The 71,601-nt window shown below is 44.8% G+C and overlaps 2 protein-coding genes and 1 pseudogene across 2 annotated transcripts; all 3 read right to left on the reverse strand.

The window, feature by feature from the left end:
- Positions 1–1,327: 1,327 nt before the first annotated feature.
- On the reverse strand, positions 1,328–13,518 carry S100A10 (S100 calcium binding protein A10). The gene is made up of 3 exons (XM_012462743.2): positions 13,416–13,518; positions 4,879–5,031; positions 1,328–1,728 (listed from the first exon to the last, which is right to left on the reverse strand). The coding sequence occupies exons 2-3, from the start codon at positions 5,008–5,010 to the stop codon at positions 1,567–1,569; spliced, it is 294 nt and encodes a 97-aa protein (XP_012318166.1). The 5' UTR covers positions 5,011–5,031; positions 13,416–13,518; the 3' UTR covers positions 1,328–1,566.
- Positions 13,519–35,993: 22,475 nt separating this feature from the next.
- Positions 35,994–36,898, reverse strand: LOC105724176 (glutamine synthetase-like; annotated as a pseudogene).
- A 31,598-nt stretch (positions 36,899–68,496) lies between these two features.
- KPRP (keratinocyte proline rich protein) lies at positions 68,497–70,236 on the reverse strand. The gene has a single exon (XM_012462744.2). It carries the CDS (start codon positions 70,234–70,236, stop codon positions 68,497–68,499), a length of 1,740 nt encoding a protein of 579 aa, XP_012318167.2.
- Positions 70,237–71,601: the final 1,365 nt, after the last annotated feature.

Below are 71,601 nucleotides of genomic sequence, written 5' to 3' on the forward strand. Positions count from 1 at the left end.
TGGACAGGAAAAATGTGGCACATATCACCATGGAATATTATGCAGCCATTAAAAACGAGGAGTTCACGTCCTTTGTAGGGACATGGATGAGCCTGGAAACCATCATTCTCAGCAAACTGACACAAGAACACAAAATCAAACACCACATGTTCTCACTCATAGGCGGGTGTTGAACAAGGAGAACACATGGACACAGGGAGGGGAGCACTATACACTGGGGTCTGTTGGGGGGGGACAGCGGGGGGGTGGGGAGTTGGGGAGGGATAGCATGGGGAGAAATGCCAGATATAGGTGAAGGGGAGGGAGGCAGCAAATCACACTGCCACGTATGCACCTATGCAACAACCTTGCATGTTTTTCACATGTACCCCAAAACCTAAAATGCAATAAATAAATAAATAAATAAATAAATAAATAAAAACAAAAAACAAAGTGTACCCAATCCCACCTCTTCATACTTAGCTGAGAACAGAGTGCTTCAGTGATACAAGATTAAGAAAGTATCAAATAAAATAATAATTTTGGAAGAACCAGATCTTCTCAGAGTTAGCAGAGCTGGAATAATTATTACTAAAATTTAATAAAATCTATAGCAACTATAATGGAAAAAAAAAAAAAGATTCCATCTTCTTGACGTATTTACTCGGAACAATGCCATGTGCCAATTCATGGAATTCATATATCACCTCTCCATAAAAGTATAGAGTACTGTATTATTAATAAACATACAGCATGTGATGCACATGTACCCTGAAGCTTGTAACAGGCATAGAAAAGGGCTGAGAGAAACATTTTGCATTGATTATCTGTTAAGACATCAGTACTGACACTTCATTTTCAAAAAAGTGCACTGCCCTGTATATGAGTCATGCTTACCGTATTTCCTGACATCTGGGAGTTGACTTAATAGATGCTAATGTGATGTTATCACCAAGGTGTCAGGCTACCCTCTTCTCCTTTGGTTCTATTTTTGCCCTAGGTTTGCTGACACTTTGCTATGAAAAATGGATTCAGACATTGCAGGAATGCAAAGTGCTGGCTAGAAAGGCACTGATTTAACTGGGCAAAACTGTGCCCAGTAATTATAAACTTAGAAAATATATTCCTGTAGAGCCTTCTCCCAATTCTTTGAGGCCTTCATATAGACACAGCTGCAAGGGCAGAGCAATTAGAGAAGTCAGACTCTAAGCCTGAATGGAGAGTGTTTTCTCATTTTGCCAGTTCTGTGGGAAAGCTCTGCTGTGTGCTGGCTGCCCGAGGGCACGGTGCCTCTTGAGGAACAAGCATTTCTGAAAGAGCAACAAACATTCTAACGCAAATTCAGAACTAAAAAAGAACTTATTTATTGAAGGCAAGAGGATGCAAACAATACAAAAATCAAAAGCTTGTCTGACATTTAACTTTTTTTTCTCTGCTCGTCAAATGGGAGTTAGATTTTATTTGTACACTTGCTAAGGGTCCTGATCTGCTCATGAAATCCTTATATGGGGAAAGCTGTGGGGCAGATTCCTTAAGTGACCCTTTGGGACAACTCTTATCAGGGCCGGGGGAATTGCTCGTTTCTGCCTACTTCTTTCCCTTCTGCTTCATGTGTACTACAAAATAGTCATTGCATGCAATGGTGAGGCCCGCGATTAGGGAAAAGAAGCTCTGGAAGCCCACTTTGCCATCTCTGCACTGGTCCAGGTCCTTCATTATTTTGTCCACGGCCAGAGGGTCTTTTTGATTCTGAAGAAAAAGAAAAAAAGGTCAAAGGCAAGAAATATCAGTCAAAGGTTGCAATGATGAGCTTATTTGATTTGCACTGCTGAGAACTGCGTATATATCTCCCAATTATTTGAGCTCTTGTTTTAGATCATAAGTGACCTTTGGAGGTCATCTAAATGTATTTTTCTTTTTTTGCCTTGAGGGAGCATTTTAGTAATTTCATATTTAGATTCTGCCTAAGAACCACTCTAAACTCCTCATTTTGTGGTTTAAACTTACATTCTCTTATTAAAATTTTATTCCTTAAAATTAAAAAAATCCCTTAAAAAGAGAACTCCTCATGAGAAGATCTTTATGATTTAGGGAGTAAGTTTTGGATCATTGTCCTATGGATTTTAAAGAGGTATTAATGATGCCATGGGTTGTTTTAGGTTTGGAGAAGACAGCTCGCATTCTTCTTGGCACAGCTGAGGCCAAGCTAGTGTGGCTTCATATCATGTTAGCCACGTGACGCTGAGTGAACCACACAGCTTAGTGGGCCTTAGCGTATCAACTATGAATTGAGGAGGTTGGAGTATAATGTTCTAGAATCCTTCCATTTTTTGAGTTACTAAGTCTAATGCCATCCTATGATCTTTGCTGGATGTTGTATATTGGACCAGTTTCAAAAGGAGTATGTGTGATGGAGTCTTAAACTCCCCATGACTCTCGGTGCCTGGTAAGAATGTGTAGGACGGCTGGGTGCGGTGGCTCAAGCCTGTAATCCCAGCACTTTGGGAGGCCGAGGCGGGCAGATCACAACATCAAGAGATCTAGACCATCCTGGTCAACATGGTGAAACCCTGTCTCTACTAAAAATACAAAAAAATTAGCTGGGCATGGTGGCGAGCACCTGTAGTCCTAGCTACCTGGGAGGCTGAGGCAGGAGAATTGCTTGAACCCGGGAGCGGAGGATGCAGTGAGCCGAGATCGTGCCACTGCACTCCAGCCTGGATCCTGGTGATAGAGCAAGACTCTGTCTCAAAAAATAAAAAATAAAAATAAAAGAATGTGTGGGACAGAGATGGGCAGGCAAGATCCCCTTTGTTTTCATCTTGGTTCCATAGTGACTTCATCATTCCCTTTTGTAGTGATGCTGGTTGGAAGTGGGAGGTCGTGGTTTCTCCTCCATGCCATCAACCACAGAGAGAAATACGGCTTGTTTGAGGTTGTTAAAGGGCTCAGGTAAAGTATTTATGAATTCTGATGACTATATTCATGAGTGAGGGAAATTATACGCAGTGTTTCAAGTGTGCTAGGTGTTTCTAAATTGCACTTGGAAATTCCTAAAAGAATAGCAGCAGCATTTCCCACATGAGCACTGCAAACTCCTATTCTAGCTAAACCTGCTCTATGCAGCTGTTGGTGGGTTTCAGCTAATTCTGGCCTCACCCTCAGCTTCCTGGCTGTGGTTGGAATGAGTGAAATCTGGATGACATCAGGGGTCTACTTTAGAAACAAAATGCTCTGTTAATGCAGTGAGTGTAGGTGTTCCCAGAATTATGACCCTGTGCCTGGAATAAATCACCCTGCTGTGTCCAGTGCTCCACACTACGTATACCTTTTACGTGTCTCATGTCACAAAGCCTTTAGGAAGAAAAGGTCTGTGTCTTATGTGACATTCACTTTGGCTTCTAACACTCTTAACAAGTGTTTAGTGTACTGAGAATGCCTTTGTCCATAGGATGGGCAGGCTTACAATGAGCACATTTTGTCCTTGTATCTTAATGCTTGGCTTGAATGATCATAGAAGGTGAAAGTGACCTTTCAGATAATTATGTTCAGCCATCTCTAATTTTACAGGGGAGGAAACTGAGGACTAGGGAGCTGATGCAACCTGCTCATTTTTAGTTAAGGCAGAGCCAGATCTTCTAACTCCTGTTCTGGGGCTGTATCACAGGACTCTACAAAAGCAGAGGACCTGCATATTCTAGCTCATTCTGGGACAGCATTAGGTAACTGCAGCTCTGAGAGAGTAGTTAGGCTATTTATATCTATTTATTTAACTGATATCGATGACGTGCAAATTATAGTATACTAAAAGCCTCATATTTATTGATTGCAGGAGTCAGGGGGTTGACTAATGTGCTATTTACCAGGCAGATGACAAGAGGCAGGACCCAACCTTTTACCAGTATCCCCTCTCATCCTTTAGAGGTTAATGCATTATTCAACACCAAGCACAGAAACCATCTTTTTAGGTGACTACAGTTGTGGCAGGGAAAGAAGGGCTTGCGTTTCAGTCTAGTATTTTGTCATGCGATGTTTCACCTTTAGTTGAATTCAACAGCCATCTCTCAAGAACCTGCAATGCAAAAGGACACCTAGGCCTTGTGGCCCCATGTGCTGAGTGATGTGTCTGAGCTGATGGCAGAGTCCTCTTTTAGTCTTCATGCATCTCTCAGTCTGTCAAAGGTGAGGCATAAACTCAATCTGCTCCTGTGTTCTCAGAGCATTATTATTTGAAAAGCAGTTATTTCTGGAGTGATGTGTGGCTCCTAATCAGTAGATGACTGACATTGCTCCTTTGTAGTATTAGAAAAAGAAAAAACAATCTCTTTATCTGAAGAGATTTAAGAAGGGAGATTCAGGCCGGGCTGATCACCTGAGGTCAGGAGTTCAAGACCAGCCTGACCAACATGGTGAAACCCTGTCTTTAAAAAAAAAAAGAAGGGAGATTCATGTTGTTCAAAATGGAACGTGACCAGGATGTGGCATCTCCCACCCTCCCACCACCAGGTTTTTGGACCTGAGGCTAGCCATTTCTAGTTGACTACTCTTTTGTGAACAGCCTTCTTTCTCCTGACTCTGTCCCCCACATCATCACAGTAGATACAGATAACCAGATGGAATTTTCCAACAAACAGCTCATATTGTGGTAATTTGTATGTAGTCTTATTTCACCTGCAGACTGTAAGCTCCTTGAAGGTCAGGGCTGTGTCTCTGTCACTTTCTGTTTCCCCAACAGTATCGTACAAATAGCAGGTACTAAATACTACTTAATAAATGAATGAAAACACCTTTCTAATAGTGACCTCCACAGGGAAGGGATGGAAACAAGAAGGAAAAGGAATCAGGGCCTAGAAGTATTGATTTTTATGTCTGGTTCTTTGTAAGCCTTTTAACACTTACTTCCAAAAATCCAGGGAACTCCTTTTCCATGAGTACTCTCAGGTCCTCCTTTGTTAAGTAGCCTTTATCCCCAGCGAATTTGTGAAATGTAAACATCATGGTTTCCATGGCATGTTCCATTTGAGATGGCATTTTGATGTGGTCTGTTGAAGCCTATTAGAGGATGTAAAGAAACAGGGTTTACATTAACTTTTTTTTTTTTTTGAGACAGTCTTGCTCTGTCGCCCAGGCTAGAGTGCACTGCCACAATTTTGGCTCACTACAACCTCTGCCTTCTGGGTTGGGGTGATTCTCTTACCTCAGCCTACTGAGTAGCTGGGATTATAGGGACACACCACCATGCTTGGGTAATTTTTGCATTTTTAGTAGAGATGGGGTTTCATCATGTTGGTCAGGCTGGTCTCAATCTCCTGACCTTGAGATCCGCCTGCCTCAGTCTCCCAGAGTACTGGGATTACGGGTGTGAGCCACTGTGCCTGGTCAACTTTTTTTTTTTTGACAGACGTTATGAATGAATTTTTTTTAGACTGAAAGATAAAATTGTATGTATTTAATGTGTACAACATGATGTTTTGAAGTATATATACATCGTGGGATGAATGAATCTAGCTAATTAACATATGCATTACCTCACATACTTTGCACTTTCATGGTAAGAACACTTAGCCACTCTTATTATTGGTCAAGAATACAATAAGTTGTTATTAACTATAGTCATATTGTTGTACAATAGCTCTCTTAAACTATTCTTTGTAATTGAAATTTTGTATCTTTGGACTAAACATCACTCCAGTGCAATCACCCCAGCCCATTCTATTCTTTAGTTCTATGAAATTAACTATTTAAGATTCCACATATGAGTGAGATCATCTGGTATCTGTCTTTCTGTGCTTGGCTTATTTCATTAAGCATAACGTCCTCCAGGTTCATCTATGTGGGCTTACATTAACTTTTTTTTTTTTTGAGACGGAATTTTGCTCTTGTTACCCAGGCTGGAGTGCAATGGCACCATCTCGGCTCACCGCAACCTCTGCCTCCTGGGTTCAGGCAATTCTCCTGCCTCAGCCTCCCGAGTAGCTGGGACTACAGGCGTGCACCACCATGCCCAGCTAATTTTTGTATTTTTAGTAGAGACGGGGTTTCACCATGTTGACCAGGATGGTCTCGATCTCTTGACCTTGTGATCCACCCGTCTCAGCCTCCCAAAGTGCTGGGATTATAGGCGTGAGCCACCACGCCCGGCTCTACATTAACTTTTAAGCCACATGTACTGTCAGCCTTTGTAGGATAATTGGAAAGATGGAGATGAGATCATCCATTTGGTCCTCCCTAGCTTTAAAATTGGGTGAATCTAAGAACCAGTCCACTCCAGTTTTTGGGTCTCTTGTTAGTAGAAATAGACACCTTAGGTACTGGTGCTGTAAATGAACTGTTTATCTAACTCCAGCTAATTCGCATAAATAACCTAATGAAGAAGAGAAACTCTAATTATTTAGAAAAGCAAGATCAGTGTTTCCTTTTTTTTTTTTTTTTTTGAGACTGAGTTTTGCTCTTGTCGCCCAGGCTGGAGTGCAGTGGCTCACTGTAACCTCTGCCTCCTGGGTTCAAGCGATTTTCCTGCCTCAGCTTCCTGAGTAGCTGGGATTACAAGCGTCTACTTCCATGCCTGGCTAGTTTTTTTGTATTTTTAGCAAAGATGGGGTTTTGCTATGTTGGGCAGGCTGGTCTCAAACTCCTGACCTCAGGTGATCCGCCCACCTTGGCCTCCCAAAATGCTGGGATTACAAGCATGAGCCACTGTGCCCGGCCCAGTGTTCCTCTTTTTAACTGACAAAGCACCCACTGAAAGAACAGATATTTCATAATTTCTCTTTGCACTAGTATATGAGATTCTTAGATATGGCTGATACTAACAATCCACACAGTCAAGGTTGGTAAATATGAAAACTTCAACCTTCTAAGCTTAATGTGGTAACTTGGGTCAGTCTGATTCTAGGATTTAGAAATCTGCTTACAAAGGAATTTACCTGCTGGGTATGTATGTATTCTTTACTAAAGTTCTGAACTTGTTATTTATTGCAATAAAGACAGTTGCATCTCTGGCAGTAAAATGCAGTTGCTCTACCCAAATAAAAACTACTCAAAGTCCATTGTCTAGTTCACTTGAGAAGCAACAGGTGATAGTATAACCTAACGCATGGGAGGGCCTCATATGTTTTTAGTTGCACTAGACAGATGAGCTGCTCTCAGTCTGGGACACAGTGGGAGAGCAAGTGCTTTCATCATAAAGTGTTCATAAGAAAGGAAAGGAAACATGTCAGATCATTACATTTAGGTATAATGAACTAGGGGTATATGTCTCATCAAGACCCAGCACTTGTTACCAAGTTTAAATTATCCTAAGTTGAAAATGCAGCCCAGAGACTTTTTGGTAAAAGAATAGGCTGTGAAGCATAGATGGAAGGGCTGGCAACTTCCTCTGCTGAAGAGCTCTAACAGGAACCTGAGACATGCTTTGGTCTGATTCCTGTCTCTGAGAGATGCCTGTTCAACACTGATCCTCGAATGCTATCTTTTACAGAGGAGAAGGTGGAGTTGGTAAACATGAGGATTGAGCAGTTACATTTAAGAATTGTAAATTCTACCCCTTAATCTCCAGAAAAGTATGGGAACCAGCAGACCAAAGAATGCTATTCTAGAGAATGCTGTAAGTCAGAATCTGGCATGATTAATCTGGAAGGCAGTTAGTTATCTTGGAGAGAGCTGCAAATTAATGCCTCAAGGTCAGCTGTAAGATGAATTCCAGGGGAACCACACCCTTTTCCTTCTCTTCGGACACAGTTCTGGCTCATTCCCCATCCCTCATATGGGTTTCAGATGGCAGTGGGTTTACAGAGAGTCTGCCTTGCCTAGATTGGTACTCCAAGTCCAGCAATTTAAGATAACTGAACTGGGCCAGTCACCTGTGGGAGAAGGACGTGGGATCCCACCCCAGTTCTTAAATAACTCAGGAAAGGAGTCAGACACCACAGAGGTTTAAAAATACCTGTACTCAAGTTCAGAGCAGCAGAGCATCTCAGGATCAATTCCCAGAGAACAGAATTGGAACTGGGTGGGGCACCTAGTTTACCTCCTTCAGAGAACAGGGCAGAAGGAAAGTGCACTGCAAAGCCGCAGAATTAAGAAAGGGAATGCAGCAGGGTAAGGACCTCTAAATTTTAAAAAGGGTGATTTAGGGGCCAGGCGTGGTGGCTTATGCCTGTAATCTCAGCACTTTGGGAGGCCGAGGTGGGCGGATCACAAGGTCAGGAGATCAAGACCATCCTGGCTAACATGGTGAAACCCAGTCTCTACTAAAAATACAAAAAGTTTGGCCGGGCGCGGTGGCTCAAGCCTGTAATCCCAGCACTTTGGGAGGCCGAGGCGGGTGGACCACGAGGTCAAGAGATCGAGACCATCCTGGTCAACATGGTGAAACCCCGTCTCTACTAATACAAAAAATTAGCTGGGCATGGTGGCGTGTGCCTGTAATCCCAGCTACTCAGGAGGCTGAGGCAGGAGAATTGCCTGAACCCAGGAGGCGGAGGTTGCAGTGAGCCGAGATCGCACCATTGCACTCCAGCCTGGGTAACAAGAGCGAAACTCCGTCTCAAAAAAAAAAACCACAAAAACACAAAAAGTTAGCCGGGCATGGTGGCATGCACCTGTAGTCCCAGCTACTCAGGAGGCTGAGGCAGGAGAATCACTTTAACCTGGGAGGCAGAGGTTGCAGTGAGCTGAGATCGCGCCACTGCACTCCAGCCTGGGTGACAAAGTGAGACTCCCAAAAAAAAAAAAAAGGCTAATTTAGGACCTCCTAAGAAATTTAAGTTGTCAGCTCAGGAAATCCTGGCCACCCTTGAATATCTTCTTCAAGAGAGCAAGGTGAGTCTAACTCACACTGCATGAGTGCTCGGGTCTGATGTCACTCAATCCCACAGCCATTATGAAGTGATGGAGCTTTCCTCTCTGAAGTTACATCCTTGCTCCACTGGGTTCTCCCTTTCCCTTCTCCCCCAGTGGTTTTACCCAGTGGATGGATTGTGAATATTCAGCCAGCTGACTCCCTATGTGTCCAGTAGACCTTCTCCAATAGGGATACAGAGCAGGGGCCAGCCAGGAGGTGAAAATAGCACTGAAAACTAGGGGAGAAGCCCTTGTCTCTTCAGTAACCAGTGCCCCAAAGGGCACTCACTAGAGAAGGAACTCTGTTTTGAAGAAGGAGCCGCACACTGGCTTTAAATTAAGACAGAGGAAAGGGGAAAATGTTATTAAAACTCTGTTCTTTTGGCTAGAGGATGAATCACGTAGCTCTTGTCGGAGTGCAGCCACTGGTTGCGCCACTGAGTCAGCCCTGCCTGGCCCTCTGTTCTCGGGTGGGGCTTGCCTGGGCAGGGCTGACTGCAGCACTGACTGTTAGCTGCTGAAACTGAAGCTCTTCAGGGACTTTAATCCGGCATTTCCTCCCTCACCTAGCCACTCTGCAAGCTCTTTTCAGATGTGGGCTTCCTGCATCCTGGTAAGACACACTTTGACAGGAGGGCTTTGGGGCTGAGGCTGAGAGGCAGCAGTGCGCTCTCTATCCCCAATAACTTGCTCTCGTACCTGAGACATTCCATTCCATTTAATTGTTTACTTGTCAGTCTGAGACTTAAGCTCCTCTTGACCAAGAACTACAAATTATTCTGCTTTTATTCATGGAGCACTATAACTGTTAGGGGCATAAATGAACCACACAAGCCCTTGGGTAGCAGTTGAGGTGCAAGTGTGATTACCTGGAACTAGGCTGAAAACCTTGTAGCTCGGAGCTCAGGAGGACAATGTGAGAGCTGGGAAGGGCCAGGAAAGGGGCCCCAAAAGGGTTCAACTATGAACGGAACAGCAGAGTACACAGGAGTGCACATTCCATACGCAAAAGGAAAAATATGTGTCCTGCTAAACAGGTCTGGTCAGAATGACATGACTTTGCTCCTTCTCTTCTAACACTCGGCTGTTTTCTCATGTTTTCATTCATCCCTCTTCTACTTTATGATTTTCTAGTGCTGCTATCTCACTGCTGAGCATCACAGGATGTAACAGCCTTGCTGTCCACTCGCCTTTATTGAATTATTGAATTATTCTATTCTGATGCCTAGACATGCCCTCTACTTGTCTGCCTGAGCAACAGGTCTTAAGAAGGGAGGCCGAGGCGTCTTTCTCTCTATAGTTTTCTCTATAGAAAACAATTTTGGACTCCACAAATTTAGTTACCATAGGAGGAATTCAATTTTCTATTTTTGGTTCTCCTACTCTGAGCATCTACTTTGAATGTCCCAGACATGGCGTTAGGCATGAGGGTGTTCACACACACACACTCACACACATATACACTCACACTCACACACACACTCACACACATGCAGATACACACGTTCTCTCCATGGTGCTTGCCTTTGAGGAATTCACCAGCTAATAGAAACTACTTAAGCATCTGGTGTGAATTCTAGTTATTTGTGTTTCTGTTTCTTTCCTTACCAGATTGCAGGTTTCTTGAGCAGGGTCCCAGTAGCCAGTGCTCGAGCCCTCATAGAGCCTGCTCGATTAATTTGTAAGAAATCGATAATAATGTGTTTTGGTTGTCCTGAGAGTAGCAGGGAAGCAGGAGTCCTCCTCAGAAAAGTGTCTGCTCCTGAACAATCTCAAATGTTTGCTCTGGACCTGTGCCCAGATCCCAGCTGCAGTTTCAAAGAGGACACTTCTGAAGAGCCAGAGTCAGACTTGCTTTGCTTCTCTGTATCTCGTCCATACCCTAGTTTTCTTACAGCCCACCCAGAAAATAAACGGCAGGGTGTCAGTAAAAACAAACATCTGTTATTTGAACTATGTTTGAGATTTCCTTCCTTTTGCTTTAGAAATTTTGGATTTTTTTTTTTTTAATTGAACCCAGAAGGCATTCTTGAATTTGATCTCTGAAGGGAATTCAGAAAAAATGAGTTGAAGCAATGGATCTGGATCCAGGCTGTCTCTCTCACCTCTTACCAAATAAAACTTGCCCACTAAAGACTTGGGCAGCAAAGGAAAGTTTCAGATGCAATTCAATAGGAAGAAAGAACTCCGAAGAAAGCTCCTCCAATCTAACCAAGTGCATCCATTTTTCCTTAAACAATGCTCAGGCATCAGCCTAATCAGCCAACACGGCTATTGTGACAACTGTTATTTGATCCTTTGGTAGAGTGGGTGGTACTTAGTTAGTAAAGGAATAGAAAGTTCTGAAAATTGTTTAAAAGAAGTAAATTCTTTTTGCTTTTGATGTGAGATTCTTAAATTTGTTGAGTCTCCAGAAAAATGAGAAACTTAAGATGTTAAAATTTTAGTCCAGCTTTCTCAGCACTTTGAGTGCTAATTTATACATTATAACCCTGAAAGAATTCCATTGTTTCTCTCAACTTTATGCTTTAAAAGACTGGACTGTGTCCAAGGGTATATCAAGTGGGTTGTGCTCTACAAAAGACACATTTTTTTGAACTGTCAGTAGAAAGCAGGGAGGCACACAGTCTTAGCTCCAACCAGTCCAGGCCTGACCCCACTGGAGTGGCCGCTTAGGAGGCTGGCAAGAGGCCGGCACACTGGAGGAAAGGGGCCTATTTGGTGTGTCCGAGAAAAGTTAGGAAGAGCATCACCTAGAAAGCAGAGTGAGACCCAATAATTGCTTCATGCCCAGTAGACCAAAAACAGATGGGAAGAACTGAAATAAGCAACTCCAAATGGTGACTCAAGGACCACTGTGGTCAAGGACCACTGTGAAACTACCCTCTGGCTGCGAAGGAACAAATACACCATTGGGAAGGGATGATTAAACAGAAACCGGATAGGAATCTGTGGGGGCAGGGCCCAGGAAGAAACTTACAGTGAGTTATACGAACTCATTCCCGCTCCAACCCCTGGCATTGTCTTTTACAATTTGCTGAAACATGTTGGAAGCAAAGATCACCGACTGGATGTTTCCACGAGCCTGGTCTCATCTAAAGCACATAACGTAAAACTCCACTCCTGGAGGCTGAAACTCAAGCTTCTGGGGAAAAATATCCGCAACAACTGCAAACCTCTTAACGGGAAAGGCTACCTCCCAAGTAAGGGGGAGCCAAGGTGCCAGGCGCATACTGGCCGATAACGAAGAGCGGTCTTGCCAAGGCCTTGGTTACTGATCTAATTACTGCCCTCACCCACAGTTCAGTCGAGAAACCTCTCCTGCAGACTGGCGGCCAGTCCAGGTGTGACTCACTTCCTCTTGGAAAATGCCCTCTGAGATGGCACAGTTCCTCTTTTCCTTCAGGGAGTGTTCTGTCCAAACCATCCACAGAGAGTATCTGCAACCAGCCACACCCACATGGTCTCACAGCTGAGTCACAGGCCTCAGACCACTGGGAGAATCTTGGAGCCCTCTGCGCTAACCACGCCCTGCAGAAGCTCCCGCAGGGACAGAACTGGGTGGGGACAGAAAGCGGGGTGGGCTTAATGCATCCCAGAGTCTAGCTCAGGGCTGCCCTGTGCTGGCCTGGCTTGGAGCGGTCTGCATTCCACCTCCAGCCAACAAGGCAGAGCTCCTGGTTTGACTTAGGCAGAGCCAGACTGAGGCTGGACAGGGCAGCAGTGTCCACAGCTGGGGGCAGCGCCATTCCTTCGGCCAAAGCGCAGGTGGTGAACCAAGTACCAACGGCAAGTCTCTCTGTCTCACTGCACCAGGCCAAATTAATCTAGGATTGGAAGATCCTTCATCATAGCCTGCTCTTCCTCCATCTCTTTCTGGTTCCACTTATTTAATTAAGTTAGCTAGGGAACCTTTCAGTAGAGAAACCGCTTCACATCGCCTCCCCGCCCCGCCCCCCCCACCCCAGCCAAACTGCTTTAGAAAGAAAACAAGTGGACCTCCCTCCCTCAGCAGGAAGACCCCGTCGAGCTAACAACAGGAAGCCCCAAAGTGAAACGCCCGTTTGGCCGAGGGACTAAGGGGTACTCCTTAGGAAGGGACGCCCCCAGCTCCCTACTCGTCCTACCCGCGCCTGCTCGGGCTGCCTAGCCGGGTGGAGGCTGCGAACATGCAAACCAAGGTTGGCCTGCGGGCAGAACCCACCAAGAAACACGCCAGCCAGGGCAGGGGCGAGCAGGAGGGGTTCGGTAACTGGGAAAGCAGGAAAGGTGGGGGTAAAGCAAGGCAAACAAAGGGAGGAGGGAAGGGGTCCAGGGGCACCAACACCACAGTCCCCACGTAAAGGACAAGTGTCCCCTCCTCCGGTCCGCCTGTGTCCGGGGGCGGTCGCGCTCGGGCCGGGAAGGGGCGCTGCTGGCCTCGCCTGGGTGCGGCCCGGAGCACCGAGCAGCGGATTCCCCACCGGCCGCTCCCCGTCCAGGCCCCGCGGTGCCCGGGACGCTCCGTGAAGCCAAGTGCGAGGGTTACCCCGGGCGGCAGGTCGGGGGCTGGGGACTATCCGGGAAGGGCACGTGGGCCGGGCGGAGCTCACCTTGGCCAAGGCGCGGCGGGCGCTGTTAGCTAGACGCGGGGCGGCAAAGCGAGCGCAGCGAGCTGTGAGCCTTCCTTAGTACGTGCGGCGGGTGGGGAGAGGGAGGCGGCGCGGCAGCGGGAGGAGCCTGGCTGGCGCTCGGTCGGGCGCTCCCCAGCCCTGTCTCCTCCCTCTCTTCCTGCCCCCGACTCCCCCGACCCGGGGCGCGCGGCCCACGCCCTGCTCTCGCTCTCGGACCCGCCTCGCTGCGGCCTCGCCCGCCCCAGAGAGAGCGTTCTTGTAAACTTCTCCTCAGTAGGAACGGTCCCGCTCTAGAATATTTCAGGGCATCCCCACCCTGGGCCTGCCCTTCCTCTCGGGTTTGGTTTTAGAAGTGGGTGACTGTAGAAATCAAAGAACCTGGCCGCCCTGCGGGTGGGGCACGCTGGCGCAGAACCAGAGGTACTGGCTCTGTGGGCACCTACGGGTCTTAGGAATTATTTTCTGGATGACCTTGCAGGGAGTGGCACGTGGAGTCCTATCGACCTCAGAGGCACTAGGACTTGGTTGTTCTCAGATTAACCCTAGGAGGTCCATCCGGGGGTCTCGGCCGCCTGCGCCCGGTGGGGGATGGAGCCCAGCACCTCCCCAGCAGCCGGGCACCCCGCCCTGCCGGGCCCTCGAGGTGCCAGAGGGAGGGTGTGGTTTGGCTTGTCAGCACCCAGAGGCGTCACAAACCCTCCGTTGAACAGGGGATTTACTGCTTTTTGTGTGGCTTCACTTGACCAATAGTTCAGTTTCAGTGTGGCTAATGTTAAAAACTGGCTGGGCGTGGTGGCTCATGCCTGTAATCCCAACACTTTGGGAGGCCAAGGGCGGGCAGATCACTTGAGGTCAGGAGTTCGAGACCATCCTGGCCAAAATGGTGAACCCTCGTCTCTACTGATACAAAAAGTAGTCGGGAAATGTGGTGCGCTCCTGTTATCCCAGGAGACTGAGACATGAGAATCGCTTGAACCCGGGAGACGGAGGTTGCAGTGAGGCGAGATCACACCACTTAACTCCAGCCTGGGCGTCAGAGTGAGACTCTGTCTCAAAAAAATAAATAAAAAAAGGTTAAAACTAAGTTTCCAAGGCATTATGCTGTGGTCCTTAAAAGTCCTTTAGAAGAATTTTCTGGAATAAATTTAGAGAAAACCTGTGTTTCCTAGGGGATGCTTACCTACCCCTCGCCCCTCCCCTGCCTCCTTTTATTTGAATTGTGACTTAGGGTTAAATACAAACTACTAGAAGCTGTTGGTGGAAAAGAGCCCAGTCCCAAACTCTGGGGTTTTCCTTTGTTCCCAGGGGAGGCCTTGGAAGGAATGAGTTATCCCAAAGGAATGAGCAGACTCGGGGAATCCTCCAAGTGCCACCTCTGACTAATCTTGGCTGTTGCCAGGAAAACCTAACTTGGATTTCAGCTATTGCTTTCCCTGCAGCCCTGGTGCTGACTATTCAAGTGGACAGCTCTTCAAGATCTTCCTATATGCAGTACTTCCCAGTCCCCAGGTCACAGTCATCAGTGGAGGAAATCTTGGATCCCTTTTGTCACAGGGATTGGAATGCGACTGGGTTTGGAATAGGAATGCCTGGGTTTGCATACCCCTACTCATCTGATTTCTTCATCTAGTCCACAGACCTTAGGAGTGCTTTAGTGTATGTGCATAGGTCTGGGAATTCAGGGATTAAGGAATCAGTCTCTTCCTTCGAAGAGCTTGGGAGTTAGATAAGCAAACAATGTAAATCCGGTGTGCTTAGTGAATGGTAGAGGATACTATCAGATACTAGGAGAACACTGAGGAGGGGCTTTCAAGTCCCCTTGGAGTGGTCAGAGAATAATTCTTGCAGGATGCAACATTGGGTAGAAATTAAAAAATGATAATAACACTTATTAGAACTTTTAAATCTGTACAAAGGTTCTATTCTTAGAAGGCTTGGAAAATATATGAATGTATAAAATGTGATTTATAAATACATGAACCAAAGGTAAATATTTTCATATTTCTTTCTAGTCTTTTTATGTATATATGACAAATATTTACATAATTATGATCATACTGGTTATAAAATTGAGTACAGTCATTCACTGCATAACAATGTTTGAGCCAACAATGGATGGTGTATACAGCAGTGGTCCCTTAAGATTATAATAGAGCAGGGCTGGGCGCGGTGGCTCACGCCTGTAATCCCAGCACTTTGGGAGGCCGAGGCGGGTGGATCGCGAGGTCAAGAGATCGAGACCATCCTGGTCAACAAGGTGAAACCCCGTCTCTACTAAAAATACAAAAATTAGCTGGGCATGGTGGCGCGTGCCTGTAATCCCAGCTACTCAGGAGGCTGAGGCAGGAGAATTGCCTGAACCCAGGAGGCGGAGGTTGCGGTGAGCCGAGATGGTGCCATTGCACTCCAGCCTGGGTAACAAGAACGAAACTCCGTCTCAAAAAAAAAAAAAAAAGATTATAATAGAGCTAAAAAATTCCTTTTGCCTAGTGACCTTGTAGCTGTCTAACGCAATATTTTACTCGTGTTTGTGGTGATGCTGGTGTAAACAAACTACTGTGCTGCCAGTTGTATAAAAATACAGCACATACCGCTTCCGTGTAGTAAACAATACCTGAGAATGGTAATAAATGACTATGTTACTGCTTTATGGGTTTACTATACTATACTTTGCATCATTTTAGAGTGTACGCCTTCTACTTATTAAAAAAGACAGTAAAACTTTTAAAAAAAGTTTTAAAAACAGCCTCAGGCAGCTCTTTCAGGAGGTTTTCCAGAAGAAGGCGTTGTTACCATAGGAGATGTGTGTTATTGCCCTGGAGGACCTTTCAGTGGGACATGATGCTGAAGTGAAAGAGAGTGATATTGACGATCCTAACCCTGTGCAGACCTAGGCTAATATGTGCGTTGGTGTCTTAGTTTTTTTTTGTGTGTGTGTGTGTCTTAGTTTTAAACAAAAAACTTTAAAATAAATAAATAATTTGAAAAATAGAAAATATAAAGAAAATATTTTCTACAGCTGTACAATGTGTGCTTTAGGCTAGGTGTTACTACAAAAGAGTCAAACATTTAAAGAATTTACAAGTTTATAACATACATTTACAGTAATCTAAGGTTAATTTATTATTATTATTTTGGTTTTCTTTGACACAGGGGCTCCCTCTGTCGCCCAGGCTAGGATGTAGTGGTGTGATCTCGGGCTCACTGCAACCTCCACCTCCCGGGTTCAAGCGCTTCCTGTCCCTCAGCCACTCGAGTAGCTGGGATTACAGGCACGTGCCACAATGCCTGGCTAATTTTTGTATGTTTAGTAGAGATGGGATTTCACCATGTTGGTCGGGCTGGTGTTGAACTGTTGGCCTCATGTGATCCACCCATCCTGACTTCCCAAAGTGCTGGGATTACAGGCATGAGCCACTGCATCCGGCCAGGTTAATTTATTATTGATAAAGAAAAACTGTTTTAAATATAGTATAGTCTTAAGTGTGCAGTGTTTCTAAATTCCACAGTAGTGTACAGTAATGTCCTAGGCCCTCACATTCACTCATCACTCACTCACTGACTCACCCAGAACAACTTCCAGTCCTGCAAGCTCCATTGATGGTAAGTGTCCTACGTAGGTGTAGCATTTTTAATCTTTTGTGCCACATTTTTACTACATGTTTTTCTATGTTTAGGTACACAAATACTTGCCATTGTGTTACATTTGTCTGCGGTATGCTATTCAGGGTTGTAGTCCACGAGTGCTCGACTATACCATACAGCCTACTTGTGTAGTAGGCTACACCACCTAGGTTTGTACAAGTACATTCCATGATGATTGCGGGATGAAATCGCCTAAGGACACATTTCTCAGAATGTATCCTCATCATTAAGTGACACATGGCTGGTTCTATTTTTGTCCCAAATTCTTTCCTTTTGTTCTTACTCTTTTCTATGTTATTAAATATTTACCAAGAACATGAGTATTTATTCATTTACTCATTCTTTTCAACTTTTTATTTAACAAGTAACTATTCAACTGTACAGTACTGTGGCTTCTCTTTTCTCTCTTCTCCAGTCTGCCAGCAGCACTCTGAGGCCCTAGTGGGTGCATCTCCAGGAGGATGCTGCAGGGTTTCTGAAACATTGTGCTAAGTACTGAGGATACAGTGGTGAAAATGGTCAACACATCTTATGATTCCTGTCTTCACGTGGCTTCTTAATGATTCTATGTACTGGCAGGTCCATAAATCCTCAAGCATCAGCCATGCTTATAATCTCTCTCTAGGAAAAGGGGTCCCATGCAGTTCTTTTTCCAGGAAGTAGTTATACCTTCTCAACCACATGCATACAATGAAGCCCACTCGGCTTCCCTAGTGACAACTGATTGCACCAGGGACCAGTGCCTGAGCCTGAGCTGCCCAGCAAGGACAGTGTCCTAGCAGGAGGGTAGCCAACCGAATGGCCATTGGAGGAATGAGAGCAGAGGCTCCATCCATCTGGTCTCTGAAATGATGAGAAGGCATTGTTCAACTCCTCCACCAGGCCTGAGATATGTTCCAATGTACAAAATGCTGGGAGCTGGAGAGAGTGATCCACTATTGAGGCAGTACTGGGTATTTTACCACTTCTCCATGTGGCACAGCCACAAAATCCTGTTGCCCTGTGGTTCTCAACTGTTTTGGGTTTGTGGCCATGGCACAGAAGGTGGGCTATATACTAGAAATGTGTGTTCCTCCTTTCATACTGTAGAGTTTTGGCTGCTCAGCTAGGGACTGCATTCCTACCACTTCACGCCCCTAGGTGGGAACATGTGACTAGTCACCAACAGAATGGGACTGGAAGTGATATGTGTCACTTGCAGGACAAGGCAGTAAAGAGGTGACTTTTCCATATTCTTTCTCTCCTCCTGCCAGGACTTCAAGGCTGTAAGGATGGAAGAGCTATAGTTGGAAAGAGCCTGGGTACCTGAATCACTGTATGGAGGAAAATCACTTGCTGAGCAGGAACATCCTCATTGGACTAGTTATGTGGTTGAGAAAGAACCCTGGAATTGGGGTGTTTATTTGTTACAGCACAACCTTAACAAAGTGCTAGTATTTTTAGCAGCACATTTGAAAGGATTAATTTGCATGTATAGTAGTTACACTATTATAGTGTTGACACCTCAGCATAGTGTCATTGTTTGAATAGAACTATTTACTGCCCTGGTCACTCTCTTAGATACTCATAAAGCAAAGTTCTCACAGGTCTTAGCAAATGCATAGTCTTGTTTCTTGGTGTGTATCAAGCTGTGGCCTGTACCACATGGAAACCTGTGAAAACCCAGCTCAGCATTCCTGCCTGCCTAGACACCGTGTCAACAGCATGAATCATAGTTGTATAAACTTTACCCACCAATTGCAGTGCCTTGGGAAGGAATCACAGCACTTCTTCTTGCCTCCTCGGTTGAGAATCACTGATTTACAGTGATCTGGTCACGACTTTTTGCTGGCAATCTAAAAAGGAAGACAAACCAACCCATGTATGGCTGTATTAGTAGCCCCTAAATAGGGAAATACTATAATTTGTTAAGCATTTCCCATATTTTTCAAACATTTAGGTTGTTTCTAATTTTGTACTGTCAAAACTAACTATATATCAAAGTCTATTTTTGAATAAGTATTTCTTCCCACATATTTCCTTAGGCTATATTTCTATCAGGAGCTATGTTTTTTCATTTATTTATGTGATTTTAAGGGACTAGTAGGAATAAGCCCCATTCTGTGGGGCCAGACAGGAGGGAAAGGCATGTGTCTGATGGAATTGTGAGATAGTGTGTCTGTGCCAGGAATGGCCTGCAGTTCTGCATGAGAGTGCAGCATCCTTTAGAGCCTTGAATGGGGGTGAGTCTTGAAAGGAGGTGCCTTTCCTGGGTGCCTTAGACATTCTGCTAAGGAATTTCCTATTTCCTCTGGTAATAGGAGCCACTGAAGAATGTGAAAAAGGGCATTATTAACTGCATGGCTCTGGGCAATTCATTGCACCAGTATGAACCTGGGTCTCCACCTATCTTCTGGGGTGAGGGAAAAGACTGAATCATCTAGTGAACACGAAGGTGTCCGGCTGAGCAAGCAGCAGCTTCTGGAGGTCAGATCCCCACCTCCTCTGTGTGATCTCCCACTCTGTGGAGGGGCCATTTTAAGGAAGCCAAGCAGGGCTCTTCTGTCTCCCAGCGTTTCTAGTGCGTGTGATTTGTGAACGCCTTTGAGCAGACTTCTCTTTAGGGGACTGGGAGGACTCCACCAGGGCTGTGCTTGCTGTGCTGACATACCTCTTAGAGCTGCAGAAGCTGAAGGACTGCAGTTTTTTATTTTTATTTTTAAACGTAAGACAGCTCTTAGACTAGGGTTGAAAACCACCTGTCTTCTATAGGTGAGCTGCAAATTCTAACACTTAGAATCTATCAAATATTTACTGAGTACCTACTAATTCCCTGCATGTTATGGGTCCAGGAGATATGTCAATGACTGAGACAGACAAATTTCTGCACTCACGGGCCTTACATTATAGTGAAAAATGATGCAGGTGAGCCCCAAAGTGGAGCTTAGCCCACTGGATTCTTGGCTTTTCCCAGGAAATTCAAGGGCAAGTCAAAGGTAGAAGAAAACAGCTTTAGCGAAGAGGCGGTGTTACAGCTCCATGACTGTTCCTGCAGAGCAGGGCTACCCCGTAGGCAGAGAGCAGTAGCTCGGGGTAGTTTTGCAGTCATATTTATATAAATCACTTTTAATTGCATACAGATTAAGGGGTGGTTTATGCAGAAACTTCTAGGGGAAGCAGTAGCAACTTTTGGGTCATTGGGTCATTGCCATGGAAAGGAGTGATAACTGCCTGGGTGTTGCCATGGCAATGGTAAATTGACATGGCACACTAACGGGCATGTCCAATTGAAAGTTGCTTTTGCCCAAGCCTTGTTTTAGCTAGTCCTCAATCTGGTCTGGTGTCTGAGCTCCGCCTCTGGCGTCAGGTCCCACCTCCTACCTCAGGAAGGCAAATAAAATAGAAATGGGGGCAAAATGAAACTAATACAAAAATTTGATAAGTTTGTAATGAGTGCCATCATGGGAAATCAGGAATCTGAGTACGAGAATTGAAGGGACCCATTTTAGGAAGGAAATCAGGAAGGGCTGTTCTGAGAAGGGGATACTTAAACCCAGACTTAGAGGAAGAAGAGAAACTATGGTTGCAAATAAAGGAGGGGTAGGAGGAAATATTCCAAGGGGAGGGAAGAGCCCATGTAAAGACCCAGAGATGAGGAGAAGCTGGGTCTGGTAGAGGAATTGAAAAACCACCAGTGTGTCTGGAGCAAGGCGGGTGTGGCGTGGGATGAAGTTGAGAGGCAGTACAACTAAGCTACAGGGATCTGGTCAACACTTTTTGTTGGCAATGGAAAAAATCAAACAATATGTAACATAGTGGTTAAAGCACAGGCTCTGGAGTTTCAGACAGGCGTGGGAGCAAATTACATTTTCTCTGCCACTCATTAGCTGTGTGATGTTGGACATGTCCTTTCCCAAGGAGGAGGCAGCTTACTCTGCACCTTCAGTGAAGTGATCAGGCAGAATGGAACACCAGCATGTCTGAATCCCAGTGTTTGGCACTGGGGGAGAATTCTGCAAGACATGACCTGCCCATCATGGGCTGTGGTCTGCCAGTCTGATAAGCTGCATTTCCCCTTTCTTTGTTGAAACTTGAGAGCAAGTGGTGTTCCAGGCAAAAATTCAGATGCTGTGTCAAAGGGAAACAGTTACTGAAGCCACGGATACTCTTTGTTCATTGATGATACTAGAATCTGGCTGGGGAGGGCTCAGACCCACAGAAATTGGACTCCGGAACCCCAGTGACTCAAACGCCTTGTGAAATGCTGGCTGCTTGGTATGAACTGATGCCTCAACGGTATTAGCAGCAGCTAGCTCTGGAGTTTCTGGGCAGTCCTGTTGGCTGGAAGCTGGGGAGGCTGCTGTAAGGCTGTCTGGAAAATATTTAAAATGGACAATTTACTGGGAAAGGGTGTGTCCTTGCTTTGTAGCTAATGCTGTGGGGACCCTCTGGTGGCCACAGTGGGAGTAGCTCAGCAGTGGGGTTTGCTTTCTCTTGAGTGACCCAGGCAGGAAGCCTTGGCTGGAAAGCAGAGGACTGAATGTGGGGCTGGAAAGATTACCCAGTTGGCTTGAGATGGAGACTGTGATTTAGGCTGACACCCCACCCCATTTTCTCTTGCTTTTGGTAGCATTTGTCTGGGCTTGAGCAGTGAGAAGAGTAATGCTCTGTGTACAAGATGTCAAAAAGAAAAAAAAAGATGAAAATAGAGATTTTAAGTTGAATTAGTGTCTGGTACCATATGGAGCAAAACCTCAGTTTGGGCATAGGATCCCAGCAGTTTTATTGGCTGACTTTTAAGTAAATTCATTCTAACAGTTTTGAGCAAGGATATTCTGAAAGCCAAAGTGGTCAGCTGTTGGAGGATGTACTGGCTGGTGATTAGTGGGGCATCTGCGAGGTCTATGTTGGTCATATGATATAAGAACACAAATGTACTCCAAGTCTTCTTATTAAAAATTAACACAATAATTTTATATTCTACAAAGTTCTGTCTCATATGTTATCTGTTTCTTATGATCACCCCAAGAAGTATTTTAGGTTGATTAGTGCTATGATGATAGTAATGATTTATGGTGGTTTACATATATTATCTGTAATTCTGACAAAAGCTTTGTGAAATAGATACCCACTCTGTTTTCAGATTTGGAAAGGAAGCTCAGAGAGGCTATATAACTTCTCTAAGGGCACTGATATAGCCCTATTGAAACCCAGATAAGCTTAGTCTCAAAGCCTCCCCTCTTGCCACCGGTTTTATTGGTTGACTTTTAAGTAAATTCATTCTAGTCTCCCTTACTCTTGGTAGAGCCACAGCGATGACAGCTGTTTGGGAACATAACCACAGTCTGGGCAGGAACATGAGAAGTGTTCACAACTAGCACTGCGGCGAGGTAGCGTGTGTGGCCAGGGCTACACAGGAGGCTTTGGAGCAGCAGGCTTCCTCTTCGCTGGATCCTTAAGAATAACTTCGTGGGTGACATAGGATTTGAAGTGAACTTCGCAGGTTGGGTCAGATTTGATAGGCTTTGACTGAGCGTGTGGGACAGGGCTGAGAGAAGAGCAGTGCTGGGGGAGGAGTAACACGAGGGAAGATGCTGAGGGCAGTGTGCACAGGACACACTGGAGGAACAGCAAGAGTGGCTAGAAAGAGGGATTGGGTGAGGGATGAGGGCTAGATTATTGATGCTTTTGAATTCCAGGCTAAAAACTTAAATGGTAGACACAGTGAAATCACAGAGGGAGGAACCACGGCCAGCTGTGGAGTAGGGAGCAGCTGTGATGAGAGAATGGGGTGGAGCTGGGAGAAAATGAGGGGCAGGAGATGAGGGAGGTCCACACTGGAATGATGGTGGTGAGGGTGGATGGGAAGGTACGGATTTGAGAGAAAGAACGGGAAGAATCCGCAGGCTGCTGTTGCTGAGCTCTCGGCCATAGGGAGAGGAAGGAGCAGAACTGCCTAGAAGTTTCCAGACCTGCACACCTTGTACTCTGGTGCCTGCCAAATGCAGGGAGGAGCACTGGTTTGGGAAGGAAGGTGCTGACTGAGCTGCTGAGCTGCTGTTGGAGTTTCTTAGGTGAAGAACAATCTGCTTTGTCATTAGTCTTGAATCATTTGTCCCACCTCTGACGTGGTGACCTGCAAGGAAGAGTGTGTAGACACTGGTTCTCTCAGTTGTCAGTTCACAGATAACTCTTTCCTGGGGAACACTCTATGGCTCCGTGCATAGCTCACAGTCAGGCTGGAACTCTGGCAGGATACCTGGCAACAGCATAGTGTTCCCCAGCCAGGCTCTAGACTGGGAGTCTGTCATTTGGCTGTAGCTGCTGGGCTGGGTGCTGTGGGGAATGCACAGATGAAGGCTGCATGGTCCTTGCGTTTGAGGAATTCACATTCCAGGCGAGGAGACAGGTGGTGATGGAAGGCAGTGAAAGGAGGCCAGAAGGTAGATGTACTGGCTGGGGACAGACTGTAGAACCAGATAGCCACTAGGTTTTGGTGAGATACGATTTCCGCCATGAAGCCCCGCCAACCTCACCTAGGCTGGGGTTGGGTTTTGCTCCCTTAGCCTCTCGTGGCACTTATCATAGGGTAGGGAAATTGCCTATCTGCTCATTTGTCTCCCTTGATGCCTGTCCATTCCTTGGGGAGAGATTTCTCTTGGTGTGTTGTGTGTTCTGAGCAGAGTATGCTCTCAGTGGATATCGTCAGGAAACATAAATCTGGTTACTCAGAAGAGTGGTCCTGAGGCATCTGAGGACGGGAAGGGTGCAATGGTGGAAACGTCTCTATAGCCCACGTCAACCTGAGCATGCTCAGTTTCTCTCTTGAAAAACATGACTTAAAATTTATCACCTATTCCAGCAAATAAATGGGTTAAAAATGTTTTAAAGCACAGTAGATACATTATCCGTGACTGATGTGAAGGTCTGTTCACGACAGAAAAGCTTCCTGATGTGAGACGCCTGTCCATCAACTTGACCCGACACATGATCGTGCGTATTTTTCTTGTTACTATTTCATGGTGGCAGCTGTGGTGAAGTAGAAGCAGATTAGAGAATTGATCTGAGCTCTGGCTCTCCCATTCATTAGCTTTGTGACCTGGGGCAAGTCACCTAACCTCCTTGCACCTGTTTCTTCATATTCAAATTGAAGGTAATAATGAATATTTCAGAAACCCATTATATTTTACAAACCCATTTTTTTGTATACAGATGTTCCGCAGCTTTTGATGGGTTTATGGCCAGGTAAAGCCATCATAAGTTTAAATTATCCTAAGTTGAAAATGCAGCCCAGAGACTTTTTGGTAAAAGAATCGCTAATACTTAAAAGTCTGAAACTTTGTGGTTGTGTATTGCTTTCGCAACATCAGAAGTACAAAAACCTTAATTAAGTTGAAACATTGTAGGTTAAGGTTTATCTACATTTATTCAGGTACTTACTGAGTGCCAACAGTATGCCTGGCACTACCTAAACACTGTGGATACAGAAATAAAGGTACATTCCCTGCCTTTGGGAATCCCAGTCTAACAGAGCAGGCAGACAAAAAAAGCAACACTTACTTCTTACTATCATGGCTGAGGTGACCCTGATTGTTGCCGGAGTGCAGACCAGAAAGCAGAGATATCTGAACCTCTCTGTTAGGGAGGCTTCCTGAAAGAGGAGGTACTTGAAGATAATCTTGAAGGATATGTAAGAGCCAGGCAAGGAAGGTGAGGAAAATGAAGTAAGGGAGAAGCCCTTGGAGAACACTCCTTGGAGGTTTGTGAGTACATGGGGTGTGTGTTCGGAGGCTGCAAGGGATGGGGATGTGGGAACCCACAAAGGGCCAGATCACTAAAAGCCTCTAATTCTGAGTGAAGACATTTGAGCCTTATTTTGAGTACGGAGAGGAGACATCAAAAGTTTAACACTTATATATTTATATTTCTGATTATAAGGTTAATGAGTATCTGTTGAGAGAAAAATGAAAAATACAGAAACATATAAAGAAAAAAAGGATATTCAGAGATAGCTATTGTGCATATTTTGGTAAATACACTTGGTGACATATATATAGCTCTATAGCTCCATAAATATAATGGCCATATCTATATATCACCAAATATCTATCTATCTATATATAGATATAACTAGATATCCTGGCTACTTAAGGTGTAGTCAGAAGTGACATGGTTCAGCTGCCAGTATAATGGTTTAAAAGACCGGCCACAAGCCGGGCGCGGTGGCTCACGCCTGTAATCCCAGCACTTTGGGAGGCCGAGGCGGGTGGATCACAAGGTCAAGAGATCGAGACCATCCTGGTCAACATGGTGAAACCCCGTCTCTGCTAAAAATACAAAAAATTAGCTGGGCACGGTGGCACGCGCCTGTAATCCCAGATACTCAGGAGGCTGAGGCAGGAGAATTGCCTGAACCCAGGAGGCGGAGGTTATGGTGAGCCGAGATCGCGCCATTGCACTCCAGCCTGGGTAACAAGAGCGAAACTCCGTCTCAAAAAAAAAAAAAAAAAGACTGGCCACTTTTGAAAGCCTTTCATGTCTCCCATTCTGGTATCTTCTAGGATTAAAAATTTATAGGCCACAGTTACATAATTCTTGGTTATTCCAGGACCTTGTGGTGGATGCCTTCTTTCACTGAGCATTCATGGGGTGCCTATATGGTGCCAGGCCCTACTTAGTGATAGGGACCCCATTGTAAGCAAATCTCAGGTCACTGCCCCATGGAGCCCACCTCTGTAGGGATCCAAAGTGGGCAGAGAGATAGGGGCAAAGCCGGTTTGTGTCCTTCACAGGTGTGTGCCTACTGGGTCCTGGGGGGCTGGAAGTGAGTGCAAGCAGTGAAATGCCATGAAGAGAGGCATTAGCTGGGCATGGTGGCACATGCCTGTGGTCCCAGCTCTTCGGGAGGCTGAGGTGGGAGGATCACCTGAGCTTGGGAAGTTGAGGCTGCAGTGAGCCAAGATAGCGCCACTGCACTCTAGCATGGGTTACACAGTGAGACCTTGTCTTAAAAAAAAAAGAGAGAGAGAGGCAAATGGACAACTCCAGACTCAGGGGCTGAGTCAGCCATCTGCAGTGGGGCAGCTTCTGAGGCAGGTAAAGAGCAGCAGGGAGAGTTGTGGCCTGGTGTTCCCTGTCACAGAGCCCCAACTCATTCCTGTGGATGTCCAAACTTGCCCAAAGGGAAGACTCAATGTCTCTGGCTCCAGCGGATTTTGAATGTGTTTAAGAGGAGTATGGAGGGATTGGGGAGCCCCCTCTCATCCTATGGTAACAGTATATGGTTTAACATTATTGTGTCTCTGTGCTATAATTGGTTAGCATGAGGTGGTTAATGGAAAATACTGGTGGTTTAAGCCCACCCACCATGTTCTAGCCTTCACCGAAGTTTGTTTTCCTTCTCTACCTTCTCTTTCTTCCCTTCCTTTCTTTCCCTTCTTCTGTCCTTTCCTCCCTTCCCTACCCCTTCCTTTCTTCCCTACTTTCTTTTCATTCCTTACCCTTACCCCTTTCCTTTCTTGACCACTTTGCAATAAATTTTTTTCTGGCTTCTGATTCTCTCTCAAAATTTACCAGTCTCTGGAGTTGCTTGTGTCTTTAGGCAGGGAGCTCATCCTATGGTCCTCAGCTCCTCCCAGCCTCCTTCTGCTTTGATCTCTGGGCATCATTTGGGCAGCTGCTGAGTCTCACGGGTTCCTAGTCTTCACCAAGTTCTGCCCTGAGATGATTTCTCCCTGTCCTTACCAGAAGCCTGCACTCTCTGAAGCACTGAGGCTGTCTTGAGCTAACTGATCTGCTCTCTGGATTCCAGGGACACCCACAGAGCCAGAGGTTGAAGGCACAGGCGTTGATGTCTCCGACTGTTCTGACTCCAGGTTGGTGCACCTCAGCACCCAGTATTAACCACACAGTAACAGGATGCCACCAACATTTTGATTTGGGGCTATTGCATCCTAACTTTAATAAAATTTCATAGACTTTTTTTTTTTTTTAGAATAATTCTAGGTTTACAGATAAATTGAACCGATAGTACAGGGAATTCCCCTATTCTCCCTTGTCCCCTAGCACACTATTTCCTCTATCATTAGTATCTTGCATTAGTGTAATACATATTTACAATTGATTAATTGATATTGATACATTGTTATTAACTAAACTCCATAGTTTACATTAGGGTTCATTCTTTGAGTTTTATAGTTCTATGGGTTTTGACAATTACCTAATGTCATGAGTTCCCAGTACAGTATCACACAGAAGAGTTTCACTGCTGAAAACCTCCTTGTGTTCAACCAATTCATCCCTCCTCCATGCTTGGCAATCACTGATCATTTCACTGTCTCTACCATTTTGACTTTCCTGGAATGTCCTAGTGTTGGAATCATACAGTGTGTAGAGTCTTTAGACTAGTTTCTTCCTACCATTGTGTATTTAAAGTTCCTCCATGTCTTTTCATGGCCTGATAGCTCATTTCTTTTTACCACGGGATCACATTCTATTGTACAGATATACCACAGTTTGTTTAGCCACTCACTTAGTGAAGGACATTTTTGTTACTTCCAGTTTTTGACAAGTATGAGTAAAACTGTTGTAAATACTTGGATGCAAGTTTTTGAGTGAACATATTTTAACATTACTTTGGTAAATATCTAAAACTGCTATTTGCTGGATGATATCGGAAGACTATGTTTAGCTTCGTAAAAAACCCTGCCAAACTGTTTTCCAAAGTGACTGGCATTTTGCATTTCCATAGCAGTGAATGAGAGTTCCCATTGCTCTGCATCTTTGACAGCCTGTGGTATTGTCACTTCTTTGGATTTGAGCCTTCCCTGTTAGGTATACATTATTGTATAGTGGGATCTCATTGTTTTAATATGCAATTTCCTAGTGACAAATGACTTTGAACATGTTTTTCATATGCTTATTTGCCATCCATATATCTTTTCTGGTGAAGTATCTAGATATTTTGTCCATTTTTAAATTGAGTTGTTTCCTTTCTTATTATTGAGTTTTAAGAGTCCTTTATAGCTGGGCGTGGTGGCGCGTGCCTGTAGTCCCAGCTACTCGGGAGGCTGAGGTGGGAGGATCGCTTGAGCCCAGGAGTTCTGGGCTGTAGTGCGCTATGCCGATCGGGTGTCTGCACTAAGTTTGACATCAATGTGGTGACCTCCTGGGAGTGAGGGACCACCAGGTTGCCTAAGAAGGGGTGAACCGGCCCAAGTCAGAAACGGAGCAGGTCAAAACTCCCGTGCTGATCAGTAGTGGGATCGCGCCTGTAAATAGCCACTGCACTCCAGCCTGGGCAACATAGCGAGACCCCGTCTCTTAAAAAAAAAAAAAGGTAAAATAAGAGTCCTTTATATATTTTGGACACCAGTCTTTCATCAGATCTGTATTTTGCCAATATTTTTTTCCCAGTCTGTCACTTGTTTATTCATTTCCTTAACAATGTCTTTCACAGAGAAGACGTTTTTAATTTTAATGAAGTTCAAGTTATCAATTTTTTCATTCCTGGATTGTGCTTTTAGCATTGTATCTGAGAAGTCATCACCAAACCCAAAGTCACCCAGATTTTCCCCTATGTTATCATCCAGGAGTCTTACAGTTTTGCACCTCACATTCAGGTGTAAGATCCGTTTTGTGGAAGGTGTAAAATCTGTGCCTCGATTTATTTATTTTTCACATGTGGACGTCTAGTCATTCTGGCATCATTTGTTGAAAAGACTATCCTTTCCCTGTTAAATTGCCTTTGTGCCTTTCTCAAAGATCAGTTGAGTATATAGGTCTATTTCTGAGCTCTGTATTCTTTTCTAGTGACCTTTCTTCACCAATTTCCACCCTGTTTGGTTACTGTAGCTTTATAATTAGTACTGAAGTCGGCAGCGTCAGTTCTGTGGGGACTTTTCTAATCTTTACTATGAGAACCTGGTTGGGCTCCAGGTGGTAAAACTTAGAAAAGTGTGAGATTCCCCCTAAATCTGGGCCCAAGGAGTTTTTAATGCTCAAGCCAGGCCACCCTCAGCTTCTAGTAATCTGTCAGTACCATTTAAGTGCTCCTCCCAGTTGCTGGCTTCAGCAGCTTCTGTTCCCTGTCTTTGCCTGTCTTGTTTTCAGCATGGCAATTTGCCCTGTGACCTCTCCTCTAGTCCTTCTAATAAGGGTTTATAATTTTCAGTTTGTTCAGCTTTTTTCTTGTTGTGAGGACAAGTGGTGACCTCCTGGCTCCTTACAAGTTGGAGAAGAAACCAGAAATTTCATTTAACAAGTTACTTGTAATAAAAGTCACTAATTGTAAATGTAGAATTGAATAATTTAAGTAGATATATAGAATTTTGCAGCCATCACCTCAGTCCCCTCTTAGAATACATTTCTTCCCTCCCCACATTCCCCAGAGCCTCTTTGCAGTCATTTTCCAATCCCTGGTCACCATGACAGAGCCTGAACAAAATAAAAATTTGGAAGACAGACAACATTACATTTAAGCTTTTATTAGATTGGAATTTTATATAATGGACCATTGTCTTAGTCTTGTGGCAACTAGAGGAGATACTTTATTCTAAGGACTTTCTGTGGGGGAACTTAGTAGTAGTCCTGTTTATTGCTCTCCTTGAATTGGTTCATCTATGCTGGTGACAGATAGTTGCTATCAAACGTTGTCTGGTGAGCACAAGTGAAAGAACTAAAAAAAAAAAAAACCCTTCTATTAGAAATGTAGATTATGAATTTGCAGATAATGTTATGCGGAGTTAAGTTTGTTTATTTTTGAGCCGGAGTGTCGCTCTTGTTGTGCAGGCTGGAGTGCAATGGCGCAATCTCGGCTCACTGCAATCTCTGCCTCCTGGGTTCAAGCAATTCTCCTGCTTCAGCCTCCCGAGTAGCTGGGATTACAAGCATGCACCACCACGCCAAGTTAATTTTGTATTTTTAGTAGAGACAGGGTTTCTCCACGTTGGTCAGGCTGGTCTTGAACTCTCGACCTCAGGTGATCTGCCCTCCTTGCCCTCCCAAAGTGTTGGGATTACAGGCATGAGCCACCATGCTGGAGTGCTATGGTGCAATCTCAGCTCACTGCAACTTCTACCTCTAGGGCTCAAGTGATTCTTGTGCCTCAGCCTTTCGAGTTGCTGGGATTTCAGGCATGCACCACCATGCCCGGCTAATTTTGTTTTTTTGGTAGAGACAGAGTTTCTCCATGTCAGTCAGGCTGTACTTGAGTTCCCAATCTCAGGTGATCCGCCCACCTTAGCCTCCCAAAGTGCTGGGATTACAGGTGTGAGCCACCACATCTGGCTGGGAGTTAAGTATTTTACCATCTGTTTTCTTTCAGAAATTGGGTTGGTAACATTGAAGAGACACTTCTCACCTGCCTGAAATGCCCTACGTTATCTTCTTCAAGTTGTAAGGGCTCTGGAACAGCCCTTGCAGTGCTCCCACAAAGGTAAGTATAACATTTTACTGTAGTTCTTTGCTTTTTTTCTTTTTTTTTTTGCCTGTAGGGATTAGCATACATGTATGTGAAAATATATAAAAAGAGTACAGATAGGCACCTGTAACTAGTTTTCTGTTGCCACCTATTAACACATTATAACAAGTTAGTGGTTATAATTTGGAATGATTGGATTCTCTGATCAGGGTCTTAGGAGGCTGAAATCCAGTTATGGGCTGCCTGTGTTTTTCATCTAGAGCTCAGGCTACTCTTCCAAGTTCACTACAGATGTATTGGCAGAATCCATCTTCTTGTGGGTGGAGGACTGAGATCCTTTCGCAGTCCTCCTGGCTCTCAGCCACGAGACACCCTGACTCCAGAGGCCACCTGCATTCTTTCTCACTTTCCCCATCTTCCAACCAACAACAGCTCATGGAATTCTTCTCCAGCTCCCATCCTCTCTCTGACTTTGTCTTCTCCTACCCACTAGAGAAATCTCCGACACTTAGGGAGTGATGTGATTAGATCCAGCCCACTCAGGAAAGCTCAGCCTTTGTATTAGTCTGTTCTTGCAGTGTTATAATTAATGACCTGAGACTGGGTGATTTATAAAGAAAGAGGTTTAATCAGATCATGGTTCTGTGGGCTGCTCAGGCTTCCGCCTCTGGGGAGTTTTTCATAATTTTCAGGAAACTTAAAATCATGGTGGAAGTGGAAGCAGGCACGGTCTTCACATGGCCAGCAGGAGAGAGAGAGAAAAAAAAAGGGGGAAGTGCTACATACTTTTAAACAACTAGATCTCATGAAAACTCTATCATGAGACGGCACTTGGGGGATGGTGCTGAGCCATTAGAAACCATCCCCATGATCCAGTAACCTCCAGCCAGGCACCCCCTCTAGCACTCAGGATTATAATTCAGCATGAGATTTGGGTGGGGACACAGAGCCAAACCATATCAGTTTTTAAAGTCACATGACCGCCATGTAACAACGTAATCACAGGAATGTCTCATCAGCCTGTTTCCGAGATTAAAGTCACATGACCGCTACGTAACAATGTAATCACAGGGATGTCTCATCGACCTAACAGGTTCCCGAGATTAAAGTCACATGACTGCCACGCAACAACGTAATCACAGGACTGTCTCACCGGCCTAACAGGTTCCCGAGATAAGGGCACAGCATGTTTGGAGACGATTATAGAAATTCCACCTATCACAGTTCAACCTCTGGTCCCCAGACATTCACATTCCTCACAGATGCAAAATACATTCACCCTCTCACCTAAGATTTCCAAGTTTCGTGTCATTAATGCATTAGTTCAAAGTGAAAAATGTCATGTAGCTCCAATCTGATCAAAAGTTTAAAATCTCATTTAAATCATCTACACCAAGTGTGAAGCAGGCTTCTGAGGGTGTCCGTTAAGTACAGATTCTTTTTATTTGAGAGTGAGTCTTGGTCTGTCACCCGTGCTGGAGTGCAGTGGTGCGATTTTGACTTACTGCAACTTCTGCCTCCTGGGTTCAAGCGATTCTCCTGCCTCAGCCTCTTGAATAGCCGGGACTACAGGCATGCACCACTGGATTCAGCTAATTTTTTAAAACTTTCTGTAGAGACAGGGGTTTGCCCTGTTGGCCAGGCTAGTCTGAAACTCTTGACCTCAGGGGATCTGTCCCCCTCAGCCTCCCAAAGTGCTAGGATTACAGGCATAAGCCACCATGCCTGGCCCAAGTACAGATCCTTGATGTAATTCCCTTACCTCTGTTGACCTGTGAAACTGAACAAACAGCTTATCTGTCCTCAGTGTGCAATGGTGGGACAGTCACAGAATAACACTGCTAGTGATTCTTGTTCAAAAAGAGGGAAAGTGGAGGGAACAAAGTCACTGATCCAAAACCATTTTGAAATGATGCTGAGCAAAGTCCAGCCGGAATTCCTTAATTAGGCTCCACAGCCTGGAACTAACCCTCTGTGACAGGGGGCTTTGCCTCTGGGCTCTGCATTTTTTTCTATCATTATTGAAAACATTTTGTTTTCCTTCTTCCCCCACTCTTTTGGTTCTTCCCCTTTCTCCTCATGGCAGCATCCTCCACTTAATCCTTGTTGTGTCATCCTCAGCAGAATTGGTCAGATGTTGCCTGTGTCTCGGTCCTGACCGTCTCCATGAGAGGCTCTCCTTGTGAGCCCGTGCTCCTCTTCACTGACCTGACCTCTCACAGTCATGATTGCTTTCAGCTGCCCTGGCTGGCTTAGGAGAAAACCTAAGACTATGGAGTCCCAGAACCAATCTCTGCCCTCTCTATCTCCAAGAAAGGAAGAAAATAACAGGGATCTTCATTGAGAAATGACCCACAGGAGGGCCTGGACTCTCCAGCAGTTACAGTAGAAGAAAGCTTCTGAAGAAGAATAGAGGAGCTGAGAGCCCAGACCGGGAAAGCAGGGTTGTGTGAAACGTTATTTAATCCTATGTGCTCCCTGCCCCAATCTAGCAGCTAGTGAATGACAGCTGACCAAGTATGAATGCCAGGACTATAGAACTGTGATAAAGGTTTGTCCAAGGAAAGGGGCTTTTACTATTTTTGTTTTCACAGTGGAAACTGCTATTTTTCATCTAAAGTTTTCTGAAAGGCAGCAGGGAGCTTCTGGAGGGTGAGTTACCTGCTCTGCACAAGGAGGCTGAGGCCAAGGCTTGTGTGGTGGATCTGCTGCCACCAAGTGGTGAGGGAGGGAGCCTGGGAGAGTCTCAGTCTTTCTGGGCTTCAGTTTCCTCATCGGTAAGGTAGGGGCTTATTGTACCTCTCTGAGGTCCCTTCCTGCTCTGTCTTCTCTGAGTCTCTGAGGAATTGAGATGGTTTTCAATGCTGCCTGGGACCTTCAGCTGAGACCTGACTCTGTGTGTCTCCTGCAGGAGCTGGAGCCGAGTCTACACGCTGGAATCCCAGAGCTGCGGGAACAGGTGGAAGAAAGAAAGTCAGCAGGTTTAGGGGATGAGAATAATCCACAAAGGACAAGCCATTGGTAAATGAAAACCAAAGAAGGGGAGAATAAGGACAAACTGGGACAGAAGCCTCAGGGGAAATGGGCAATGCCTATGATCATTTAAACCCTCAAGGAGCAGCGTCAACTGAGCAGTGGGGACTGAGAGAAACTAACTCGACAGGAATCTCCTGCCTCTGGCCAGGGAGAGCCAGAGCTGGTTCATAGTGAGGGGCAGCACCAACTCCAAGAGGGGCAGGATGCGACCATGAGCCCCCACCCCAGACCCAGGAGCCTCAACCTGGGGGGTGCTCTATCAGTGGATGCTCTTCAGGTCAGTGTGGGTTACAGTGTGGCTTAGAGGGAATAACCATGTTGGAGAAGGGTTGGAGATGTTCATTCTCACATCGAACAGCTCTGCTCTAGGTCAGATGCCAGAGTAAGTGTCCCTTGCTAGTATATGAAGCAGTGATACTTACAATATTCTTGTGCACCTTCAGTTGAGGGAAGTTTCTCGTAAATATTTATTGAGTATTTAATTTTCTTTATACTGTGCTAGGCACTTGGGATTCAGATATTTAATGTCTCTCTAAAGAAACTCAAGCCAGTGAGTGGAAGAACACAAACAGATCATTCCAACAAGATACAGTAGTTCTACCAAACTGAGGTGTTGTGGCAGCCCGGAGGATGGGAGGGTATGTCAAAGGACATTGCTTCTAATGACAGGGGGATGCATAAGAGAACATTTTCAGGACAGACTAGTCTTCCCTCAAGCTTCCACAGGAGAGGAGCCTGGGGCAGGGATGGTGTAGGGCAGGCACCTCTCTAGGGAAGGGGATTTGCAGCATTCTGAGAGAAAGAGCGTCCCTTACAAGACATTGGGGACAGAAATGTAAGTGAAAGGGTCGGAGGTTTGTAATCCATTTTATTCAGTGATGGATGAACACTGCTGAGAGGCCCCTCTGCGCTGGGCCCTTAGCTAAGAACCATGACCACAGAGGTGAGTAAAATAGGATCCCCGCTTTCACAGAATTCTCAGTCTAGTGACTGGTGATTCATGAGAAGTGTAGTGATGGTGGGTTCATCGGAACCAGTGGCCCATGCCTCGTGGGATGACCTCAGTGGATGGCCTGGGCCAGTGACCCTGGACTTCAGCCATATTTCAGCATCTCGAGGTACAATACATCAACACCTCAGCTCCATGTTGAGTCAAAGCAGTTAACACAGCCAAGGTATTCAGTGGACACTGATGATGTCAGTAGCTATTGACTGTTTCCAGCTGGGGAAATGAAGTAAATTTAATAAGTCTTCTAAATTTGTCCTTGCCATAATGATAAATAACTTTATCTTGATAATTAATGATATTCTGGCAAATTAACTATAACTTGCCATAATGAGAAATAACTTTATCATGAGTACAGCAGACACACAAGCCCTTGCAGACACGTGCCTGAGGATTCTGATGAAGATATGATGTCCAAATATGTGCACAGTTGGACCTACAGGCCAGCTTTGAAACAGTGGAAGACCTAGTTTCAAATTCAAGGTTGCTTTGAGTAGAAATTCACTTTACCTCTCTTTGCATGGAAATGGGGCCAATCTTCCCTAAGCTGCCCCTTACAAAAAAAGAAATCATACTGGTAAGAATTCAGACTTCAGCAGACATGGGTAAGTAAGGAAGTCTTATAAATCTATTCTAGCCACCTAGCAAGGAACCAGACATTTAGCAAGTTCATTCACATTCAGGACAGTTGTGTTCACTAGATCACAGGCCCTGAGACATGAAGAACAGACCCCCTAACAAGGTAAAGTATTTCTTCCTGTCCTAGGACTTACTACCAACTTCAGGGAAGTGGGAACACAGCTGCCTGCTTTACAGTATGGACTGCTTTTGTGCCTGGAATATGTCTGATGTCCGGAGACCTGTACCAATTTCAGGGAGCCTTGGGAGGAGCCTGAATCACTGATGGAATTGGACAGTGCATGGAGATGATTGAGCAGGACGAGGGTAAGTGCAGGGGCATGGCCAGATCATACTGGGAGACAATGAGCAGCACTGATGGGGACAGACAAAGATAAAGTCAAAAGTGTGTGCTTCAGTGTCAAAAACTCAAACCGATAACTAATTTGCTTTTATAAGTAATAAGTATTTTTCTACCTACATGAGAATTTAATCTCAAAACAGAAATCATAAAAATAGTAAGCCCAGGGCATAAGACCTAAACCATAGCTCATATTTATTCTTTCTTTCTTTCTTTTTTAGGTTAGGCTGATTTATAAGTGCTGCTCTGGGCAGTTACAGAGTTTGTTTACAATGAGGAGTTATTTGACTTTGAACACACTGTACATGGCAATTAGAAGTCATCATGGCAAGAGAAAGCCACAGCTGACCTGCCTCAGCCCACACAAGAACCAGAAAATGGCAGGGGAAGGAAGGAATAAAGGTGGGTTTTATTTCTTACTACCAATGAAAAAAAAATTCCTTGGCAGTCTTAACAAAAAGTCATTGCTGTCGGAGGTTTGATGGGATCCAGTTAGGCGTCAGGCATTGTCCAGGCCTCCCTTGGGATCATAGGTGTGGATGTGGTACTGGTGCCGCTTGCTTAGTTTCTCGATGGCCTCCTCAATGTACTTCAGACCATTCTCCTCCCACGTGGCCTTGGTGCTAAAGTTGGTATGGCAGCCTGAACCATTCCAGTTTCTGGGAATGGGCTTAGGATCAAAGGTTGCTATCACTCCAGAGTCTTCACATACACGATGCAAGATGAAATGGGCTACCCAGAGATGATCTCCCATGCCGATTCCTTCACAGGGTCCAATTGGAAATTCCCACTGGGCAGGCATGATCTTGGTATTAGTCTCTGCTTGTATCTTGACTCCAGCATACAAGCAGGGCCGGTAATGGGCCTCCACAATGTTCCTGCCATAGGCTCTGTCTGCTCCCACACTGCAGTAATATGGACCCTGGGGTCCCAGGAAGCCATTGGAAGACCAACCAAAGGGGTGCCCATCTGGTCCCATGAGGGTATGTTCCTGCTCCATGCCAAACCAGGGGTGCTGGTTGCTCACCATGTCCATTATCCGTTTACAGGTGTGCCTCAAACTGGTCTCTGCAGGCTTTCGATTGTACTTGAAAACTTCACACAGCACCAACTTGTTAGGGTCCTTACGGAAGGGGTCCTGAAACATGGCAGCAGGCACGAGATACATGTCACTGTTGGAGCCTTCAGACTCTAAAGTACTAGAGGTGTCAGAATTCCACTCAGGCCACTATTCCACGCACTTGGGCTCACTGTGCAGGGTCTGGGTCCTGCAGCGCAGTCCTTCCCCAGTGCCATCGATCCAGATATACATGGCCTGGACTTCTCGCCCTGAGGCAGAGGGCCATGTACACCTGCTTGATGCCTTTGTTTAAGTGGGAACTTGCTGAGGTGGTCATGGTGGAAGGTGTTCTGGGCCCCGAGCAGGTGGGCAGGTAAAGGTAGGCCTCCAGAGCGAGGTGAGGAGAGGAGAGAAGGCCACCGTGCTGATCACATGCTCTGCTCTTCTCCCATTCTCCAGTATTTGTTCTTTCTAAATAGAGCTATCAGTAAAATCTTCTTCATAAAATATATATTGTAATTATAAAAAGGCAAAAGTCAGCCAGGTGTGGTGGCTCACACCTGCAGTCCCAGCAGTTTTGGAGGCAGAGGCAGGTAGATCACGACATCAAGATATCAAGACCATCTTGGCCAACATGGTGAAACCCTGTCTCTACCAAAAACACAAAAAGTAGGTGGGTATGGTGGCATGTGCCTGTAGTCCCAGCTACTCGGGAGACTGAGGCAGGAGAATCGCTTGAACCCAGGAGGCAGAGGTTGCAGCGAACCGAGATTGTGCCACTGCATTTCAGCCTGGTGACAGAGCAAGACTCTGTCTCAAAAAAAAGAAAGAAAGAAAAAAAGCAAAAGTCCTAGTGAAAATCATTGGTATTCCATAGAAGAGAGAATTAAATACAGTCAAGGGAAGACCAAGTCTCATACTTCTCTTGTATATTCCAGAGTTCCAGGGAAATTCCAGGTAATAGAGCTTATTTCCCATGCTGTTAAAGCAAGGTTGCAGATGCTTCTGAATTTTGATCCCAATACTCTAGGGGGACACAGCGCTGTCCTGGAAAATGATACAGGAATGAATACTCTTCCTGTGACTCATTCTGGTCATTCACCCAGCATCACAGAAACAAAAAAATGGAAATATGGCCAAATTCGTGATTTGCTAGCCCTCTTCTTCAGGTTTCTTACCTGATTCTTAGGATAACAGCGTTACCTTGAAGATTATGATGAAGATATGCTGTCCAGATATGTGCACAGTTTTGAGCAAAATGCCTGGTACAAATTGGCCAACAAACATTTACTGAATAATTATGTGAATATTTACTGAATGACATGGATCCCGTGAATAATTATGGAATAATTGTTGTGATTGCTTTTATTAGCGGTGCTCAAAACTCATCTCTGTGTGACCTGAAGTAAGCCACATAACTTTGTGAACCTGCAGTTTCATCATTTTTAAAATGAAGAAACCTGACAGATTTTCATTCTGCCACAGAATGTCAGGCCTCCCAGACACCAGAACATGTATACACATAAAGCCTCTGATGTATCTCAAAGCAGTATCCTTACAGTATAGTTGGAGGATGGTGGGGACTGCAGAGAGGCACGCTTTCCAATGGGATTGATCCAGTCCTCCTTCCTTCACTTCCACATGAATTCTGGGCAGCCCAGGGTCACACCCATTGCACCCTCAACTCAGGCAAGCCCAGTAGCCAAACATAGGAGACCTGGGCTACAGAACAGTCTCCCAAGTCCCAGGCTCACAAAACCTAGGTGGTGATGAAAGCTGAGAAAGTGAGGAGGTGGTTCAGGCGATCACTCTGCCCTACTCGTTCCTCTCATCTCAAATTCACCTTCTATTGCACAGCAACACTGAGGACCACCAACCACCCCTGACCATCACCTTGATCTTGCCGTGTTTGGTTAGTGGGATGCAACCACACATCAATGGTATTAGACCAACTCAGAAAAATATCTATCAAACAGTATTCCATAAGAAACGCTCATGGTTTTGTTATTCTTGATATATGGGAAAAAGCAAAATGAAAACAACAAAATCATATCAGGTTTACAAGACTTTCCAAGATAGATGGTCACACATGCTTTCAGGAGATCTCTATAGAAATGATTTTCAGACTTGATACCTTGAAAAGAGCTCTTCTGGGACTAGAATGATATCTTTTTTTTTTTTTTTTTTAGACGGAGTTTCGCTCTTGTTACTCAGGCTGGAGTGCAATGGCGCGATCTCGGCTCATCGCAACCTCCACCTTCTGGGTTCAGGCAATTCTCCTGCTTCAGCCTCCTGAGTAGCTGGGATTACAGGAACGCGCCACCATGCCCAGCTAATTTTTTGTATTTTTAGTAGAGATGGGGTTTCACCTTGTTGACCAGGATGGTCTCGATCTCTTGACCTCGTGATCCACCCGCCTCGGCCTCCCAAAGTGCTGGGATTACAGGTGTGAGCCAAATGATATCTGTAAGTGACAAGTATGAGATGCAGTGTTCAGTCACATTAAAAAACAAATCATCCCACATAGAGGAAGCTTTCGATGTAGGGACATCAAACTGCGTCTTAAGTGTAATGAAAAGCCTCTTCTGCCACAAACATCAGCGTAGTGGCATCTGCCAGTAAGAAAAACTAAATCAGCATAACCATGGGATGCAGCAAGAAGAATATTGAGCCAGGAAAGAAAACATTTTTAAGGAATGAATTACTCATTCACTTCCTAGTGGATACAGAAAAAACTGCAGAAGACTCAGAGGATATCATGGCAGTGTAATAGGTTGATACCTTAAACTTGTGGAAAAGCCTTAAATTCTGTTTTAACATATGAGAAAGAGGGGTGACTGACTTCATGACTAGCATTAAGAAAATATCACGTGTTGGGAAACTGTTTCTGCCTTGATGATTTTATTCACACAAGAGATGAAAAATAAGACACATGCTTAGATGTATTGAGAATGGCATGGGACTGTGGCATTGTCACAAGGGTACACAAATACTGACAGTGACTGATAGAGTAATGGTCCCCATCGGTTGTGACCTCAGGTGAGACCAGGAGGCCTGTGTTTTAGCAAACCCTGGGCAATTGGAATGAAGGGCTCCTAAGATTCCAGGACACACCCAGCTTCTAATTCTGTTCTTGCAACAGCAGACCGTTACCTGGGACACTGGCCACTATCTCCCACACTCTTGTCAGAGTCTGAGCTACAGGCAGTGCCTTCAGCTCTCAGCTCAAGCATTTCCAACCTTGTTTTTGCGGTTAAGGACTCTAGAGTGCTGTGAGGAGGGATCAAGTTTTTCTCAACAGTAAGTTAAGAATTTGAGTTACTGACATCCCCCGGGCCTGATTAAACCTATTCGATTTCCAGTTTGTAACCCATCATGTGTTTGGGTTTCTTCTCCCCAGTCCCTGGCTCTACCTGTGGTGCCCCAAATGTCAGCATGGTGGCCTCTGGCAGGACTTGTTCCATGAAAACCACAGAGGGGAACTTTCCAGATATCATCGAGAATTCCTACTCCCAGCAGGAAGAGACCAAATCAAATTTCAGAGACAGCAAATATAGACTTCTTATGAGTCAGGTGGCCTACTTCCTGAACTACCAGCTGAAGACATACAGTAAGTTGTATAGGTTGACCACCATGAAACTGATGAATGATGTCCTCTCTTGTCTTGAGAAACTAACTGATCTCTTCATCAAAGTTAATTTCATCTTTCCCATATTTCTAGGAATATAGCAGTGAGTATTTTAACATTTTGTTTAAGATGGAAGACAGAGGCCGAAGTATTTAGCAACTTTTCCACATCTGCAGTAAGGCGGGTGGCTAGTGTTAACATCCCAGCTGTTGATTCCTGACACAGGCACAGAACCACCTGTTTTTCTCAGCAAGAGGCTAAATCATGTTTGCAGGAATCCTCTCTACTATATAAGATCCTGCAGAACTTGTAAGCAAGATAAAGGTAGAAGTGTTTATGTCCAGGTTTCAGGGTGACTGAGTAGCTAAGACAAGTTGACTTTATGGAGATCGAGAGTGGAGATGAGAAGAGTAAAAGCGGGGAAACAACATCTTCAAATCAATAGGCAAGGCCGTCAGTGACATCCCTCAGTCCCGATTAAACCATTTAACTTCACCTGTTTCTAACCCATCGTGTGTTTGTGTGTCTTCTTCCCAGTCCCTGGCTTTCTGTGTTCTGCCCCAAATGTCAGCATGGTGGCATCTGGCAGGACTTGTTCCAGAAAAAACACAGAAGAGAATGTTCCGGAAGGCACTGAGAAATCCTGCTCCCAGCAGGAAGAAAACAAACCAAATTTTGGAGCCAGCAAAAATAGACTTCTTATGAGCCAGGTGGCCTACTTCCTGAACTACCGGCTGAAGACATACAGTAAGTTATAGGTTGACCACCAGGAATGTGATGAATGCTGTCCTGCGTTGTCTTGAGAAACTAACCAATTTCTTCATCAAAATTAATTTTTTCTGCCCATACTTGCAGAAAATAGAAATGGGTATTTTAACATTTTGTTAAAGATGGAAGACAGAGGCCAAATATTTAGCAACTTTTCCACATGTGCAGTAAGGTGGGTGTGGGACTGGGGTTGCAATCCCAGCTATTGATTCCTGACACAGGCACAGAACCACCTGTTTTTCTCAGCAAGAGGCTAGATCCATGTTTACAGGAATCTTCTCTGTACCATATAAGATCCTGCAGACAAGTAGCATCTAGTCTGTTGGTCTAAATGTCTGAGGCTGCTGAACTTTCATTTGGTTCCAGTTTCTGCTAAGACCCAGTAGGCAAAGCTGTGTTCTGGGGACACTGGGGGAAACATGGTGATGGCACACAGTACCCACTGTGAGGAGCTCGAAGGGGACCCTGCTCCTAATAGAACCTGTGGTATCTGTAAGTGGCACCATCAGGAGCAGGGAGTACCCTGGTACTGGTGCCTTAGCCTCCCAATCAGCTGGGATCCCCGGTGGGCACCACCACACTTGGCTAGCTTTTGTATTTTTAGTAGAGGCGTGGTTTCACCATGTTGGCCAGGCTGGTCTTGACTCCTGAGGTCAAGTGATCTGCCCTCCTGGGCCTCCCAAAGTGCTGGGATTCCAGGCATGAGCCACCATGCTGGCTCCACAGATTCTTTTTTCAGTAAAGGTTGTTAGAATTCATCCATCAGTCCAGTCTCCTATATAAATTTCTCTAGCCATTCATTGACCATGATATGTGATGAGATAAATCAGTTTTGCAGCATCGCTTCTGGAAAGTAGTTAGGGCAATTTTTGGAAGATTTTGGGGAAAAAATTTTAATTATTTGCACTGACTTAGGCCAGAGGATATGTGATTAAGATCTACCAGATGAGGGAGATTTTGTCCCATGGATCTGAAAAGCAGGCTCATGTATTTCTGAGGTGACTTAATCTAGGGCCTATTAGAACATTTCCATCAGAATATCACATTCTTACACTAAGACTATTTTACTTTCTTGTGCTATGACTGGACACTGATTTGGTTTTGTGTGAAGTGTGATTTGCTTAATGTGACCTGCTCTTCTGAATTTGTTTACAGAAGATCAAAAAGATCATGAGGAGGAACAGAAATACAGAGACAGCAAAAATAAACTTCTTATGAGTCAAGTGGCCTGCTACCTGGGCTGCCGGCTGAAGACGGAAAGTAAGTTTTATAAGTTCACCATCAAGAACGTGCTGAATGATGTCCTGTCTTGTCTCCAACAAGCGATACACTCTCTTCATCAAAGTCAATTTCTTCCTTCCCATACTTCTAGGAAAATAGCAATGGGTTTTCAACATTTTGTTAAAGATGGAAGTCAGAGGCCAAAGTATTTAGCAACTTTTCCACATCTGCAGTAAGGCGGGTGGCTAGTGTTAACATCCCAGCTGTTGATTCCTGACACAGGCACAGAACCACCTGTTTTTCTCAGCAAGAGGCTAAATCATGTTTGCAGAAATCCTCTCTACTATATAAGATCCTGCAGAACTTGTAAGCAAGATAAAGGTAGAAGTGTTTATTTCCTGGTTTCAGGGTGACTGAGTAGCTAAGACAAGTTGACTTTATGGAGATCGAGAGTGGAGGTGAGAAGAGTAAAAGCGGGGAAACAACATCTTCAAATCAATAGGCAAGGCCGTCAGTGACATCCCTCAGTCCCGATTAAACCATTTAACTTCACCAGTTTCTAACCCATCATGTGTTTGTGTGTCTTCTTCCCAGTCCCTGGCTTTCTGTGTTCTGCCCCAAATGTCAGCATGGTGGCATCTGGCAGGACTTGGTCCAGAAAAAACAGAAGAGAATGTTCCGGAAGGCACTGAGAAATCCTGCTCCCAGCAGGAAGAAAACAAACCAAATTTTGGAGCCAGCAAAAATAGACTTCTTATGAGCCAGGTGGCCTACTTCCTGAACTACCGGCTGAAGACATACAGTAAGTTATAGGTTGACCACCAGGATCGTGATGAATGCTGTCCTGTGTTGTCTTGAGAAACTAACCAATTTCTTCATCAAAATTAATTTTTTCTGCCCATACTTGCAGAAAATAGAAATGGGTATTTTAACATTTTGTTAAAGATGGAAGACAGAGGCCAAAGTGTTTAGCAACTTTTCCACATGTGCAGTAAGGTGGGTGTGGGACTGGGGTTGCAATCCCAGCTATCGATTCCTGACACAGGCACAGAACCACCTGTTTTAATCAGCAAGAGGCTAAATCATGTTTACAGGAATCCTCTCTGTACCGTATAAGATCCTGCAGACAAGTAGCATCTAGTCTGTTGGTCTAAACGTCTGAGGCTGCTGAACTTCCATTCAGTTCCAGTTTCTGCTGTGCCCCAGTAGGCAAAGCTGTGTTCTGGGGACACTGGGGGAAACACAGTGATGGCACACAGTACCCGCTGTGAGGAGCCTGAAGGGGACCCTGCTCCTAATAGAACCTGTGGTATCTGTAAGTGGCACCATCAAGAGCAGGGAGTACCCTGTACTGGTGCCTCAGCCTCCCAGTTAGGTGGGATCCCTGGTGCACACCACCACACCTGGCTAATTTTTGTATATTTAGTAGAGGCGGGGCTTCACCATGTTGGCCAGGCTGGTCTTGAGCTCCTGAGGTCAAGTGATCTGCCTTCTTCGGCCTTCTAAAGTGCTGGGATTCCAGGCATGAGCCACCATGCTGGCTCCACAGATTCTTTTTTCAGTAAAGGTTGTTAGAATTCATCCCTCAGTCCTGTCTCCTATATAAATTTCTCTAACCATTTATTGACCATGATATATGATGAGATAAATCAGTATTGCAGCAACGCTTCTGGAAAGTAGAGCAATTTTTGGAAAAAAAAAGTTTTTTGCAAATGGCAAAAACAAGTTAAAAATATGTTCAATGTGACTAATAATCAAAAATGAAAAAAACAAAAGGAAATATTTTGAGTTTTTCTGATGTAGGTTGTCTATCTAGTTTATTTATTGATATGAGATTGGCAAAGATATATTACCTAATAAAAATGCAGTGTTGGAGAGGATTTGTGGAATCAAGCATTCATGCTTTATTAGTGTGAAAATAAATTGCCATAATTATCCTTCATGACAATGTGATGATTAATTCATTCAACATGTACTTGATGGTGTGTAAATGAATTAAAATTTAAAATGAACATACTCTTTTACAGTGTTTGAACATCTAGGAATTTCACCCTAAGGAAATAAAAGAATGCTAAGGAAAGAATATATGTGTAAGAATGTTCACAGTAAGTTAGAAATAATAAGAGTTCAGTAAGTTTTCAGAGTACAAGACCAGTATTCTTATATCTCTGAAAATAACAGAAGATAAAAAATTTGAAGATGCTATTTAACAGAAAAATGCATGTTATATGTAACAAGCATATTTTTAACGAACCACATACTCAGGAAAATAGATCACATGACATCATGAGAAACTATTTCATACTCATCATTGGACAATTATATAAACATCTAATATCACGCAGTATTGCCAGCATGTGAAGCAACAGGCGCTCTTACACTAATTGAGGGAGTGTGAGCTGGAGATCAATGTGACAGTGTATTGTAAAGTTAAAGATGAGCTTATCCACAATTCAGCTGTGTGATCCCTCAGCACATATCCAAGAGTGACTTGCCTAGGCATAGACAATAGAGAATTTTAAATAGAGGAATCATTTGGAATTGCAAGATAATTAGAAATAATATAAATATTCATTAAAAAGAGATTGTTTAAATATGTTGTAGTGTGGTTTTGAGGTGAAATATTACACAGCAGTAAGAAATGCACTAAGCTAAACCGATCAATAGGAATATCTCACAAATGATTCTGGGATAGGAAAGCAAGTTTGCATAAGAGTGCATCAAGTGTGTAATATTTGAGTTGAAAATATGTAAACTAAACTGTGTATTTTAAGGAAACTTTTAATGTAAAAGAAGTTTAGAGAAATGAATAGGAATACTTAACCCCAAACTCAGGATATTCCTCTGAACGGGAGGGAGCAGACAGGCATCAAATGTATAAAATTGTTTAACTCTTGGGTGATGTGCAAGGAATTATTTATTAAACAAATACTTATACTCTTTAAATAACAATTATAACTATTTTAACTAAAACTTTAAATTAAATAAGAACTTTTAAATTTTAATTTTTAATTTTTAATTCAATAATTTAATTTAAAATTTAATTTACAATGCTGACTTTAAAATGTATATATATAAAATTATATACATGCCCTTTTAATTATTATTTTATTTATTTATTTATTTATTTTTATTGCATTTTAGGTTTTGGGGTGCATGTGGAGAACATGCAAGAGTGTTGCATAGGTGCATATGTGGCAGTGTGATTTGCTGCCTTCCTCCCCCTCACCCATATGTGCCATTTCTCCCCATGCCATCCCTCCCCGACTCCCCACCCCCCGCTGTCCCTCCCCTATTTCTCCCCAACAGACCCCAGTGTGTAGTGCTCCCCTCCCTGTGTCCATGTGTTCTCATTGTTCAACACCTGTCTATGAGTGAGAACATGCGATGTTTGATTTTGTGTTCCTGTGTCAGTTTGCTGAGAATGATGGCTTCCAGGTTCATCCATGTCCCTACAAAGGATGCGAATTCATCGTTTTTGATGGCTGCATAATACTCCATGGTGTATATGTGCCACATTTTCCCTGTCCAGTCTATCATCGATGGGCATTTGGGTTGGTTCCAGGTCTTTGCTACTGTAAACTGTGCTGCAATGAACATTCGTGTGCATGTGTCCTTATAGTAGGGCGATTTATACTCCTTTGGATATATACCCAGTAATGGGATTGCTGGGTCAAATGGAATTTCTATTTCTAGGTCCTTGAGGAATCACCACACTGTCTTCCACAATGGTTGAACTAATTTAAACTCCTGCCAACAGTGTAAAAGTGTTCCTATTTCTCCACATCCTCTCCAGCATCTGTTGTCTCCAGATTTTTTAATGATCGCCATTCTAACTGGCGTGAGATGGTATCTCAATGTAGTTTTGATTTGCATTTCTCTAATGACCAGTGATGATGAGCATTTTTTCATGTGTTTGTTGGCCTCATGTATGTCTTCTTTTGTAAAGTATCTGTTCATATCCTTTGCCCATTTTTGAATGGGCTTGTTTGTTTTTTTCTTGCAAATCTGTTTTAGTTCATTGTAAATTCTAGTTTCGTTGTAATTTTTTCCCATTCTTTTGGTTGCCAATTCACTCTAATGATTGTTTCTTTTGCCGTGCAGAAGCTGTGGAGTTTGATTAGGTCCCATTTGTCTATTTTGGCTTTTGTTGCCAATGCTTTTGGTGTTTTGGTCATGAAGTCTTTGCCTACGCCTATGTCCTGAATGGTTTTGCCTAGGTTTTCTTCTAGGGTTTTTATGGTGTTAGGTCTTATGTTTAAGTCTTTAATCCATCTGGAGTTAATTTTAGTGTAAGGTGTCAGGAAGGGGTCCAGTTTCTGCTTTCTGCATATGGCTAGCCAGTTTTCCCAACACCACTTCTTAAACAGGGAATCCTTTCCCCATTGCTTGTTTTTGTCAGGTTTGTCAAAGATTGGATGGTTGTAGATTTGTCATGTTGCCTCCGAGGCCTCTGTTCTGTTCCATTGGTCTACATCTCTGTTTTGGTACCAGTACCATGCTGTTTTGATTACTGTAGCCTTGTAGTAGAGTTTGATGTCCGGTAGTGTGATGCCTCCCGCTTTGTTCTTTTTGCTTAGAATTGACTTGGCTATGCGGGCTCTCTTTTGGTTCCATATGAAGTTTAAGGTGGTTTTTTCCAGTTCTGTGAAGAAGGTCATTGGTAGCTTGATGGGGATAGCATTGAATCTGTAAATTACTTTGGGCAGTATGGCCATTTTCACAATATTGATTCTTCTTAACCATGAACATGGAATGTTTCTCCATCTGTTTGTGTCCTCTCTTATTTCGTTGAGCAGTGATTTGTAGTTCTCCTTGAAGAGGTCCTTTACGTTCCTTGTTAGTTGTATTCCTAGGTATTTTATTCTCTTTGTAGCAATTGTGAATGGCAGTTCGTTCTTGATGGCTCTCTTTAAGTCTGTTATTAGTATATAGGAGTGCTTGTGATTTTTGCACATTGATTTTGTATCCTGAGACTTTGCTGAAGTTGCTTATCAGTTTCAGGAGATTTTGGGCTGAGATGATGGGGTCTTCTAGATATACAATCATGTCATCTGCAAATAGAGACAGTTTGACTTCCTCCTTTCCTAACTGAATACCCTTTATTTCTTTTTCTTGCCTGATTGCTCTGGCTAGAACTTCCAGTACTGTATTGAATAGGAGTGGTGAGAGAGGGCATCCTTGTCTAGTGCCAGATTTCAAAGGGAATGCTTCCAGTTTTTGCCCATTCAGTATGATATTGGCTGTTGGTTTGTTGTAAATAGCTTTTATTATTTTGAGATACGTTCCGTCAATACCTAGTTTATTGAGGGTATTTAACATAAAGGGCTGTTGAATTTTGTCAAAGGCCTTCTCTGCATCAATTGAGATAATCATGTGGTTTTTGTCTTTGGTTCTGTTTATGTGGTGAATTACATTTATAGACTTGCATATGTTGAACCAGCCTTGCATCCCCACAATGAATCCTACTTGATCATGGTGGATAAGCTTTTTGATGTGCTGTTGCAATTGGCTTGCCAGTATTTTATTGAAGATTTTTGCATCTATGTTCATCATGGATATTGGCCTATAGTTTTGTTTTCTTTTTGAGTCTCCGCCGGGTTTTGGTATCAGGACGATGTTGGTCTCATAAAATGATTTGGGAAGGATTCCCTCTCTTTGGATTATTTGGAATAGTTTCAGAAGGAATGGTACCAGTTCCTCTTTGTATGTCTGGTAGAATTCTGCTGTGAACCCATCTGGTCCTGGGATTTTTTTGGGTGGTAGGCTCTTAATTGCTGCCTCGACTTCAGATCTTGTTATTGGTCTATTCAGGGTTTCGACTTCTTCCTGGTTTAGGCTTGGGAGGAGGCAACTGTCCAGGAATTTATCCATTTCTTCCAGTTTTTCTAGTTTATGTGTATAGAGTTGTTTGTAATAATCTCTGATAATGGTTTGAATTTCTGTGGAATCTGTGGTGATATCCCTTTGATCATTTTTTATTGCATCTATTTGGTTATTCTCTCTTTTCTTTTTTATTAATCTGGCTAGTGGTCTGTCTATTTTGTTGATCTTTTCAAAAAATCAGCTCCCGGATTTACTGATTTTTTGAAGGGTTTTTTGTGTCTCTGTCTCCTTCAGTTCTGCTCTGATCTTAGTTATTTCTTGTCTTCTGCTAGGTTTTGAGTTTTTTTAATCTTGTTCCTCTAACTCTTTCAGTTTTGACGATAGGGTGTCAATTTTAGATCTCTCCTTGTTTCTTATGTGGGCACTTATTGCTATATATTTTCCTCTAGAGACTGCTTTAAATGTGTCCCAGAGATTCTGGTATGTGGTGTCTTCGTTCTCATTGGTTTCGAAGAACATCTTTATTTCTGCCTTCATTTCATTGTTTATCCAGTCAACATTCAAGAGAAAGTTGTTCAGTTTCCATGAAGCTGTGCGGTTCTGGGTTGGTTTCTGAATTCTGAGTTCTAACTTGATTGCACTGTGGTCTGAGAGACTTTTTGTTATGGTTTCTGTTCTTTTGCATTTGCCGAGGAGTGATTTACTTCAAATTATGTGGTCAGTTTTAGAGTAGGTATGATGTGGTGCTGAGAAGAATGTATATTCTGTGGATTTGGGGTGGAGAGTTCTGTAAATGTCTGTTAGGTTTGCTTGGTCCAGGTCTGAGTTCAAGTCCTGGATATCCTTGTTAATTTTCTGTCTCGTTGATCTGTCTAATATTGACAATGGTGTGTTAAAGTCTCCCACTATTATTGTCTGGGAGTCTAGGTCTCTTTATAAGTCATTAAGAACTTGCCTTATGTATCTGGGTGCTCCTGTATTAGGTGCATATATATTTAGGATCGTTAGCTCTTCTTGATGCATTGATCCTTTTACCATTATGTAATGTCCTTCTTTGTCTCTTTTGATCTTTGTTGCTTTAAAGTCTATTTTATCAGAGATGAGAATTGCAACTCCTGCTTTTTTTTGCTCTCCATTTGCTTGGTAAATCTTCCTCCATCCTTTTATTTTGAGCCTTTGTGTATCCTTGCATGTGAGATGGGTTTCCTGGATACAGCACACTGATGGGTTTTGGCTTTTTATCCGATTTGCCAGTCTGTGTCTTTTGATTGGGGCATTTAGTCCATTTACATTTAGGGTTAATATTGTTAAGTGTGAATTCGATCCTGTCATTTTGATGCTAGCTGGCTGTTTTGCCCCTTGGTTGATGCCGATTCTTCATTGTGTTGATGCTTTTTACCATTTCGTGTGTTTTTGGAGTGGCTGGTACTGGTTGTTCTTTTCTATGTGTAGTGCCTCCTTCAAGAGCTCTTGTAAAGCTGGTCTGGTGGTGATGAAATCTCTGAGTACTTGCTTGTTCACAAAGGATTTTATTTTTCCTTCACTTATGAAGCTCAGTTTGGCTGGATATGAGATTCTGGGTTGAAAGTTCTTTTCCTTAAGGATGTTGAATATCGGCCCCCACTCTCTTCTGGCTTGTAGGGTTTCTGATGAGAGATCTGCTGTGAGTCTGATGGGCTTCCCTTTGTGGGTAACCTGACCTTTCTCTCTGGCTGCCCTTAGCATTTTCTCCTTCATTTCAACCCTGGTGAATCTGACGATTATGTGCCTTGGGGTTGCTCTTCTTGAGGAATATCTTTGTGGTGTTCTCTGTATTTCCTGGACTTGAATATTGGCCTGCCTTGCTAGGTTTGGGAAGTTTTCCTGGATAACATCCTGAAGAGTATTTTCCAGCTTGGATTCATTCTCTTCGTCACATTCAGGTACACCTATCAAATACAGATTAGGTCTTTACACATAGTCCCATATTTCTTGTTGACTTTGTTCATTCCTTTTTACCCTGTTTTCTCTAATCTTGCCTTCTCGTTTTATTTCATTGAGTTGATCTTCCACCTCTGATATCCTTTCTTCTGCTTGGTCAATTCAGCTGTTGAATCTTGTGCATGCTTCGTGAAGTTCTTGTGTTGTGTTTTTCAGCTCCATCAATTCACTCATATTCCTCTCTAAGTTGTCCATTCTCGTTAGCATTTCGTCAAATCTTTTTTCAAGGTTCTTAGTTTCTTTGCATTGGGTTAGAACATGTTCTTTTAGCTCATGGAAGTTTCTTATTATCCACTTTCTGAAGGCTGATTCTGTCATTTCATCACACTCATTCTCCATCCAGTCTTGTCCCCTTGCTGGTGAGGGGTTGTGATCCCTTGTAGGAGGAGAGGTGTTCTTGTTTCAGGTGTTTTCATCCTTTTTGCACTGGTTTCTTCCCATCTTTGTGGATTTATCCACCTGTCGACTTTGTAGTTGTTGACTTTCTGATTTTGGTAAGTTTAAGTCTGCAGCAGCAGAACTCATAAACCCCCTTTTTTTTCCCCAGGTGTTCTGTCCCAGGGAGTTAGGGCTTTATGAGTTTCCACTGTGCTGTTGCCATTTTCTTCTTCTTCTTCTTCTTCAGGGCTGCCCTGCCCACAAGGAGGCAGCCTAGTCACTCTCAGCCAGCAGAGGCTTTGCTGAGCTGCTGTGGGCTCTGCCCAGCTGCCGTGTGAACTTCCCTGCAGTCCTGTTTATATGGGTGTAGTCAGAACTGCCTCAGGAATGGTGGCCCACCTCTGGATTGACGACTCTCTCTGTAATGGCAGGTTGCCTTGGTGATGGCAGGTTGCCTCGGGAACTGCAGGCTGCCTCCGTAATGGCAGGCGCCCCTCCCCCACAGAGCTGGACTGTCCCGAGTTCAGTTGTGCTTGCTGTGAAAGTCTCAACCCAGCACGTTTCCAATTGCTGTTTTTTTGTTTTTGTTTTTGTGGGGGTGGGACCAGCCGGGCCTGATCACCTGGCTCCCTGCCTCAGAGCCTTTTGTTTTTTAGTTGAACGGTTGGCTCTCTACCAGGTGACCTGGTCACCTGTTGAATAGGTGCCGGGATCTGTGTGATTTCCCATGTGGTGACCCACTGCACCAGCTGAAACCGCGGCTCTGAGATTTGTGGCGCTTTTTTTGCCCGGGAATCTCCTGGCCTGGCTCCCTGTTTCAGCTCCCCTTGTTGGCTAAGAGGGGAGACAGTCTTGTTTACTCTGCACCGGGAGCCGCTGCGCTGGCTGAAACCGCGGCTCTGAGATTCGTGGTGCTTTTTTGCCTGGGAATCTCCTGGCCTGGCTCCCTTTTCAGCTCCCCTTGCTGGCTAAGAGGGGACACAGTCTCGTTTACTCTGCACAGGGAACCGCTGCGCCGGGGCACAGGCAAAACAGCCGCGCTGGCCAAAACAGCCGCGCTGGTGACCCATGGGGCTCCTCTGCCTGGGAATCTCCTGGTTTGTGGGCAGTAAAAATCCGTCTGGAAATGTGGCGTCTACTCACCCTCTGTGCTTTCCCTCGGACCTGCAATTCTGAGCTCCTCCTAACCGGCCATCTTGGATCTCTCCTCCCTTTTAATTATTAAAAAAGAAAAAAATGAAACATTTTGTCTTTTTCTGATGTAGGGTATCTATCCAATTTATTTATTTATATCAAATTGGCAAAGATGGAGTGCCTAACAAGAAATTCATCATATTTTATTACACAAAAATTCTGAAATAGTACTCATTGGAAACCTTTCAATAAAATCGAATCTATGTGTTTAGGAATGTTTTTTCTATTTGCTCTCAAGTACACCTCAACTGCCTAAATAAACTCTTCGAATATTTTAGGCTTTTAGTAAACATTTATTGAATATTTCATATATAGTGTTATGACTTTCTAGTTTGTTCCTTTCATATGATTTTGGAGGTACTGAAAAGTTTATTTTGATAGTATTAGATCTATCAAAATTTCTCATTAACATTTGTTCTATTTCTTTTGTGCATAAAATATATTTTTCCATTATGAGTTCTACCTTGTGATTCAGTTTTAAAAATTAGCTCTTTAATCCTCCTGAAAGTCATTTTGTTAAAGAATATAACTTGTTTTTTTATTTTCCCTTCATTCAACTTACTAAATAAGCCATCCTTTCTCCACTGATTTATATGCTAACATATTTGAAATTCTTTTCACACAAAAGGGTCTCCTGGCTATTTATGGTACTCCATTTCCTCTCATCATATGTGTCCAAGATGAAGGTATTTTCTTTGCACTTGGGTGTTTTATTGTACAAAAAAATCATAAGGCCTTCAAAACACTCCTTTCATCATCACTTGGAGACCTCTGGAGATAAGGAGTTTTCCTAAGTTTTGGGAAGCTAGGGATGGAAAGGGAATTCTCAAAGGACTGTGATAGGACCATCTTGTCAGGATCCTGAACAGTGTCTGTCTTTCTGGGGAAGGTCCACAACACGGCCCAACAGATTTCACCACAGGAGTCCACTTTCTGGCTATCTGCCCTGTGTTCAGTGAGCAGAGGAGGGGGATGGTTCTGGCATAGATAACTGTGGCAAGTATCTTGAAAAGATAATTGCATTTAACTCTCTGGGCCTGAATTTCTGATTTAAAACTGAGGATAAAAATGGACCTGCTTCATAGCAATTTCAAGGATTAATAGCATACTGTGAGCACACAGTGCCTGGCATAGTGACTTTGCTCAATCACGGATGGTTCTTGTAATATTACCCATTCATCAGAACACAGAACGATAGAGTAAGAGAGGTTCTTCAAGGAATGAGCAAATGGGAGTCACCAAGGTGGCTGAGGAGATTGCCTTTCCCCCAGCAGCCCAGGATGTGGCACTCCTCTGCCACTGGTCTGAGTGTCTAATGTGGGAGGAGGGGCTCAGAGAGGGCATTCTGGATCCTCTCATGCTGCTTGGACTGTGTCAAGATCCTGGTCTCAAACTGGGTGGCAATTGTGGGGCATTGTGTATGCATGAACAGGAGGGTCTTGTTAAAGTAAATTAAAATGGACACCAGGCCTGAAGAGTCCCTGGGCAGACAAAGCCAGTTAAGCCTTGTAAATGACCTCAACTTTGCTTGATCTCCAAACATAAGGGAAATGTAACTTGGGCTATTTCTTGTAAATGCCTATATTTAAAAAAAAAATGATACTTAAAAACTAACCAATCAGAAGCCACCAGCTACCTTATAATTATGCAACTAGGGACTTTCAGCAGGATATACTGAGTAAGAAAATGGTGTAATGGCAACCAATCAAATATTTTCTCCACTTTACTTTTGTGTTTTGTTTGTAAAAGCTTTCCCCTTCTGTTCTCTTGACAGACCCCTCAAACCACTTTTGGGCTTGAACTGCCAAATTCATAAATTGCTGTTTGCTCAAATAAACTCTTTAAAATTGTATCGTACCTCAGTTTACCTTTTAGCAGTCCCCACATGTGGAAAGCGGAGAAGAAATGAAGTCCAGCCCCACTGCTTGATGCTGGTTTCTGGACTCATCAGAGTGCCAAGGAAGAAGGCAAGACTTACAGGGACCTTGCAGAGAACTGATGTCCTTGTATTTAAGGAGCTCCTGACCTTGAAGCATCTGTCAGTCCCTGTCTAAATCTCTCTGGTCCTTGGAACTTGGAAAAAGCAGGAAAGAGATAAAAATGTTGTCACGTTTAGCGGGAGTACTGTGAGATGTCCTCCCTGGAGGAGGCCTTCTTCAGTTAAAGCACAGGTTCACCTGCCTTAGGGAGCCACAGAACAAGGAGAGAGGCCCAGCTCTTCTCCTGAGAAATGCCCCAGGATGGTGTAATACCCATACCCCCGAACTTAGGAAGTCCTTACCCAAGGCCTATGCAGTATCCTTGATCCTAATGCAGAGAGGTCTGGTAGTACAGGGGTTGCAATTATAAATTATAGGGATTCAAACTAGCTTTTCTTCAGAGACTTCATGCCAGATGGGGAAAGAGGAAGTACATCTGGGTAGTCCCAGCGGGAGAAGACACAAGAAGTCATGATAGGAGAGAAGATAACCTGAGAATACTAATACTGAAGGATTGTAGTGTTAAAATAGTGTGACAGTAGAGGAAACATTAGGGAAGCTTCCTGGAAATGGAGGAGGCTGATTGATGTTCATCCAGAATCCAAACCACAGGCCAGACAATCAGAAGGACTTCCAGAAGCACAGAGGCGGCACGTCTTTCACAGAGTTGGACATCGTTTCCAAGCTCTTGACACCTGGGATGAACATTGGTGCATGTGTGTTTGCATGTGTGTGTGTCTATAATTTATGACTCCATTTGTACGGGCAGTGGCAAGAACAGAAACACTTTGAGGTCCATTTACAGAAGTGAACTTAAAGGTTTATTTGTACTAGAGTGGTCTGCATTTTTAAAGTATAAGCTACATGGAGTCATTTTGTTATGTTTGCTTAAAGAGGCGCATGGTAAAATTCTTTGGGAGACTAGATGGGGAGAGAGGGAGGATATCAGGAAGAAGGAGGGTGATGGCTGAGTAGGATATGTCTGTCTCCCTGCCTGCTTCAGCGTGCTGGTTATTAAGTCATCATCGCTCCACTTCAGTCCTCCCTTCCTCATCTGGCCTTACGATGGAGGTTTGGGACTGTCAATCCCGTTTCTCTTTGCTGGCTGTTTCCTGAAGTCTCTGCCAGTAGGGGAAGCTAGAGAAGACCTGGAGGCTGGCAGAGGGACAAGGACCAGGCTTCTTTAGATTCCTGTAGAGTTCTCCAAGTCACCCCAACGTGACTTCTCACCCCAGCAGGAGCAATTTTAGCAACCCAGTAGCAACAGTGGTTCCAGTGTGAAGTTTTTCCCACTCACAAAACCAACCTTGTTGGGTTCTCATGGAGACCCTAGGACCAGCACCAGCTTGTGTCCCTCCTCAGAAGCATGAGTCCAGATTCATAGGGCCCCTCCTCTGAGCCCAGAGACCCCTGCACCCATGAGAAGGGCCCCTTTCCTAGAGGCCTGAGTTTCAATTCATGGGCCACTGCTCCAAGCTTCTACATTTTGATAATTTCAAGACCTTCCCTTTCCCTACTATTGGCAGCATGTTGGCAATGACAGTTACCGCCTCCACGAACCCTCTTTGTCCTGTATTGGTCTTGTCAGTTCTCCGATGCCAAGTAAGCAATTCTTTATACAAACTTCTGTCTGTTAATGTAAATCTAAATCTCGTAATTCTTTGTCCTGACTTGACCCTGGCCGAGGCACTGAGGGCAGGGGTCAGCTCTAGTGAGGACCAGGGGTTGAAGGAGTTAAGCAAGCCATGCTGCTTCAAGGCCCAGATGACCAGGGGATGGAGCTGAGATCAGACATGCTTATCCCTCTCGGCACATTTACAAGCAAGAGTAATGCAGTCTAGAACAAGTTGATGAGCGGATTATTTGTTTTATTGTTTCATGCACAATGGAGATTGCCAAGGAAATCAGGGGAATGAGGCAAGGACTTCTATCGGGTGTTCCCAGGCCAGGTGCTCAGATGGAATCAGGGATCAGAAGATGGATTTTTGTGAGAGGGCAGATTTCTGGATTCTAGATCAGAGGAATCTTCCAGGACAGAGTTTGAAGTCTTTCTAAAATGTCCCAGCAACGCAGCCAGGCCCAAGGAAGATGAAGTTGCCCCTTTCATGGCTTGAAATCTGCTCTTCTAGGCTCAGGGTCCAGTTCAACAGCAGCCTTCAGAGTGCTGGCCACTGCCTCCTCCGCAGCAACTGGAGCCCCCTCCGCAGCAGCTGGAGCCCCCTGAGGGCTGGCTGCAGCAGTCAGAGCTCTGGGGTCTGTGGCGGTGGGACCTGTGGCGCCTGTGGTGGCTCAGGCAGCAACCACCTCCCCCAGAACTGCAGCAGCCCCCAGAGCTGGAGCCACAGCAGCCCCCAGAGCTGACACTGCAGCAGGAAGACACTGGAGGGCACTTAGGGGGACACTTTGGGGGGCATTTAGGGGCGGGGCACTTGGGGGTGCACTTGGGAGGGGGCTGGCACTGCTGCTGGCTCTGCTGGCAGGACATCTCGGTGGCAGGTGTTCAGGAGCTGGGGGAGAGTCAGAAGGTAAGTTAGATGGAGGCAGAGGCCACCCCTGCCTATTCTTGTCCTTTCTGCATTATTTCTAAACCCATCATTTTCAAAGCCTTATATCAAACATAGGAAAATCACCTGCAATGGTTTTATCACTCTCAATGTTTACCAAGTGCTTTCATTCATGGAGTCTCCTTTCAAACCTTATTTGAGACATTGTCAAGCAATATATAATCTCCAAATATGTAAATAAAGTTTCTGGTCATTAAAGCTCCTAAGTGTGGGAGAGAAGGCCAGGAAATAAACTGGCTCCAGGCCAGCATTTATTCTACCACATCTCCATGAATTCTGAAGATGTTCAATGTTGCAACAAGTTTAGAGATGAAAATCTCTTTCAGGAAAAATCAAAAGGAATTTCTCTCAGAGGAACTGACATATTTCAGTTTGCAGAAATATAGGAAACCATAACTGCAAAGGATGTTGGAGTCCATTTGTTTCAACCAACTCAATATATAAATAAACTGAAGCCAAAAGGGGTGACTTTACCAGCCCAGTTATTCACTAGCACATCACATTTGTTCCTGGGTCCCCGGGCTCCCAACCCAGGCTCTGCTCTCTAGCACATGCTGCCTTCCCAGGCCTGTCCCCAGGCACTGTCACATGGCTTCTAAGCTTCAATGTGCACTCAGTTTTTGGCTTCAGATCTGGTTGGCGTCTAACAAGATCCACAGGTATCTCTGATCCTTTCTTCCTCTAAGTAGCAGTGTTTTCAGCAAATCTTTTACAGAAATGAGTGTGTCTGTATTTCCAAAATTATATTCCCACTACGCAACCCACTCCAGCATAATCTAGTGGCCAAGGTATTTATTCTCTAAAACCAGAGAAACATACTAAGCAACTGAAAACAATTTGGTTCCTCTAAATCTGTGTCATACAGCCCTACAGATCTTACCAGTTACTCTTAATATCTCTCACTTCACCCACCCCTCTATCTCCTCTTTCTAATTTTCTGCCTCCACCCCATTCCTTGTTAATCACAATTCCAGGCCCCTGAGGCTCTGCCCAGCCTCTCCTCCTGCCTGGTCTGAGTTTCTGTCCCCTCCTGCCCTGGTCTGAGCATCCTTCTATGGAAGCCCTTGCTCCTTTCCCCAGGGCACACTTACCAGGGTCACAGGCAGCACAGGGTTCTTCAGCACCTCAGGATGTGAGTGGATGGGGTGCTCTGGCCCTGAGCCCTTTTATCCTGGCCTGGGCTCTGCCTCCAGCAGTGAGACAGGGCCTGGGCATGAGAGGACCTGCCTCCTGACACCCACGTTGGTCCTGTGACAGGTGGTGACTGGCAGTTCTGCACATACCTTCCTTCATGGGTGTTCAGGGAAGCTGCTCCCAGCTAGGCAAGAGCTTGGTGGAAACGGGGGCTTGTGGTAGGTGAAAATGGACATTGTGGTTCCTGGAGTTTTCAGTGGCCTATTTCCTTTGAAGATGGCTCTCTTCATAGTCTTGTTTTCACATTTAAGAATTCTGCTCAAACAACTTTTTCCTTCCATCCTAGATACTAATTTTTCATCTAGACTTTTGGCCTAGATAGCTTGGTTAAAAATCCACACGTCTGCATTGTAGGATTTGTCTGCTTGCACATACGCATGTGTGTGCATCATAGTAGTTGAGAAAAGAGGCCTTGGGGACCCTGGCAAAGTATTCAATATTTTTGGTCATTGGCTTTCTGATATTTTAAGTAGAGATAGTAAGAGAAATACCTTTTCGGCAGAATTTACAAACTAATTAACATGCCAAAGGGAAAGTAGCCTGAGATAGTATGTGGCACGTGGTTGTAATCATACAATGGCTGGATGGATAGATGGACAGATAGATAGAGACAGACAGACACAAAGAGAAATAGAGGCTACCTGAGATTTTAATGGACACTGAGAATTTTTAAAGCCACAGATGCATTTTAAGTTAGGTGGATCTTGTTAAAACTGAATACCATTTTTTTCCTCTTACATATCTCAGTGAATTGGGGTTTCTGAAGGTGAATCCAGAGTGGGTATAAGAAAAGAGGACTAAAGAGATGCATATTGCCCCAAATTATAGCATAAAAAGAATTTGCTCAGCACCTCCCCTTACTGCCGCCATGTGAAGAAGGACATGTTTCCTTCCCCTTCCACCATGATTGTAAGTTTCCTGAGGCCTCCCCAGCCATGTTGAACTGTGAGTTAATTAGACTTCTTTCCCTTATAAATTACCCATCTTGGGTATGTCTTTATTAGCAGCATGAGAAAAGACTAACACAGAAGGCAACAGCAGTAGGAAATGAGATGGGAAGCTACCATTGCTGATAACCACCAAATATTACTACATATCCACACTCTCATGGTCACAATTTCCAATTCCAGCACCCCTAAGAGCTGAATTTTTATGTGATTGCTGAGAATATTCATATGGTGGCAAAAATAAAAAAACTGACCTGAACAGTGAGCTCATTTCACCTTTCTGTAAATATTCTTATGTTCTGTTGTAAAAATATGAATTTCCTCTGCAAGGGAAAGAATCCCTGAAGCCTTAGGGATGGCAGGTGGTCCTGGACTGCCAACGGTCACCTTGCCTGCCTAACATGTGGTCCAATCCTTGGTTCTAATTCCATGGTACTGAGACTGAACATGGCCAATTTTGAAGCATACCTGTAGTGTTACTAATGAATTCGATTCACTGTATTACCCTCCTTAAAAAAAAGTTCTAAATTTCAAAACACATCTGTTTCCAATGATCTAGGATGAGAGTCATTAAAGGAACAAATAAATCTAGCATTTTTCAGGAGTAACAGTCTATCTCTAATAATCACTAATTTGTTTAAGAGAATCTTCTAACAGTCTGTCTGTTCAGATTCTCAGAGTTGAACAAGCTTCAGATTCTCCCCATTTTTAATTGATACCCCAAGATTTTCCCCACTCATAATCATACCTCCAGCCCTAATTCAAAATGTAGTCCTATAGGTGTGTTTTCTTTACTTATTCTCAACTAGTCTCCTGTATTCAGTGGGAACCCAGAAGAGCAGTCCTGGGCACCTGGAAGAGCAGCCATGGGCACGTGGAAGAGCATCCGTGGGCACATGGAAGAGCAGCCATGGGCACGTGGAAGAGCAGCCGTGGGCACGTGGAAGAGCATCCATGGGCACCTGGAAGAGCAGCCATGGGCACGTGGAAGAGCAGCCGTGGGCACGTGGAAGAGCATCCGTGGGCACGTGGAAGAGCATCCGTGGGCATGCTCTTGAAGCCCTCCCGAGGGCCATTGTGCATTTTTGTCTCTTTCTCCTTTTACCCATTAACCTCATTGACTAATCATCAATACAAATCATTCCTCTTTGTGTTAAAATGACCTGTGTTTTACTTTTTTGAGACAATAGAATTTCCTGCTTCTACCTTTTTCAGGTTGCCACTAGCACTCCATGGCAACTAAGTAGGAAGGTTAGAAAGTGAGTGTTCTCAGCTCTTGGACAAGTTTGCCAAATAATGATGACAATGACGGGCACAGATCATCTACTCACGATTGCCAAAATAGCCATGATAATCTACTCTTCCATAGTCAGTATACATATCCCTTGGGGAAAAATAAAAGCCTTCTGTATGTCCTTAAAGTTGCAACTGCTTGCATGTATTTGCATGTATTCCTGCCTTATAGAGACTTTTTATTTTTAACGAATGGGAGGTTCTTGGGATGAAGGCAAGCGGAAAGGGTGATCACTGTTGGCTTGGGAGGGCCCTGAGGACGAAGCCTAGGCCTTTCCTCTAACTCAGTTGTTCTCAATGGGGTGGGGTTAGGGGTGGATTTTGTACCCTCCCAACCTGACTACCACACCCCAAAAGAGGGCATTGGACAATCCGGATAAGTGTTTGATCATCACAGCTACTGTCATCTAGTGGGTAGAAGCCAGGGATGCTACTAAGCATCCTTCAAATCACAGAATAGGCCTTCCCTAAGAAAGAATTATCTTGTCCAAATGGTCAGTGATGCTGAGGATGAGAAACCTCACTCTGGTACAGGAGCATTAAGACTATACTCACTGGAGATTGGAGACACCTCCTGGATTTATCACTAAACAAACCTCTGAAGAATGCTGATGAAATGCTGTGGAAATGACTGATTAATTAACTTCTTGCTCAATCCAGAGTTCACATTCAGGCCATGTCAAGGAAGGACACCTTTCAGTGACTAAGGACCCAATCCCGATTCAAGCCTAAATAGTATTTCTGATCGACTGCAAAGCCTCCCCTCTCTGGTGTTTCCACTCCCTCTGGTTGAACTAAGGCGCTGCGCCGATGGCACACTGGCTGAGTTGTGTCAATACACTGATGACCGTCTGTGATGGCTGCTGACCTTGCTGTGCTCAACCCACCCTCACTCTGGCATCTGGGCTTCCTTCCCCCAGATCTTATACTTCCTCTAGACTCAGTGTTTTGCTTAAGGCTTTTTTCCAATTCATCCCATCCCTGTCCTCTCTGCTATTCCATATCCCACCACTGCTTCAATTCTTCCTTCTTGAAGCTTCCTACCTGCCCCTGCTGACCACATTCATTCCTACATGTGCGTCTCTGTGGCTCATTCAGCATCTGCGTTGGCCTGGGCTTGACTAACCCTTGTGGCCCACCTCCTTCATCAAACAGGCTGTTCCCCAAGCCAATCATCTCCCTTTTCTCAAGGTGAATATTTCACTACCAAAAGCAAATATATTTTTAGTGTTTTATATTATACAAAGTATTTTAGATAGCTTGTGTCATTTAATCTTCAGTGTGATCCAGACAAGTGGACGTCTTTTGAGCTACATTTTATAGATGGGGGAACTGAGTGCCAGAAAGATTGCCTAAGTCAAGACCTCAGCTAATGAGTGGTGGAGCTGGGCTTAAACTCTCCTCTCACAATGCCTCGTCCACGCACTTTCCATTGCTGAATGTTTAGGCCCCACAGCCTCTCAGCTCCTTCTTCCCACACATCTAGCTCAGTACCCCTCCCCTTCTTATGCTGTCTGGGATGCCTGCCCAGGTCATCTTCACTGCTATGTATGTTCTTATTTCCACATTAGTTGGATATTTTGATTTATTGTATAACTTTTTAAAATATGCCCGTTTATCTCTTTTTCTCTTCTAGAATTTAAACTCCTTGAGAACAAGGATCTTTGGTTTGTTCACTGATCTATTCCAATCATCCGAAATAGTGTCTGGTACATAATAAATATTCAATTAACGTTGAATAAATATTTGTTACATGCATGGATGAACAACGTATTTCATTTCTAAACAGTTCTGACTATTAGTTTTTCTTCATTTCTAGCCAGAATCTTCTTACAGTTTCTGTGCATTGAATCTGAGCTCTTTGTTTTACTAAAAAAGCTGATTATTTTTCTAAGTGAAACCACTTCAAATAATGGAAGATGGAAGCATGCTAGTCCTTTCAAAACATAGTGTTACTCTTCCACAGGGAGGTAGACCAAGTTTTGGAGCAAGATTAGCCTAGGCTTGAATTCCAGCACTATCAAGCCTTAGATGTGTGACCGGACAAGCTAGTTAACCTCTCTAGATTTTCTTTCTTCTAATGTCTGCAAAATGGAGTGAATGCAATCACCTTTCCAAGTTGTGAGCATGAGGAAGGATTTCCCACCTCAGATGGTGGCTGGCACATAGTAGATCGTCATCCTCCAGCCCCACACATTTGACCTGAGCTGACCACGGTGCTCAGGTGTGCGCATCTGTGCCAAACAGAACGACCCCATCATACAGAGCTATTCAGAACAACAGTTCATTGCCATTTGCCACAATCTCACTCTTGGCCCACACTAAGATTTTGATCAACCAAAACGTCTTCATGTATGCAACTGCACGTACACCCACTCATCTTCTACAGGGGTGGCTAAGCTTTAACGTACATTAAAACTTCATGTTTACCTTAATTACACTTTATCTTGTCAGATTGAATTCATTATTATTATTATTATTATTATTATTATTTTTAGACGGAGTTTCGCTCTTGTTACCCAGGCTGGAGTGCAATGGCGCGATCTCGGCTCACCGCAACCTCCGCCTCCTGGGTTCAGGCAATTCTCCTGCCTCAGCCTCCCTAGTAGCTGGGATTACAGTCATGTGCCACCATGCCCAGCTAATTTTTTGTATTTTTAGTAGAGATGGGGTTATTCTTACCCATGTTAAATCGAAATTTTACTCTTCAATTCTCCTTCATAACTTAAAGTAATCTGAAATTTAGGCCGGTTTCTTTTCAAGTCTCTCCCCAAGGTATTGATTAAAAGTTCATTAGAACAGGGCTGAGAATGGAGTCCTGGGACCAGCATAAAACTTCCATATAGTTTAGGAACCAGGAAGGATATTTAACTAATGAGAGCCTACTCCTCACTGAGCTGTCTGTCACTAAGTCAGTGATGCTGACAGCATGCCTACTGTTATCTCTGAGGGGAGAGACGGCTCTCCTGTCTACCCCATCATCAGCTAACTGTCACTCATCTGTCACATCTGACTTGTGTTTGCTTCCTTAGGCCCCGAATGTACGACACTGACCCTTCTGTGCGCTTCCATGGTACTCTGAGCCTCCCATGTTGAAGCTCTTACCGTACTATTGTCTGCATTGCTCACCGGTGTAAATCTCCAGGATCTCCTGGCAGACAGCAGAGCCTCAATAAATATTTGTCAAGTGAATGGATGTGTTGATGCAATTTCATAAGTGGTTTCCTCCCTCCCTGATGGGCGTGTAGTAGAGAATAGAGGAAAGGTGTGGACCAAGCTCAGGGTTCCTATGACGAGATGTGATGCATATATTTGGCACTGCTTGGGTTATTCCTAGGTCCCTAGATACCATCTAGCTTAGCCCTCCAGAACAGGAAGCACCGTCTTTTGGAGGAATGAGCTGGATGGTCTCTGGCAATGAGAAGCAAATAGATCATCAGGCATCACCCTGCCTTCCTGACCAGTCTCAGGCATAGGCATGTGGATCCTCTAGAATCCATGCATGCCATGCCAGAATTCATGATTCTGATTGTTGCTGTCCACCTATGGATTCTGATATGCACAGCTGAGCTATTCTCTGATGCATAACAGTTGTATTTGTTTATGCACTAAAGCTGTTATAATGTGTAGAACAAACTGTGGGATGTGGAACATCTTTCTCTCAATGTCTGGGTAATTCCTGGGTAGAGGAGAGATATGCTATAGCTAGGCCCCTGTCGCTTATATGTCTGTAACATTATATGCAAGATCTCATCATTCTGGGTGTTTTGGGTGGAAGTGAAGATTGGGATTTAACTGTGAAAAAGAAAGAGATTCCTTCATCTTAAGGTGCTTCTAGACCAAGAGGTGGATAATTTGTGTCCCCACATGGATGATTGCATAAAACCTCCTACAAGAAACCAGTTAACAATCAGCTCTGTCTTCACCACCACAGCCACATTCTACTCATGCTGTGGCCAGATGTGTACAGCTTTCAACCCTCCTTCTAGGTATTGAGTGAGTTCAGACACCTGGGTATTCATTAAAGAAATGTTTCGCGTTTCTGATTGATCAGAATAATTCTCAAATGGAGGTTCCTGATTTTCATCCTGGAAGTTTAAATTAAGATATATCCTGGGATTCTGTGTCTTTAAGTGAATACCCCAGGTAATTTCACTCTAGCATACCACCTTTCACAAAAAGGAATTTTAGATAACCCACCTGGTCTGGAAGGAACCTCTGAGAACATCCTTCATTCTACAGTGAAGATCCCACGGTGGAAAGCTTAGAAAGAGAAGAGATATAGAATTGCAGAAGAATGTAAGCAGGATTCCAAAGTGAGAAGCGTGATCTTCAGGCCCGATCTCTGTCATGTTTTCCCCCTCTAGAAGCCAGGCCCTGGTTCTGAGGCAGCATAGCTGGATGTCAGTCATGGACATCTGGCCTGATCTCTGCCTCACACTTTGTGGCTTGGCCAATTCATGGTCACTTCTGAGCAAGAGTTCATCAGACTCTGGTACAGAAGCTACACAACCTGTGTGCTGCCTGACATCTGTGTGAGATTTGAAGGGGAGCCTGTCTGGTGGGTTTTTGAGTACTTCGAAGGGCCTTACAAATGGTCTCCTTTGCTCCTTTGGGTCTTCAGCCTTGGTCCTAGAGACACTTTAAGTTTTGTTCAAGTGGTTGACACAAAAGGAAAGGTCAGAAAACCAAGATGCCTGTCGTCAGTGACATGGTGGATGGTGGAGAGTAGAAGGGATGACCAAGATCATCAGAGCTATTGCTGAAGGACGTGAGATACCCCAAACCGCACTTCTGAGGTCACAGTGCCTGTTGCCAAATGCATTTTAAAAGCTCCAAGCTTTTAAAGCAGACAGATATACACAGACACAGAGATACACAAAAAGAAACATGAAAAACTCAGACACACACCCCTGTGTGCCCTTTTCCTCTGAGATGCTTGTCTCTGGCTGTAGAAATGGCCTGGGAGCTGGCTCCTGCATAGCCCCAGGCAGTGGAGAACTCCAGGCCATTGGGAGTTTCCCGACTCAGCTCTAGGCTGGCCCACCCAAAGACCCCTCTATTCTACCATCATTCTGGAAACCAGAATCTATCCCCAGAGGCCAGTGCAGACTACCGAGCATTGCTCATTCAATAAAGAGCCTGGGTGGGGACCTGTTGCCCAGACATGGGGAGGGCAGGATTTCTTAGAAGTGAACGCCACCTTCTCACAGCCAGTAATGTGTTTCTTTCATATTTTGAAGGGTGAATGGTCTGCTCCCAAGCATCCCCGGGCAAGGGGTTCCTTGTCTAGAAGTGTGTTTTCGAGGGTATGGGAGAAATCTAACAAGAATCCCTTCCCACACTGGAGCCTCCAAGCCTCTCCCTACCCTGCCCTCCTCACTCCCACCCAGCGGCCTGGGTCATGGAAACCTAGAGATGATTTATGGTGCCAGTTCAGGCTCTGCCAAGCCCCTGGAGCATGTGCCACACAGCAGATTCAATTCTAGAGCAGCTTGGATTTTAAGAGAAGAGGCAGATGTGGAACTGATGAAAATAACCCATTCAGTGATTGAGAGAACTCCAAGATTGTGTTGGGAAAATATTTGGGTTAAAACAGGAAAGATCTTTGGAAGAGGCAGGTGCCATGTGTGGTAGAAAAGAGTGCAGACTGGGAGTCATGAGTGGCCATACGGCTTTGGCAAGCGCTTAAACCCTGAGTGCTTAGGTTTTCAACTCTGCAAAAGGGCAAAATAATAATGCCTGTGGAACCGGATGTTATGGGAATTAGAGGATGGATAGATATGTAGGTATGTGTCTGTATACACACACAGATATACACATACTATACATATATATATATATTCATATTCTATCTGCATATGGCATTTCACCAAACCAGTGAAGACCAAATGTTCCTGGGCATCAGCACTAGGAGAGCTGGTTAAAACACAGCTTGCTGGGCCTTGCTCTCAGAGTCTCTGCTTCATTAGATGTGGGGTGAGGCATTTCATTTGCATTTCTAGCAGGGTCCTAGGTGTTGCCGATGCTGCTGATTCAGATACCGTATTTTGAGGACCACCATACTAGGTTATGCACCGACAGTAAACAAGGGTTATGACTGTCTCTCTAACCAAGGCCATCCTAGCAGAAGAGCAATAAATACTGGCCAATAATTATATGAATGAATGGATTTCACATGAAGGGCCTCATTTTCCTTTATATGACACAGGGTTCTACTAGGTGGTTTCTGAGATCTCTACCACCAGCCTGGCAGAACTGAATCCCCTGGGCAAGGGAGATACATACTCAGAGCCAGGCCCTGGATCGTTTCCCAACTGTGGCTCTGTAGCTGTGAGGTCCTTCGCGGTGTGGCCAGTGAGGAGGAGGGCGATGGATCAGACCTTCGGACGCCAAGGCCAGAACTGCCCTCTGCTGTCATCCTCCTAAACGGAGCTTTTTCATCCTGTGCAGACCACGTGGCCTCAGGGTACCAGCTCCCTGAGGGAGGGCCTGTCCTCCAGCACCCTTGTCCTCCAGAGCCACATCCCCACCCAGCATTCATCTCACCTCATTCATCCCCACCCAGCATTCATCTCAGGACCGAGAGGAGAGTCATTGCTGTCTCTTCTTCCCCTCCAGCCCTCACCTTCATGCTGCCAAGGTCACCCATCCATTCCTAATAGAATTTGAGAGCAATTGAGGAATGCAGGGTCAGGTTCAAATGCTTCCATAAAAGAAAACAGAAAGAAAAGTAAGTAATTTAGTTCTTTTTTTAAATTTTATTTTGAAATGGAATCTCACTCTGTTGCCCAGGCTGGAGTGCAGTGGCATGATCTTGGCTGACTGCAACCTCCACCTACCAGGTTCAAGCAATTCTCCTGCCTCTGCGTCCCGAGTAGCTGGGATTATAGGCATGCATCGCCATGCCCGGCTATTTTTTGTGTTTTTAGTAGAGATGGGATTTTGCCATGTTGGTCGGGCTGGTCCCGAACTCCTAACCTCAGGTCATCAGTGTACCTCGGCCTCCCAAAGTGCTGAGATTACAGGTATGAGCCACCACGCCCGGCCTAGTTCTGAAAGAAGAGGAGTGCATACCATGAGGTGCATACCATGGTATGCATACCATGTCCAGAGAGGCTCCAGATGCTTCCTTCCCCACTTCCTCTGGTTCCAGAGGCAACAAGGCTGTGACTGTGGCCCTAGAACTGGGCAAAACCCAGTTAGTCAAACCCAGGCCTGAAGTCCTTTACTCCTAGGCCAGGGGGCAAGAGTTTTTCTCCCTGCTCCCTCATCCCCTTGCCTTTTCCTTCATCCTTTCCCTCTGGGTCCAAGGACACTGAGGGAAGACTGAAAACCCACTGGACAACACACTTGGTCTAGGCTTAAAAACTCACACTATGGGTACAATAAACTCGAGAAGAGAGGTAATACATTAAAATGAAAATTCATACTATGTCATATTCATCAGGATGGCCGTTACCAAAACAAAACAAAAAAACAGAAAATAACAAATGTTGATAAGGCTGTGGAGAAATTAGGACTTGTACCCTGTCGATGGGAATGTAAATGATATAGTCACTGTGGAAGATAGTATAGCAGTTCCTCAAAAAATTAAAAATAAAATTACCATATGATCCAGTGATCTCACTTCCGGATATCTATCCAAAATAATTGAAATCAGAGATTCATAGAAGTATTTGTACATCCATGTTCATTGCTACACTATTTACTAGAAAAAAAGGTGAAAGTAACCTAAGTGCCCATCCATCCACTGATGAACAAATAAAGAAAATGTGGTATGTACATGCAATGGAAATTAGTCAGCCTTGAAGAGGAAGGAGATTATGGCATATGCTTCAACTTGGATGAGCCTTGAGAGCATTATGCTAAGTGGAGTAAGCCAGTCACAAAAGGACAAACACTGCATGATTCTACTTAAGTGAGCAATCTAGCATCGTTAAATTCATAGACACAGAAATGGTGGTTGCTAGGGGCTGGAAGGAGCAGGGAATGAAGAGTTATTATTTAATGGATGAAGGTTTAATTCAGCAAGACGAGTCCTATGAACAGATTGTGGTGTTAGTAGCACAACAGTGTGAATGTACTTAATGCCATTAAACTGAATGCTTAAATATGGTTAAGATGGTAAATTTTATGTTACATGTATTTTGCTATCACAATTTTAAATAGCAACAATAAAAACCACATTTCAGCAAGTTAAGGAAGAAAAGCAGGAATGACCCAGGACGCAGGCAGTGAGTACATCACGATCTTTATTGTCACATGGCCTTCTCTCAGTTCCTGCAGTTGAGCATCAAGGCAGAACATGGTTCAAGCTGCCAACCCACAAGCCTTGCTAAGTAACAGCCAGCCCCAGGATAGGCACTGAGATGTAGGGATTTTCTGACTCCACTCAGTAGGGAGTTTACAACTTAGCTGGGCTGATAAGGAAGACACACCCGAAAAGTGAAATAACAACTCAAGAGATGTCACCAGGCAGTTGCCAAGTAGATAGTGCAGAGGATGCAGAGAGTTCTAGGAAGTCAGCACAGGCTCTTGTGAGTGGGAGTAAGCAAAGAAGGCTCCAAGAGAGAGGCACTGAAAGATGAGTTGGATTTCAGAAGCTGAGGAGGAGGAGAGAAGTGGTCCAGGCAGAGAGGGAAAGAGTAAGCAGAGACTTGGAGGCAGGGACATTTAAGGTATGACATGGGGAACGCCCAAGCTGTGCCTGGTGACTCTGGACTAGTCTGGCTAGAGCTGAGGATATGTACAGGCGGGGAGTGACACGTGAGGCTGGAGAGGCATCTGAGATCCAGGTGTGGATCTCTGGATGATAGGCAAAGCAGTTTGGACATCGCCTTTGTAGTAGGGAGTCTCTGAATATCTTTGGAGAGATTCAAACAGGAGCGCGCTGGAAATTGTGGAATAGGAGGAACAACATTTTCAGAGCAGGAGACAGGGTTGTCTCAGTCACCTTTCCTTTAGAAAAAAGCACTGTTCGGTTCACCTTTCACTCCAGCACAGGAATTGCCTTGGTCTCCACAGCCACCCTGTCCCCTCGGCTCTGGAAACACATCACCAGGTCCACAGCTAGCACCACTCTCTTGTCCCTGGTTACAACTGGGTGGGTCACAGCAGGGAGCTTCGGTGTCTAGGCGGTGTGGACTAGACTCGTGACAGCCTAGGTCTCTTGGGTATGGAATTGGATTTGGGCCTGAGCATGGGCTGGGGCTGCGCCAAGGCTCCCTGCGGGGTTCGGGGCTTGGGCAGGGCGCAGGTAGGGGAATTGGCTCTGGCCGTGGACAAGGCTCGGGGCGCTCCCAGGGCTGCAGGCAAGGACGTGGCTCTGGAATCTCACACTGCGCTGGGCGAGGGCGGGGAGCTGGCCGCGGTGTTGGACGTGGTGCTGGAAGTGGTTCCGGATACAAACAAGGTTCTGAAAGTTGCCTTGGTAGAGGACGCGGGCGTGGTTCTGGGCTTATGCATGGTTCTGGGCGCAGACGTGGACGTGGAGCAGGAGGTGGACATCGCTGCAGCGGTGACTCCGGACACTGGTCAAGACGTCGTGGTGGACAGTAGCTTGGAAGCCGACGTGGCTCTACCTGTGGCCTCAGCTCCGGGCAGGAGGCACCCCAGGAGGGCTGCGGGCCACAGCTCCGGGAGCGGGGTCTGATGGGAGGAATCTGAACAGGACACCTCTGTGGGGGAACCTGCCTGGGGCAGCAGGGGGAGGAAATCTCGATTCGGCACTTGGGGCCACGTCTCTGAGGGCAGCTTGAAGTGGGGCGGCGAGGACAGCGGCTGTCATAGATGGGTTCAGAGCGGCGGGGTGGGGTGCAGTAGTTAGGGAAACCTTCAGAGGGTCTTGATGGCAGGTAGCTGCTGGAGCAGGGCTCAAAGCGTCTTGGTGGAGAACAGCTGCGGGGAAAAGGCTGCAGCCGCCGAGGAGGAGGAAGGGATCTGCTGGTGCTCCGAGACCGGCACTGTGCAGGGAAGCTTCCGTAGGAGCCCTGGGTCTGACACTGGGGTACACAGGGGCTAAATGAAGCCCGGGACTGATACTGAGGGCCACAGCTGCTGTAGTATGGCCTCGATTGGAACTGGGGGGTGCAGTTGCTGTAGGTAGCCCTTGACTGAAACTGGGGCCCACGACTGCTATAGGAGCCTTGATACTGACACTGGGTGGAGAATCTTTTCTGAGTCTGGCACACCGCAGGACGCCCTACATACATCTGGACAGGCTGAGGAGCTGTCCAGGGTACATAGGTCTGGACTGGGCAATCCACATAACAAGTTTCTGTGTAACAAACTGGAGCACATTCTACAAAGCAAGTCTGAAGAGGGTGTGAGGCTTCGCATTGCACGTAGGACACCTCAGACTGGCATGGAGCCTGACTTTGAACAGAGGAAATCTGAGCTTGGGATGCAGCCTGGCCCTTCGCCTGGGTGGTCTGAGGCGGACATGGAGCCTGGCCCTTCGCCTGCTTGGTCTTAGACTGGGACTTCACCTGTGTGGTCTGAGACTGACATGGAGCCTGGTCTGTCGCCTGGCAAACTTGAACTGGGCCTGATACAGGGCACTCCACAATTTGCATCTCACAAGGGGCTTGAACTACCACTTGGCTGTTGGCAAAGGGGGAGTGAGAGGAGCAGAAGGAGGGACCCTTGACGCAGCACTGTGGGAGCGGCAGGCAGCACTGGATCTGCTGCTGGTCACACATGGTTCTGATGCAGCCAGTCGAGCGTGACGTGACCTGAGGGCAGAGAGACCAGGGTTAGGAGGGTGAGAGTTGGAGTGGGGGAGGCAGGACCTCCGGGAAGACACCCTGCATCTTCCCTAGCTTTTCCTCCTCCACCCTCAACCTTCACCCAAGTGTCCTGACTTGGCTGGACCCAGGATTAATCCATTAGCCCTGCCCTGGTTCTGTCAAAGGGCCTGATTGTGCATATCCAGGGTTGCAGGTGTCCAGGACCTCCCTGGGGATGGACATACCAATGCCCAGAACAAGAAGGCACTGATGACAAAAGGATTCTCCACATTTTCTCACATCCTATGTGGTCTGAGCCCCCACAGGAAGTAGAGGTAACAACTTGCTCCCAAGGCTGTAGTCCAGAGTGGAAACTCCACTCCCACAGGAGCTTGGATTTACTCACACCTGTGCACTGGCAGTACACATATGTGTGCAAACACGTAAGAATGTACATGTGAGAATAAGCACTCAGGCACCATCTACATTCATATAATGGCAAAGCATTCACTGGAAAGTAGCAGCTTAAGCCCAATATTAAATGTTTGTTTCTCTATATTCAATGTTTTTAGATAAATTCGTTTAAACACGGCACAATATTTTTAAATAAATTAATTTAAACATGACACAATGTTTTTAAATAAATTCGTTCAAACATGACACATGCAAAGCGTGACTGTGCAAAGCACACCCATCTTGGAAAGACTCTGACCATGATGGCGACTTGCCCAGTCAGGTTGCTGTTGTTAATCACCTGAAGTGTGACAGTCTGCAGGCCTCAGAAACGTTTTGCCCCAGCTCCTCTTAGAGGCAAGGCGGAGTTACCTGAGATGGAGTAAGCCAGAAAGTCCAAGATTCTTAATCACAAGGCTGACATTCTGCCACACTTAAAGATCTGCGTAACTGGAGCATCGCAAACATGACGTGAGGGCTGCAGGTATGCACCCTGCCACCACGCGTGGCCAGGGAGAGCAGCCTCACTCCTCTGCTTGTCCCAGATCCACAGGTTTATGCGCAGGCAGCGCAGTGACCAGCAAACAGGATCATTCGACAACAGGCTCACCCAACAAAACACCTTTCAACAAGCTCCCCAAATGCTCCCAGTGAGGGATCAAACCTTCCATTTTTAATTTATAGAGAATGCCTACATATCTATTTCCCTAGGGAAGGTAACCCGTCCACACATAACTTTGCTCATAAGGTGTAAATTGCTAATGTGGCTTTTCCAGAAAGAGCATGAAGGAAATTGGTACCTGGGGACAAGGTCAGGGTTATCAAAGGCAAATACGCTGGCTTCACAGCCCTAGACCTTCTCATAACCTCTGTAGCTATACTTCT

This window comes from Aotus nancymaae, unplaced genomic scaffold (assembly GCF_030222135.1).
Source record: "Aotus nancymaae isolate 86718 unplaced genomic scaffold, 86718_ANA_hifiasm-v0.15.2.pri h1tg000108l, whole genome shotgun sequence".
NCBI lineage: Eukaryota > Metazoa > Chordata > Mammalia > Primates > Aotidae > Aotus > Aotus nancymaae.

What these genes read in the sequence shown, in the direction of transcription:
- S100A10 (XM_012462743.2), bottom strand. Translation starts at nt 5,010, where the DNA reads ATGCCATCTCAAATGGAACATGCCATGGAAACCATGATGTTTACATTT. An exon ending in AGTTCCCTGGATTTTTGGAA is followed by an intron (nt 1,729 to 4,878) that starts GTAAGTGTTAAA and finishes CTTTTTCTTCAG; the next exon opens with AATCAAAAAGACCCTCTGGC.
- KPRP (XM_012462744.2), bottom strand. Translation starts at nt 70,236, where the DNA reads ATGTGTGACCAGCAGCAGATCCAGTGCTGCCTGCCGCTCCCACAGTGC.